Consider the following 57,703-nt stretch of genomic DNA (forward strand, 5'->3'; position numbering starts at 1 on the left):
AGAACACAGCCTACATCCAGAACACAGCCTATATCCAGAACACAGCCTATATCCAGAGCACATGCTATATCCAGAACACAGCCTATATCCAGAACACAGCCTATATCCAGAACACATGCTATATCCAGAACACAGCCTATATCCAGAGCACATGCTATATCCAGAACACAGCCTATATCAAGAACACATTCTATATCCAGAACACAGCCTATATCCAGAATACATGTTATATCCAGAACAAAGACTATATCCAGAACACAGTCTATATCTAGAACACATGCTATATCCAGAACACAGCCTATATCCAGAATACATGCTATATCCAGAATACACACTATATCCAGAACACAGCCTATATCTAGAACACACGCTATATCCAGAACACAGCCTATATCCAGAATACATGCTATATCCAGAACAGCCTATATCTAGAACACAGCCTATATCTAGAACACATGCTATATCCAGAACACAGCCTATATCCAGAACACAGCCTATATCCAAAACACAGCCTATATTCAGAACACAACCTATATCTAGAACACAGCCTATATCCAGAACACATGCTGTATCCAGAAGACAGCCTATATATACTAGAACACATGCTATATCCAGAACACAGCCTTTTCTAGAACACAGCCTATATCTAGAACATAGCCTATATCCAGAACACATGCTATATCCAGAACACAGCCTATATCTAGAACACAGCCTATATCCAGAACACATGCTATATCCAGAACACAGTCTATATCTAGAACAGCCTATATCCAGAACACATGCTATATCCAGAACACAGCCTATATCCAGAATGCATGCTACATCCAGAACAGCCTATATCTAGAATACATGCTATATCCAGAACACAGCCTATATCCAGAATACATGCTATATCCAGAACACAGCCTATATCCAGAACACATGCTATATCCAGAACACAGCCTATATCCAGAATACATGCTACATCCAGAACAGCCTATATCTAGAACACAGCCTATATCCAGCATCTCCCTCATTGACTGTGCTTTGTGTTTATGCTTTTTGAAAGAAATGCAAACCAAGTTGTTTTCATCCCTCTGGCTGAGACGGAGCAGAGGGGTCACCTTCACAATGATGTCCTGCGCGCGCGCACACACGCACGCACACACACACACACACACACACACACACACGCACACACACACGCGCACACACACACACACACACACACACACACACACACACACACACACACACACACACACACACACACACACACACACACACACACACACGGGGTGCTTCCTCAACAGTCCTCCTGGCTGTGTTTTGCTCAGAGAAAGGGATATATGGTAGATGGACTGCATCTATATGGATCTTTCCTAGTCTACTGACCACTCACAGCTCTTTAGAGTGTACATCTCACATTCCCCATCCACACACATCCACACACATCCACACACTGATGGTGGAGGCTGCCATGCAAGGCACCAACCTGCTCATCAGGAGCAGATAGGAGTTCCGTGTGTTACTCAAGCACACTTTGACACGTTCTCTGCAGGAGCCGAGGATCGAACCGGCAACCTTCTGATTACTAGACGACCCGTTCCACCGCCTGAGCCATGCCGTCCCGATGTCATCATGAGATGACCCAGCTTAACACAGGCAGCCTCTCTGAGTCTGGACCTCAGTCTGGACCTCAGTCTGGATCTCAGTGTGGATCTCAGTCTGGACCTCAGTCTGGATCTCAGTGTGGATCTCAGTCTGGACCTCAGTCTGGATCTCAGTGTGGATCTCAGTCTGGACCTCAGTCTGGATCTCAGTCTGGACCTCAGTCTGGACCTCAGTCTGGATCTCAGTCTGGACCTCAGTCTGGACCTCAGTCTGGATCTCGGGCTAAGAGAAGACAAAACCTGAGAGGTGATGAAACCGTTTCCTGGTGTCATCACAGCTTCCCGACGGAACGTTAAACCCCGCCACGCCTGTCAGACAGACTGGGAAAAAGGTGTCAGACCAGTTAAATCCGTGGACTGGGGGGTCCGGGTAGCGTAGTGGTCTATTTCGTTGCCTACCAACCCGGGGATCGCCGGTTTGAATCCCTATGTTACCTCCGGCTTGGTCGGGCGTCCCTACAGACATAATTGGCCGTGTCTGCGGGTGGGAAGCCGGATGTGGGTGGGTGTCCTGGTCGCTGCACTAGCGCCTCCTCTGGTCGGTCGGACACGCATGCACACACACACACACACACACACACACACACACACACACACACACACACACACACGTTTACGCGCAAAAGATGCCGAGTTAATTGGAATAAATGTCTTTAGGGAACTGGACGACTTAATCATGGTGCCATTTAAACTCACAAGTTGTTAGAAGACCAGACTAATACGTTATGTCTGTCTCTGCGCAGATGAAGCGGATTATTAAACCGTTATAAAGAATCGTACCGACTACCGAACTTCCGCTGGAGGGAAAAATGCAGCCTCCGTGTATTCGGTCGTTTTGGGAGAAGAAGAAAATGAACAGCGTCTCAGTGACGTAATCAATCCGCGCATGCAAGCGCAACACCGCCCACTTGTGGACAAACAAAGTCGTAAACAAAATAATAGTACACAGTAACACAGTCATACAAATACACTGGTGTCATATCTCAACACAATTAGATGTCATTATACTAATATTTTCAAATGTATTTATTTATTTTGCAGTCGTCATTACTTCCGGTCATACCTGGAAACATGACCGCCCCAACCAACACACCACACAAACACACTCATGCTCACACACGCCTTACATACACACATGGGCGGTCCCACACACAAGACCCCGCACACAAGACCCCGCACACAAGACCCCGCACACAAGACCCCGCACCCTGCAACTCTGCCGAGTAACACAAAGCAACACATCAAACACACCATAGCTGGCTGCTACACACGTGGTTCAGATCCTTTTGACGAGACGTGTCGGTCTGACTGGCGTCTTTATGCTGTGACTCACTGGTCAACCGCACTCATGATGGATGTTGATCTTCATCACTATCCTCTCTCTCTCTCCTCTCTCTCCCCTCTCTCTCTCTCTCCTCTCTCTCTCTCTCCTCTCTCTCTCTCTCTCCTCTCCTCTCCTCTGTCTGTCTCTCTCTCCCCTCCTTTCTCTCTCTCCTCTCTCTCTCTCTCTCCTCTCCCATCCTCTCCTCTCTCTCCCCTCTCTCTCTCTCTCTCCTCTCCTCTCTGTCTGTCTCTCTCTCCCCTCCTTTCTCTCTCTCCTCTCTCTCTCTCTCTCCTCTCCTTTCTCTGTCTGTCTCTCTCTCCCCTCCTTTCTCTCTCTCTCTCTCTCTCTCTCCTCTCCCCTCTCTGTCTGTCTGTCTCTCCCCTCCTCTCTCTCTCTCTCTCTCTCTCTCTCTCTCTCTCTCTCTCTCTCTCTCTCTCTCTCTCTCTCTCTCTCTCTCTCTCTCTCTCTCTCTCTCTCTCTCTCTCCTCTCCCCTCTCTGTCTGTCTGTCTCCCCCCTCCTCTTGCTCTCTCCCCCTATCTTTCCATCTCTCTCCTCTCCACTCCCTTTATCCACACCCCCCCCCCAACTTTGGTTTTGAATGAGCTTTATTTCCACATTATGTGAGCTCCCTCTGGGGGCTGTGGAGATGAGCTGATCTACAGCCAGATGAGCTGATCTTCAGTCAGATGAGATGATCTACAGTCAGAAGAGCTGATCAACAGTCAGATGAGCTGATCTACAGTCAGATGGGCTGATCTTCAGTGAGATGAGATGATCTACAGTCAGATGAGCTGATCTACAGCCAGAAGAGCTGATCAAGTCAGAAGAGCTGATCTACAGCCAGAAGAGCTGATCAACAGTCAGAAGAGCTGATCTACAGTCAGATGAGCTGACCTACAGTCAGAAGAGCTGATCTTCAGTGAGCTTTCTAAATCACACCATGCTTCCCAAAACAGTGTTGTCTCAGTTCAGCCGAATCACTGCGCCTGTGTGATGATGGTTTAGCTGAGAGCAGGCCGGAAGTCTACTGCACTACTGACCCTGTGTGTGGATTACAGGGCCCGGGTGAATACATTTTCACTCTGTGGTGAACTCAATATGTGACGTCACATGAGCAATAGATCCTGAGCCTTTAATTTACACTGCGGCCTGGAATGATGTCTTCGAAGAGGTATCTGCACAAGATGTATAATTCCCTTTTTTCTCCCAAAACACTTTTGTTCAAGGTTTGTTTTCCTGACATTCGGGTTTATTGTCCCGTAAAACCTTGTGTCGCAGTATTATTACTTTCAAAAGTTGAGAGGATATAGTGTGTGCACCATCAGTGCATGAAATCTGGGCTGCCGTGCAGATCCCTGTGCACTTTACAGAACCAGTGAAACCTGCAGAGAAAACAGCACGGTCGGGGGGAGGGGGGGTAGAGAGAGACAGAGGGAGAGAGAGAGAGCAAGACAGAGAGAGGGGGATAGACGGGGGAGAGAAGGGGGGAGAGAGTGAGCGAGAGAGAGAGGGCTGGCTGAAATGAAAGGAAACATGGCGGCAGCATCACTGTGGGTGAATATGAGCGAGGTGGCATAAGAGGGAGGGGAAGTGAGAAAGATTAAATAAGAGTACGTCGATTTAAAGACGATCTACAGATAGAGCAGCACGTGGAAAGGGTTCAAAAGAACGGATTTCAATGGGACGGTCCAGCATGGGCCAGAAGAGAAGCTCTCAGAAGAGAGAATATAGAACATGAGATGTGGACACGTGGTTACTACGACATAAACCATGTTGCATTCAGGTAAGTGATGTAATGCAATGCAAGTGCATGGTGTAGGGTAGTGGGGAGCCTGATAGCCCCCCCCATCCTTCTTCCAAAACTTGTATTAGGTTGACCTACACCTAACATCCAAGAGGGGATCTGAGGGGATGATCGATGTTGCAGCCCCACCATCAAGAGCAGAAAAAAACAGATGCTAATCCCCCCCCCCCCACTTTTTCTCCCCAATTATACTTGGCCAATTACCCCACTCTTCCGAGCCGTCCCGGTCTCTGCTCCACCCCCTCTGCTGATCCGGGAGGGCTGCAGACTACCACATGCCTCCTCCCATACAGGGGGACGTAGCACGTGGGAGGATCACGCTATTCCCCCCAGTTCCCCCTCCCCCCTGAACAGACGCCTCGACCAACCAGAGGAGGCGCTAGTGCAGTGACCAGGACACATACCCACATCCGGCTTCCCACCAGCAGACACGGCCAGTTGTGTCTGTAGGGATGCCTGACCAAGCCGGAGGTAACACAGGGATTCGAACCGGCGATTCCCGTGTTGGTAGGCAACGGAATAGACTGCCATAGATGCTAATTTTGAGTTAGTAGGTAAGTCACATGACACAGCAAGAGAGACAAGATGGAGATGGTCTGGACATGTGTGGAGGAGAGATGCTGGGTATACTGGGAGAAGGATGCTGAATATGGAGCTGCCAGGGAAGAGGAGAAGAGGAAGGCCAAAGAGGAGGTTTATGGATGTGGGGAGGGAGGACATGCAGGTGGCTGGTGGGACAGAGGAAGATGCAGAGGACAGGAAGAGATGGAAACAGATGATCCACTGTGGCGCCCCCTAACGGGAGCAACCGAAAGAAGTTAAGTCACATGACAGTAAACACTTAGTGATGTCCTTATTGGTGTCAGATCAACAGTCATACAATTCTTACAAGAGATTACACGATCATGGGCCCTGCTCTAGTTTCCAGAGCTTTGCTGTCTGCAAACACAATAACGACACCGTAACGAGGGAGCCTGCAAAGATGGCTCGACCACAGTATTTGCAATTCTCTGTGACTTCAAACAGGTTACCTAATTTCCCCTCGAGGACGGATAAAGCATTCTGATTCTGATTCTTGCTGCTATATCCAAATAGTCATTTGCATTAATTTGCCAAATTATGCCTTCTTGATTGCACGGCTATGTAAACTATAATTGTATTGTAAAGCATGTACTTAAATTTCAATGAATTAAACTTATAGAGCAATTTGAGTGCCACCCCCGGAAAACCATCGGCTCCTCTTGGGCCACCCCTTTCACAATTTTTGCTGACACCATTGCCTACAGCGATGCAATGAGGAGGACGTTTACTTAAATGGGTAATTCATCTCTCATGCTACTGTATGGACTTCAGAACCATTATGGTCTAAACTGGTACACGACAACGGTGTTGCTAAAAACGGAGAAGTTTTTCCTTTGCGTTTTAAAAAAGTTCCGCGTTCAGACGACATCGTTTTGAATACGAGCCGCATGCTGACGGATCCGCAAAAAACGACTGAAAACGCTGTAGTGTGCATGCCAGGCCAGTAGGTGGCGGTGAAACTTTGTAGCAGAGAGCCTTCCCGGCGGACCCCGATAACACCAGGGCGCCTGCGCACACACGCTCTCTTGTCGGGGTGAGTAACCACACACACGATGCCGCCGGCTCGTCCCCAGGCCTTGTCCAAAAGCGTGTCTCGGCTGCCCTCCGTCTGCGTGTAGGTGGACCGGGAGTTGGGCGCATGTCAATAAGCGTCTCCGCTGGTCCCGGTAGCGGAGCAGCAGGTCTACACTTTGCCGGAGGAGCGTTAATAAACTCAGCAGAGAGAACCGCGCAAACAGCTCGCTAACCCGCCATTGTTGGTGGCGTCTTCTTACTCGCGCATGGCTGTTTGACTGAAAGCGTAGTACGCATGTGCGAAGTGGAGCCGTGACGTCACAGTTTAAACGGCGACGCTGGAGTCGCGTTTTCAACGGTTTTCACTCTGGAACCCGGGTTCAAAAGTTTGCGTTTTCAGGCCCCCAAAACGCCGCTGTCGTGTGAAGGGACGGCCACGACGCAGTGGCACCGCGGCAACCCGTTAACCAGGGGCCGGCCAACGTGTCTACGTATCCGTGCACACCGCGACGCAGCGGCACCGCGGCGACCCGTTAACCAGGGGCCGGCCGCGTGTCTACGTATCCGTGCACGCCGCGACGCAGCGGCGACCCGGTGTCCCAGGGGCCGGCCAACGTGTCTACGTATCCGTGCACGCCGCGACGCAGCGGCGACCCGGTGTCCCAGGGGCCGGCCAACGTGTCTACGTATCCGTGCACGCCGCGGTGCGTCGCGGCGTGCACGGATACGTAGACACGTTGGCCGCTGGCTGACGAGTCAGACCCTTTAGTCGGGCGGTCCGCGATGTCTCCTGGTTCGCAGTTGCTATGGCATCTTAAATGCAAGAGTCAAATAAAAAAGGCTACTTCCTTGTGAAATGTTATATTATCTGAATTGCCACTTTTCTTCGACCCTGTGCGGTTAGAGCACTGGTCTGCACCGCAACGCAACATTTTAGCTGGCGACTCAAATGCAGTTGGATGGCCTCTTGGTCTACCTAAGATGGCCGCCAAGTCGCCCATGCCGGCCGGCGATATTATGAACCCTACATAGGCCTCGCCAAAATCCCGTTTCTGGCTTTGTCACGTGTGCGCCACCGTAGCAACGCGAAAATATGTTGTTATGGGGTTAGCGCTCATCAAGGAAACGCTGTACACCCACAATTTAACCTGTCTAAGTTATCCACAATCAACATTAACGTTTTTAACTCAATCTTTGCTTGCTCCACGTTTGAGCATAGGATACTTCACCCCTTATCATGACTACAAACAAAACGAGCTCCTATATTGTAGTAACATGACTTTTACATTTATACACAGGTAACAACTTACTGATCAGCTTTCTTAAATGTGAGAAAGTCTATTTATTAGATATATGTTCATTTTCAGACAACTAACGTTACTTACCTCCGTTCTGTTGTTGACAGCCAGCAGTCCAAAATTACAAAAGCAGCCAGCTGTCCAAAATTGCGAAAAATACAAAATTACAAAATTGAAGGTAGCTAACGTTAGCTTTGCTTCGCACCGAGTTGATAGTTGATTGTTTCCTTAGCAACGCAGCGGAAATCCGGCGTCCGTTCGCGAGATTTGGGACAGGGTACGGGATTTTGGCGAGGGCTATGTAGGGTTCATAATATCGCTGCCGGCTTCACTTCACATCGCGACTTGCTCCATCCAAGTCTCTTTTTTTGAGATCAGCGCTCCACATGTATGGGAGGAGACGTGGTAGTCCGCAGCCCTCCCCGGATCAGCAGGGGGGGTGGAGCAGCGACCGGGACGGCTCGGAAGAGTGGGGTGATTGGCCGGGTACAATTGGGGAGAAAAGGGGGGGGGGGTCCAAGAAAAGAAATGGGAGGTGCTCATGGGAAATAAGTCGCCCATGAAAAGAAGCATGCATATGAAAACACAACTTCAAGGCTGGTCAACAGGACAGGAGATATGCCTCTTTTAAGTGTTTGGTTTATTGTTACAGCGCCCCCATTCGGTGAAGGTGTTTACATGCTGTAGTGCAGTGACTACATGCATCATCCCCTGATCATGGGGGACAAGGGACGATGAGCATGAAGAGATGCATGCTGATAAACACTTATGTGAGTCAAGTAAAGGGAAGTGGAGTTATGCTGGTGGAAATCTGAGAGGAACAACACGACGGATCACTCGGACCTCCTGTGGGGACCGTGACAACATGCTACAGGGCAGCTTTTGTTCGTTTTGTTTCTTCTTATGTACAGTGAAAGTGTCTTCCTTGAAATAATGTGACCATATTGTTCACCTTGTGGATGCTGAGCTAGTGGCAGTGGATTGTGCAGAGAATATTACGTAAATCAGCAAAAATGAGTGGGCGGAGCCTTATGGTAATAGCAATGGAATGCACCAACAGCATTATTCAAATTAGCAGAAAACATAAACGAGCAGTAAAGTAATGCTCCAAGAGGCAAAAAATGCTCCGATGGGGGGAAATGCATGTGGGCATGAAGTTTCTAGACTAACTGCCATGGTGAGAACTTCCTTTGGCCCTGCAGGGGGCTCATGCTGAGCCAAACATTATTTCATAGATGCCCGAGAGCTGTGCCAGAATGTTCCTGCAAGTTTCATCAAAAGCTGGTGTTGCCAGGATGTCATGCATGTGGGGGACGTAGGGAGATGGATCAATCTGTCTGTTTGGGTGTCCTTCAGACCACAATTATACCCCCACTGAAAACACTGCGAAAAAGTGCACGAGCTGTATGTTGATGAAGGTCAAACCTGACACAGCTCGTGTTGCTGCGAGGCATTGTGTAACTTCCAGGCATTGGGCAAACCAGTGGACCATTAAATGAAACATTGTGAGCGTTTGGGCCAGTGAAGATTATACTTGATACTGGCAGAAAACGTTTGCTTTTACTTTTGTAAAAACCCCCTGGCTGTTTCAGCTGGTCTACTCCGAGTTACAGAGAACGCCGCGTCAAGCCTACGGAATAAATACTGCAAACCTTTTCAGTCAGGTCAGCGCACAACCTACTACCGTACTGACACGTTTCACATACTCAGCTTTAAACATTCCAATGATCAGAGACAATCAATTCAAAATTCATGTTTTGGGGCGTCCGGGTAGCATGGCGGTCTATTCCGTTGCCTACCAACACGGGGATCGCCAGTTCGAATCCCCGTGTTACCTCCGGCTTTTGTGTCTCTACAGACACAATTGGCCGTGTCTGCAGGTGGGAAGCTGGATGTGGGTATGTGTCCTGGTCGCTGCACTAGCGCCTCCTCTGGTCGGTCGGGGCTCCTGTTCGGGGGAGGGGGGGCTGGGGGGAATAGTGTGATCCTCCCACGTGCTACGTCCCCCTGGTGAAACTCCTCACTGTCAGGTGAAAAGAAGCGGCTGGTGACTCCACATGTATGGGAGGAGAAATGTGGTAGTCTGCAGCCCTCCTCGGATCAGCAGAGGGGGTGGAGCAGAGACCGGGACGGCTCGGAAGAGTGGGGTCATTGGCCGGATACAATTGGGGAGAAAAGGGGGGGGGGGTAAATATAAAAAAATTCATGTTTTGGTCAACGGAAGTTGTACTAATGACAGTTTTGCTAACAAGGGAAAGCTTTATGATAATTCAAGAGTGGATTCTGTTACCACCGTTAGTGACACGTGTTCGGACGTCCCAGGCCAGGACGCCGTGTATCATCAGCAGCTTGCACACTGCGGATCACCTGAGGGAGGCATCGATCAGCTCTTCAACCATCAGTCACCCGTCAGAGCTCCAACCATCAACCACATCCAGAAAACAAGACCGTCACAAGACACACACCAGGAAGTCTTACAAGAAGATGTGAAACTGGTCCGCCTCATCTCTCTTTCAGCGTTCATGGTGAGTTAAAAGCATGCACGGTAGAGCGGCGGCCAGCGCCGCGCTTTAACCACAGGCAAAATGTGTTTACAATTGAAGCAAATTAAGAGCCCTGCAAATAGAAGAGAAAACAGAAAAGTCGGACTTGTTGAAAACAATGCTACGGCTTCACCATAGCAAATCTTTAATTTGCAAAAAAAATTCATGGAAATTAGTCCACTAATGTCCCCACCCAATACAAACAAAGGTGTGGGGGGTGGGGTGGGGGCGATATGCAACTTGAAACCATTACATCTGATAATCAACAGTGCATTTCTACTAAAACACATCTGTCATTCTATGCACTGTGCTCAAACCTAGTCGTATTTTCTGCTACAAGGCTGTCAGTGCCATCCTCTGTCAGAGCTCGTCTGCTCAGGGTCTGCAAGAAGGAATGTTTCCACCAAAACACTGACAACATGCACAGCTTAATTACACCATGCTCGTTTGGTCACTTTCAAAATAAAACTGAAGAAAGGATGACAGGAGAGAAACCATCCCTTTGTTTAATATCTCTCGCTCTCTCACACACACACACACACACACACACACACACACACACACACACACACACACACACACACACACACACACACACACGGTTCAGGCTGAACCCATTCAAAACACTCAGCACAACACACAGTGACATCACACATCCATAAAGGAGCACATGAAGTTCTCACAGTATGTCAGGATCAGAGTGAACTGGTCTACAGAAGTGAACTGGTCTACAGAAGTGGACTGGTCTATAGAAGTGGCCTGGTCTATAGAAGTGGACTGGTCTACAGAAGTGAACTGGTCTAGAAGGTGACTGACTGGGTTTTACAGGGTTTGTCAACATAGGCAACAGATCTGCATGTCTATGTGAGCATGGAAACCAGACCACGTGGGCTGGGTGGGCTTGTGAACGAGTTGAATAAAATGGACATGATGTAATACCCAAGTCAACAAAACACAACAAAACACTGCAACTAAGGCATGCACGACACAAGTACCTGGAAACACAACAGGATGGTACAACTTGTTTTCCCAAAGAAAGACAAAATAAATGTTGAAGGCCCCACATTTTCATATAAAAATTGAAGAAAGAAAATAAGTTGATAAAATAAACACATTTTAAAAACAGTGAAAATCCCCAGCAAGAGACAGTTGTACAAATATTTTACACAAATTTTTTTTACCAACACGTCTTGAAAACTTTAGAGATCAACATAAGTTAAGAGGTTAAAAGTGACATTCTCAACAGCGTCCATGAAGAGTTTCCTCTCGTCACAGACTGTCCTTGAACAAAAAGTAACTGTAAGCTCGCTGCCACTCGGCCTGTGCCAGAAAGAGAAAAATATTCAAGAAACCGGGATTAGCGGTCGCTGGCAAGACAATTTACTACAAGTTAGTTTGTCATTTTGATAGAAGAGATACAAGGAAACCTTACAATTCCTAATTCGAAAAACATCGCCGCTGCTCTGCCGACACACTGACAATATAAATGCATTAAATCTAAATATATAAAACACATTTATACACGTCGACTGTTTACAGTTTGGTGTCACAGGAAGTATGCATTACCCTAGAAAAGGCCACAGTCTTTCAGGTTGTTCTTGATGATGACGTCGGTTACGGCATCGAAGACGAACTGCACGTTCTTGGTGTCAGTAGCGCAGGTGAAGTGGGTGTAAATCTCCTTGGTGTCCTTTCTCTTGTTCAGGTCCTCAAACTGACACTGAATGTAAGCTGCTGCCTCCTCATAGGTGTTAGAGCCTGAGATGGAGAGAGGACAGAATGAGGAGGAGGAGCAGAGGAAAGATTGATGATTTGGGACTTGCTGGGAAGCAAGGGAGAGCGATGCTCTGCAGCTACACACACAACTGATGATTAACAAGTTATATGTGTGTTATTTCTGAAATTCATCATCTGTCGTCCAAACTGTAGGGAGCACCAGAGCACTGTCACGTGTCAGTCACGTCATTCATAGTCACCAAACAGCAGCTTTACCAATAACACCTCAAAATACACATGATTGGGGTGTCCGGGTGGTGTGGCGGTCTATTCCGTTGCCTACCAACACGGGGATCCCAGTTCGAATCCCTGTATTACCTCCAGCTTGGTTGGGCGTCGCTACATACACAATTGGCTGTGTCTGTGGGTGGGAAGCCGAATGTGGGTGTGTCCTGGTCACTGCACCAGCGCCTCCTCTCGTCCGACGGGGCGCCTGTTCAGGGGGGAGGGGGAACTGGGAGGAATAGTGTGATCCTCCCACGCACTACGTCCCCCTGGTGAAACTCCTCTCTGTCAGGTGAAAAGAAGCGGCTGGTGACTCCACATGTATTGGAGGAGACATGTGGTAGTCTGCAGCCCTCCCCGGGCCAGCAGAGGGGGTGGAGCAGAGACCGGGACGGCTCGGAAGATTGGGAGAAAAAGAGGGAAAAATCCAAAAACTAAAAAACACACGGTTGGGTTTAATTTGATCCCTTTACCACCAGCACACACATAAATACATCCACCCATCCACTATCTAAACCGCTTATCCTGCTCTCAGGGTCACGGGGATGCTGGAGCCTATCCCAGCAGTCATTGGGCGGCAGGCGGGGAGACACCCTGGACAGGCCGCCAGGCCATCACACAGGGCCAAACACACATAAATCACATACATACATATAGTACATATGCAAGCCCAACACATCTCTAACCACAGGTGTACTGATATGTTTAACTTTATCTCACCTGCATATTCTGGGTAGCAGATGGTAAGGGGACTCTTCTTGATCTTCTCTTCAAACAGGTCCTTCTTGTTAAGGAAGAGGATGATGGAGGTGTCTGTGAACCACTTGTTGTTGCAAATTGAATCAAACAGCTTCATGCTCTCGTGCATTCGGTTCTGAGGAGAAGAGGCAGGACAGTCACATAAACAGCAGTGGGGAAATAAGAATGTGAACTTAGGGCAAACACACATGAGGGAGATTTGTGACGTAAGGATGTGGCTCACCATCTCCTCATCCTCAGCCAGCACCAGGTCATAGTCGCTCAGAGCCACACAGAAGATAATAGCAGTGACTCCCTCGAAACAGTGGATCCACTTCTTCCTCTCTGACCTCTGTCCACCCACGTCAAACATCCTGCAGGGGGCAAACAGACTGGTAAAACCTGCAAATACATGCTAGGCATGTGCGCGCACACATACACACACACACACAGTTAACCCAGAAACATGCTGCAAAATTTCAAAGCTGTGTCTTGCCAGCCCTTGATTTAAATATTTAATTAATCCTTGGGTGGATCCATGGAGATACAACTCATACACTACTCTTATTGGTGTTTCATTAACATACAGACCTTTCTATAGCAGTTAGTTTTTTTGTGTTTATGATTTATGGTTAAGTGCTTAAACTTTATCAAAGGTTTTAAAAACAGAAGCCTCACTTGTAAAGTTAAAGCGGCAGTAGACAACCCCCCCCCCCCAGTGTGTTCAAGCGTTTTTATTGTTTGCACCACTGTCGCAAAGACAACTGGATCGCTTACTGTGTATTAGCAGCTTGGCTGCTACTGTCCAAAGCAAGAAACAACTGTAAGAATCCCAATTTGAACTAGAAACCCCGATCTCAGTGCTGTGTATCGATACAGGCAAAGTAAAACATCCAGTGGTATCAATAAGTAGGCAGGTTGAGTTACTTACTGAGCCTGTAGAATGCCAACTAAATGTCAGTTTGGACCCCTCTCAAGTCCCGGGTGTTATATCGAACTCTGGTTCCCTGTTGAGATCCGTTTCCCCCCCGAGCCAGAGTTTGATACAACATCGGCATGCTTGAATAACCTTAACCTAACCCTAAGCTTAACCTAACGCTTACCTTAACCTAATCATAACTGATAGCTAACCTGTTTCCATGCAAATGCTTTCGTCTGGCTAAAGGGAAACAGATCTCCACCATCTGCCATTTCTGCTACTGAGGATAGCTACCAATAGCTACCTGAGCTCAAGATGGCGCCACAGACGGCAGCCTCGTTACTGTGCTCTCTAGTACTTTTTCTGTTTTTGTTTATTTGTTTAGTTTCCAGCTCTCACTCTGATCACATTCAGCAGGGAAGAACTTTTAAACCTCCCACTATCCACTGGTCAAACTTTTGTTTACCATTTTTCAGTGAACCGGAAAGTTCACTGAACAAGCCCATGCAGCACCTAAACCAAACCAAATGAACTGAAAAAGATATACCGAGAGTTGTTTACCGGTCTGGAGAGAAAGGATATCGTATTGGCCCAAACATATGACAATATTTGTTTTCTGAAACTGGGGGTTGTCTTGTATTTCAGGACTAGACAATTACATGTTCATTCATTACTACAGATATTCTTTTTGAATAGAGAGTACCAGAGTACTATGGCATGAGGTTCTGGTTTTTATAGACATTAGCCTCTTGCCAGAGTGGAGTGTTTTGAAGAGACCATGGCATGGGTTGGAAGGGTCGGTCATGATCTTTCCTGCTCGCCTCAGTGTCCTAGAGGCATACAGATCATGGCGGTATGGCAGGTTGCAGCCAATCACCCTCTCAGCAGAGCAAACGATACGCTGCAGTCTGCCCTTGTCCTTGATAGTGGCAGCAGCGCACCAGAGTGATGGAGGAGGTGAGGATGGACTCAATGATGGCAGTGTAAAAGTGCACTATAATTGGCTTGGGCAGGCTGAACTTTTTCAGCTGCCACAGGAAGTACATACTCTGTTGTGCCTTCTTAGTGAGGGAGCTGAAGTTCAGCTCCCACTTAGAGGTCCTGGGCGATGATGGTGCCCAGGAAGCGGAAGGATTCCACAGTGTCGACTGGGGAGCCACACAGGGTGATGGAAGCGGGTGGGTCTAGTTACTTTCTGAAGTCCACAACGATCTCAACTAGAGCATTGAGCTCCAAGTGGTTTTGACTGCACCAGGACACCAGATGATGGGTCAATCTCCCTCCTGAAGGTGGACTCATCCCTACCAGAGATAAGCCCAATAAGGGTGGTGTCATCAGCAAACTTCCAGAGCTTTGCTGACTGGTGACTAGATGTGCAGCTGTTCGTATACAGGGAGAACAGTAGAGGGGAAAAGACACACCCTTGAGGGTAACTGGTGCTGATCATCCGGGAGTCAGCAATGTGTTTCCCCAGCTTCACATGCTGCTTCCTGTCAGATAGGAATCCACCTGCAGGTGGATTCAGGCACATGCGGCTGGGAGAGCTTGTCATGCAGCAGATCCAGGATTATGGTGTTGAAGGCAGAGCTGAAATCCACAAACAGGGTCCTGGCATAGGTTCCTGCAGAGTCCAGGTGCTGGAGAATGAAGTGGAGCGCCATGTTTACCGCATCGTTCACAGACCTGTTGGCTCTGTAGGTGAACTGCAGGGAGTCCAGGAGTGTGTCAGTAATAGTTTTAAGGTAAGACAGAACAAGGTGCTCAAAAGACTTCATTACCACAGAGGTCAGGGCGATGGGTCTGTAGTCATTGAGTCCTGTGGTCCTTGGTTATAGTGAGTCTTTCGGAGTCAGTCAGCACTGAAACTGTTTCATTAATCCAATTTAACCTGCAGGAGTTTCTGAAAACTGCTGTAACGTGTTTTGCTGTAACAGAGGAAATAAATTCATAACAAGTGAAAACGAGTTCTTAACATCTCCTGATGTCTTTACTGCAGAAATGAACCAGGGAGAAAATCTGTCAAACAGCCAAGAATTACGTCTGTCACAGATGATGAGCTCAAAAAGACAGTCTGAAAAATCCTGTCAAGAGAAAATAATTAGGCAAGAGGAATGAGAGTGATAGAGGAATCAACTCGCTACAGTAACTGTCAGCTGACTAGTGACTACTGGGAAAGTGAGCTGTCTACAGATGTCCAACCGAACAGAAACTTTGGTAAGCAGCCAAATGCTGTTACATTGTCAAATGACTATGGGAGGATGAGAAAACCGCAGTTCAAATCCATTTACAATAATTTTTGTTTTACCACTGTTGTTTTGTATGTTGTACAGTGCAATCACTCACAAAAATGTGAACTATTACTTCAGGACAGTGCTAACAATCATCAGTGTGCATATTTGTTTTGCTTTTCTTCTTGCTAATGTCAGTGTACTGTGAAAAACAACAACCTGTGTTATTTTTTACAAATATTGTAATGATAATGGTCAAAAATGATGTGAAAATGCATATTTTCACAATGTCCAAACCAAACAACACCCTCCCCCAAAATGCCTAAGCCCTCCAGAAGCTGGTGCTCTTAGGTTTTTTTTTCCTGTTAAGTGATTACGAGGCTCACTTAAAACTAAAACATTTTGTTTAGTGTTATAATAAGTTAAATTAAAGCATATACACTGAATATGAACATGGCTTGGCCTGAATCCTGGCTGATCAGGATGACTGATAGAAACCATAAAAGGGACCAATCTAGGATCATTTTTTGAATTATATTGCATTGTTTGACAATCCTAAAATATGATTCCTGTCTTTGTTTGCCTGGGTGGCTGCGTTTACTTTGGATTATGACTAGTGCTGCACCCTTTCTTGTATGGATCTCTCTTTTATTTTACAGTAATTTCATTTCTATTAGTGGCGTCACTGGTGAAATATCTCATTTAAAATGTTAACTTGTCTGTTACCGACCTTTTCAAAATCAATTAAAAAAAATAATACATCCCCGCGACCCTGAGAGCAGGATAAGCGGTTTGGATAATGGAAGGATGGATGGACTTGGCCTGAAAAAAAATTTCAGTCAGGAGATTCTTTTTTTTTTTTGTTGCTTTAATCCCTGAGTTAAAGGGGGAAAATAGTGGTCTACTGTCGCTTTAAGTGAGCCCGAGTTGGGTAAAATTATTCATCAAAATGCAGTAGTTGTACTCACTTGAAGTGTAGGTCCTTAAAGGTGAAGTGTGTTTCCACGATGCCAGTAGTCTTGACCCTGGTCCTAAGAACATCCTGCTGGGTGGGCACATAGGCCCCATGGGCTATCCTGTCCAAGTCGTTCAGATAGCTTTAAAGGAAAAAGTAAACATGGTAAAAATATAGTTAAGAGCCCCACATTCTATGCTATTAAGGTCATTGTAAGGCCTTCTTCAGTATGACAGTAGTATGCATGATTAACATCTCTGTAACTGGGAAACAAGTATGACACATGCCCTGGAGTGAAAAGAGAGAACGTATTACTTATAATTGTGACATGTTCTAGACCAGCTCTATGTTCAAATGTACAAATTAAGTGTTTTTGAAGGCCAATACTACAGCCAAATTTCAGTTGAACTTTTAGGAAAATGTCTGTTTTACACTGTTCATTGAAAATCGAATAGTCAACATATCTGGAAGTTTTCTCCCCCTTTTATCGACATTGTGATCATACTGGTGAATCTTGAATTGATCGGGTCAAACTGCAGGTAACAGCTCTGTCTGTGTCACTACCACATGGCACAATGCAGGATGAGGGAATGGAGTTTGCAGAGCAACACTGACTGGCTCACATTGATGTCATGTTACAACCACTGCAGTAGATCCTATGACTCCTCTGTGGTGCACGGAGGAACAACAAATGCAGATTGGGAAAACAGAAGATCAAGGTTCTCAATATTTCAAGACAGCAAAGTTGCCCGCTCATTTGACTTTAATTAGTTAAATAGCCAGCACTACTGGAACATACTGATTTACATTACGTTTAGAGTTGGGACCGATCCAATTGCGGTACCGGGTGCCGATACTGACAAAATTCACTTATCGGATATGGGCTGACGTTACTGATTGACAACGTACCAGGGCCCCAGACTGCGACCAGAGTGTGTGAGTTAAAATTTCACGTGGTCACTTCCGGTGGAGAGAGGAATGGAGTAGATGCATTTGCTGCACTCTCCCACAACTTTACAACCCATAACTTTTTTTAGTAAGGGCAGACACCATCTATAGAGTGCACTATGGCAGTGGTTCTCATCCTTTTTGGGGTCCTGGACCCCCTGCGTATTTTTGATCTACCCTGAGGACCCCTCCACCTGATCTTGGGGGAGGGGGGTTGCAATTTGATAGAAACAGTAGAAACTGCATTTTAAACTGCATTATAGCATTTATTCACTCTTTGGGGCAAAAATAAGAGCTTTCAGTTGTAACTTAGATATAGTTAACAAAACAGAATTCTCATGCAGTAACTTTCAGATATATGTAACTAAACAGAATATGTATTCAGTAACTTTCAGATATATGTAACAAAACAGAATATGTATTCAGTAACTTTCAGATATAGTTAACAAAACAGAATATGTATTCAGTAACTTTCAGATATATGTAACAAAACAGAATATGTATTCAGTAACTTTCAGATATATGTAACAAAACAGAATATGTATTCAGTAACTTTCAGATATATGTAACAACAGAATTTTATGCAGTAACTTTTAACAACGCAAACGGGAGCGAGATCTGTTGTTAAAATACAATAAATTACACTTGTGAAACAGATGTAATTAGAGAAAAAAGTCCTGTTACCCTTTATAGTTTAGGTAGATAAAGGTCTCAGTCACATTTGAGTAAAATAATCCTATTTCTATAAATGTCATAGGATCTTTTTTTTAAAGCTATTTTATTTTCACGGACCCCTTGCAATTACACCACGGACCACTAGGGGTCCGCGGACCCCCGGTTGAGAAACACTGCACTATGGCATCCAAAACAAAGCATAATAAAAAAGAAGATGGCAAAAAAGACGAACATTCCACCGACGCGAGATGGATTATTAGCATGCAGGCCCTCACTAACTTGCTGGAAGAACACTGTGAGTCTATATCGTCGGCCCTTTCTACTGAACTTAAGTCAGCATTTGCATCTCTTGAAACCAAGTTAAATGCAATACAGGCAACAGTCACTGATTATGGTGAGCCAATTACAAGTCTGGAGACAAATGTTAACTTAACCGAGGAACGTATGCAAGCCCTTGAAGCATCGTGCTCTACCCTAGCTGACGCCTGTGTTCAACTCAAGGCTAAAAATGCTGACCTGGAGGGGAGAAGCCAGCGTAATAACGTCAGGATTGTTGGCCTACCAGAGTCCATTAAAGGTCCATGACCCACACCCTTCTTTTCTGAAACCCTAGTGGAGATTTTCGATGACCAAGAGATACCGGCTCCCCCGGAGCTAGACCGAACGCATCGTACCCTATCTGCTAAACCACGACAAGGGGACAAGCCCAGACCGGTGGTTGTATGCTTCCATCGACATCAAATCAAGGATCTGGTTGTCCGAGAAGCCCGCAAAAGGAGGAATGACCTAAAGTACCGAGACACATCGATCTGCATCTATGAAGACTATTCCCCTGATGTAGTGGAGCAGCGAGCGGCGTGCAGCCTACCGCGATGTCATGGGTACACTCTACAACCTGGGCTTCCAACCATCTCTTCTGTTTCCGGCAAGGCTTCAAATCACTCACAAGAGGCGGCAATAAGAAACGGTTTTCCTCGGCTGAGGAAGCCGCCGCTTTTGTGGGAACGTGGCCTGCCCCATAACACCGATATGCCCGGTGTTGGCTAAAGGGCTAACTGCTAGGCTACCGTTACCAAAGGCTTTATGTACGGCTCAGCTCGTAAGAGTATCATTAAACCGACAGTGCCCAGTTTACTGTGATTCTACAATTTACTTAAGGGTCGGAATTGTTATTGCCGGGTTACATGGGCTCCCTTATTTCTTTCTTTTTAATGTTAAATTCATTTGGACTTATTAGGGCTATTTGTTTGTATTGCCCTCGTTGGTTTGGTTAATCGCAATTGTTCTGCCCATAATGTGATTTATGTGTTCTTAAGTAACTTTAAACTTGAAGTGTTTGTATGTTCACATCACTTAATGCACTATTTGATATGTGTCAACGTTTGAGTGGGACTTTGTTGTGATGCCCACAGAGATAAGGGAAGCACAAAGAGGTAACGCCACAGGAAGTTTAGAATGTAAACAAACCAAGCATGGTCGCTGTTGTCACGCAAATTCACGTTACTTCTATCTGTCTCAATCTGTCGTGTTAATCCTTCAGAAAGCAACGACTGTAAGTGTTACATGATCATAAGACGTTTATAACTTAAATGTAATGCGTTTTGGATGTTTTGATAACTGAATACGATTGCTGCAACTGCGCGATGCTGCTCAGTCAGACACGTTAGCATGGCTGCTAATAATGTGAGCTTATGGAATGTATTTTAAGTAAGCACTTTTCTATTTTCTCTTTTTATTTGTAGTTTCACTCCGATTCAATGTTGCCACCTGACTGCTACAATTGGAAGTCATTACAGGAGCAAGAAGGCTCATTTTCCTGACTCTTGAAAGGGAGTTTGGCTGGCTGTTTAATCTGTGTTAACGCTTAGGAAGCACAACACGTAGAAAGAGCAGTACAGCAGTAGACTAATTCGCCAACCAATTTGTGTGTTCTGCCATCTAGCGACACTGCCATTACTGCAGTGGCAAGTAGCAGTGTTTGCTACTGCCTGCTAAGTGACAGCAGCATGGGTAGTTGGACTGACAACGTTAGACAGTGGCCCCCAGTTACTGATGAAGGTACCTTATGGATGGTGATCTTAATGTTATTCAAATTGTACATATAAGTTAGACATCGGTTATGTCAATAGCCAGATAGACAGAAAAAAATGACCACTTAACCATCCGCCGCATTTCAAGTGATGAAGTAACTAACGTTTGTGTAGCTAGCTAATATGCTAACATGACTGTACTAGATAGCTAGTAAACATTCAAGGATTGCATTAAATCACAGACCAGTTATATTAGTAAAACGTTTTAAAAATACGAATGTGTTTTTTGTAGGTATTCAAGATTATTTAATTAATCGCCTGGCTTGTGATGAGCAACAAAATGCCAACTGCAGGTCTCTAATAGAGGGTCAAAATTACCTGAGCTCCGGATGGGTAGGCCAAATATTGCACACTCTGCCAGATAATGAACATATCATTCTAAAAGGACCTGTCCGATAGTCCATTAACAACCATGATAATGTTGAATTAACTCTGCAGAGAAAGAATGGCAAAGTTGTAGGTGTGAATTGTGACTGTATGGCCAACAGAGGGAAGTGCTGCAGTCGTACAGCAGGACTACTTTACAAGGTCAAAGATGCTGTGACCCAAGGCTTCACAGGCACAGCCTGCACTGACAAAGTGTGTGCCTGGAACTAATCCACCTGGAAAAATGTGGTGCCAGACACAGTTGAGAACATTCAAGGGCCAGATCATGGGCATAGGAAACCCATGAAAGTTACAGCTACCGCATTTGAGACAGATGCAGATGTTATTCGACACTTTTCATCCCCTGAGATGGCCGACTTAACCATGATACCTGGAACCATTTTACATCATGTGTTGACTGCACAGCCACAGAAGAATGCAAATATTAATGACCTACCCAAAAATCATGCAAAATGTGCAGAACACAAATGTAAACTCTGCAAAGTAGTTTTTGAAAGATATGTCAAATGTGGGAAAGATGAAAGAGAGAAAATGGAAACAAAAACAAAGGGCCAGAATTGTCAATTTTGGCTAGACCAGAGAAAATTTAGAATAACCAGTAGCGAGCCATCTGAAGTGCCAATAAAAGCAGACCCAAGCAACTGGGTGGAAAGAAAATTGAACTGCAAGTTTTTTGGAAACACAGCCACTTGGTACGGTCAAACATCTGAGCCTTTGGCAAGAAAATGTTTTGAGGACACCACAGGGCAAACAGTAGAAACGACAGGTCTTGTGCATGAGAAATAAAACTGGCTTGGGGCCAGCCTTGATGGAATCATTTACACAGATACCATTATGAGATTAAGTGTCCTACACTAAAGAAGCTTGAGGCACATGATGGCAGTCTGCCAAAAATGATTGAATCAAACAAATATGATGTAAAACAGATAAACGGAAGACATGTTCTTAGGGAAACTGTACACTTCTTAGCACAGCTCACGTTCAAACGCGCACGTAATGTAGGGAAGCGCCACCGCAGTAATGGTGACCTGTTAACTTCCAGTACTTCGCTGGATTTGTCTATAGCACGGGTGTGGCTGAGCTAAATAAGTTAACCAATGAACCTTCTGTGTTTCAACCAGGCCTGTTTAACTTTTATTTTTATTCATCTATTTAGTTTATGAGAAGCATTGCGCTTACTTGGACTGGATGCACTGTAACTAAACAGCTTCTCTGATTGTATCGGTACACCCTGATTTTTTTCCTTCTTTTCTTTTTTGGGCAACGTCATCTGTAAGTTTGTGAGGGACCACAGCGCCCCTTGTGCTCTGGTGTGTCGAAATAATGTATTTCCTCTCAACCTCCTTTCTCAAAAGTGCGTTTTAATTGTTGGGATGGCGTCTCCAAAAACCTCTTCATCTGCGCTAAATTCATTTAAACAACATGGCTACCTTGTCTTTTGAAGAACGATAAAAAATTGTGAACGACCAAGTCTTGCTATAGTCATCTGCAAGAGGTGTCTCCCTCTCTGTCTCAGTTCTACTTACTATACACTACTGCTATGTGTACAGATTATGGTTATTATGACGATCGTATCTATTATTATATTCATTTATAGTAATGTATAATTGCAATAGTTATTAGTTAATGACATGTATATGATATATGCATATATGTGTAGAACTTATACATGGTATGTGTAAGTATGTATGTATATATATATATATATATATTAATTATTATTATATGCTATTGTTTATTGCTATCATTATTAATACACTATAAATAATGGGAATTGTGACTGAAAGAGAGTATTGAGTATGGAAAGAACAGAAAGTTGCATCAGGGTTTTGGCGTCACTATTTATTTTTCTTTTTGTTCCCTTTTTCTCTTCACCTGGTTATGCTGTTATGCCCCCACCTGCAGGCGTCATCTGGACACATGTTCTGTCCCGTGTATTGTGAACAATGTGTAGTGTAACATCTCAAGGTAAGGGCTGTCGGTTTGTCTCTTGGAATGTTAGGGGTGTCAATGGAGTCACCAAATGGGGCAAAGTGTTGGCACACCTACAACAGCTTAAAGGGGATATTCCTTTTCTGCAGGAAACCTATCTTAGGCTTTCTGAAATGTCATGAATTAAGAGATCTTGGATGAGTCATATATTTCACTCCAAGTATTCCGAAAGGGCAAGAGGGGCAGCCATCGTAATTGGTAAAAACGTAGCATTCGAACCTTCAAAATCCATTGAAGATCCCACTGGTCGATTTGTAGTTGTATCGGGCAAGCTGTTTAATATACCTGTAGTTTTAGCATGCGCCTATGCCTGTCTGGGATGATGACAGATTTATTAACTGTTTTTTTTTCCCTCTCTCCCTGACGTAGATAGTCACTACCTGATCTTAGGTGGCGATTTTAATCTCCTCCAAGACCCTGACCTTGATAGGTCTTCCTCTAGACCGTCCACTTTGTCTAAAGCTGCCACAGTACTGAATTCACTTAAGGACCAGCTTGGTTTGAGCGACCCTTGGAGGTCCACCCATCCATCTGTAAATGCGTACTCGTTTTTCTCCCACATTCACCATTCTTACTCGAGAATTGATTTCTTTCTTGTTGACAACAGAATCTTACTCTGGATTAATAGCAGTATGCACCACAGCACTGTAATCTCAGACCAGGCCCCCACATCAGTGGACATACATTTCCCCGATTACAACTCTTCACCCAGACAATGGAGGCTCTCCCCGCAATTGTTAACCAATATGAAATTTAAAAAAAAAAATTCAGACGAAATCTCTCTTTTTTCAGATGAATGACATGCCAAATATTGCAAGAGGCATCTTGTGGGAAGCATGCAAAGCCTACCTGCGGGGGCAAGCTATCTCTTTTCTTTTGCTTCTCAGTTGAAAAGAGCAGAAACTGTCAGATTGACAGAGATATTGGATCAACTCCAGAGGGTCGATATGCAATATGCCTCCACTCCCACCTCAACGCTTTACAGCCAACAACTTAAGCTTCAAGCTGAGTTCGATCTCTTGTCAACCACCAAGATTGAAAGACAATTATTACAATCAAGGCAACGCTACTTCGAAATGGGAGAAAAAGCAGGTAAACTTCTCGCTCGCCAGGCCAGGACAGCAGCTCTCTCAAGACTGATCCCCAGGATAAAATCACCACTGGGGATTATTGTCTCCGACCCAAAAATGGTGCAAGACGTTTTTCAAAAATTTTATTTTGACCTTTATTCCTCTGAATACTTACCTGAAGTCTGGAATGGCCACAACCCTCTAGAGTTGATCACGTTTCCGAGATTCAGTGTCAATTACACCAATGCACTGTGAGTTCCGATTTCAGCCAATGAAGTAAGGGAGGCAGTCAGACTGCTGCAAAATGGTAAATCCCCAGGCCCGTACAGGTACATAGTAGAGTTTTATAAAGCATATTCAAATTTAATCTCTCGCTTTTAGCTGATGTTTACAATGACTCCTTCACTAATGGCCGACTACCTTCGAGTTTATCGGAAGCCACCATCTGTTGCTTACTAAAAAAAGATAAAGACCCTCTTGAATGTAGCAGTTACAGGCCGATACCTCTCTTAAATGTAGACCAAAAGATTCTAGCAAAGGTTTTAGCGTCACATTTACAACAGGCCCTACCAAATTTGATTTCAACAGACCAAACTGGTTTCATGATCGGTAGGGGTCTCCTCTTACAACACCAGAAGGCTGCTCAATATAATCGGCTCCCCCAACCCTGACACTCCTGAGGTGGTAATATCTTTAGATGCGGAAAAAGCGTTCGACAGGGTTGAGTGGAGATACATTTATTATGTCTTAGAAAGGTTTGGTTTTAGCTACTACTTTATTGCATGGATTAGACTACTCTATGACGCTCCTGTTGCTTGTGTTCTCACCAATGGCGTGAGGTCCCCCCCCCCGCCCTTTGCTCTCCACCATGGCACCAGACAGGAGTGCCCTCTCTCTCCCCCTCTTATTCGCTATTGCCATCGAACCCCTAGCCATTTGGCTTTGAGAGGAGAGGAGGTTTCAGGGCATCATCAGGATGGGTATCACTTACAAACTGTCCTTATACGCAGACGATCTGCTTTTATATGCCTCCAACCCAGTTTCATCCCTCCCAGTTGTCAAAGACATTTTTAATTGGGGTCCATGGTGGTGTAGTGGTCTAAGCATCGGCTTTGTGTCGATGCAGTTGCCCACTGGGGACCGGGGTTTGCGCCTCAGTCTCATCAGATCCGACTATGGCCGGATTCGATGAAGCAGCAATAATTGGCAACGCTGTCTTCGGGGAGGGGGGCGAAGTCGGCTTGTGTTTGTCATATGAATGCACCTCTGGGTGTGTCGGAAAAAAGCAGTGGTTTGGCCTGGATTCGCCTTGTCACGAAAGTGGCGAGGCGTCTCCTTCGAGACTGCCAGCCAGAGAGATGCAGTTGGCGAACGCATGCAGTACAAGGGTGGGTGTTTGAACTAGAATAGGGAGCGACTGGCCACCAAATTGGGAGAAATCAGAACTTATGTATATATATTTTTAAAAAAAATACATTTTAATTCAATTCGGCAAATACTCCGGATATAAGTTAAATTTCCAGAAAAGTGAACTCCTCATCAATGCTTTGTCCAGAATAGTCTCTAAAGGTTTTAAATACTTGGGAGTGTTTATCACCACCTCATTTAATGACTTTTTCTCCAAAAACTTTATAACCCTTGTCGATAAATGTAAACTTGACATAATTCACTGGTCCTCTCTCCCCTTGTCCTTAATCGGCTGTGTCAACCTTGTAAAGATGTTGATCCTCCCCAAATTCTTATACCTATTTCAATCAACAGATTCCAATTTTTATGAAAAAGTCTTTCTTTCATCAACTAGATCAGATGGTGTCCTCATTCCTATGGGCTAACAAAGTGCCACGCATTAAAAAACCACCCCCCCCTTTCTTCCCAATTGTACTTGGCCAATTCCCCCACTCTTCCGAGCTATCCCGGTCGCTGCTCCACCCCCTCTGCCGATCCGGGGAGGGCTGCAGACTACCACATGCCTCCTCCGATACACGTGGAGTCGCCAGCTGCTTCTTTTCACCTGACATTGAGGAGTTTCGCCAGGGGGATGTACCACGTGGGAGGATCACGCTATTCCCCCCAGTTCCCCCTCCCCCCTGAACAGGCGCCCCAACCGACCAGAGGAGGCGCTAGTAAAGCGACCAGGACGCATACCCACATCCGGCTTCCCGCCCGCAGACACGGCCAATTGTGTCTGTAGGACGCCCGACCAAGCTGGCAGTAACCCTGGGATTCGATCCGGCGATCCCTGTGTTGGTAGACAACGCAATAGACTGCTACACTACCCGGATGCCCCTTAAAAAAGCCATTTTACAACTCCCCAGAAAGTTAGGTGGTCTGGCACTGCCCAATTTTATTCAGTATTACTGGGCATGCAATATTGGAAAATTACACTGTTGGACCGATAACAGGGCTGAGACACGTCCCCTATGGGCCCAAATGGAACTACTGTCTTTAAAGCTCTCCTTCCAGTCTGTCATTATTGCACAACTCCCCCTGAAAATTCATAATATTTCCCAAAATCCAGTCGTTACCAACTCAATTAAGATATGGATACAATTCCGTAAGCGCTTCAAACTGGACAAACCCTCTACTTTAGCCCCAGTCTTCAAAAACCACTTATACCCACCTTCTTCCTCCGACCTCATTTTCCGCATTTGGCGTGACAAGGGCTTACAATATCAAAGATTTCTATAAGGAAGGAATCTTCACTGATTTCACAGAGGTCTCAACCAGGTTTGACCTGCCTAAATCCCACTTCTTTCACCTCCTTCAAGTTAGACATTTCATTAAAACCAATTACCCCCCATTTCCTTAATCACCCTCCTGGATCCATTATTGACTCCCTTCTTACTCTGGACCCTGCACAGAAATGCTCAATTCCCATAATTTATGGCTCCATTGACTCCCTTAACCCCGATCCAGCAGCCCATTTGAAGAAGATTTGGGAACAGGAAATTGGTGTGTCAATACATGACAACCAGTGGGACCATATTCTCGATCTGGTCCACTCAGCTTCTATGTGTGCTAGGCATGGTCTACTCCAGAGTAAGGTTCTGTTCAGAGTACACTACACCAGTGCCCAACTGGCAAAAATCTACCCAGCTATCAATGATACTTGTAATAGGTTGAAACCATCATCCGCAAACCGTACTCACATGTTTTGGTCCTGTCCAAAACTGACAGATTTCTAGTGTGAAGTTTTTAACCCACTTGGGACAGATATGGTACGAACCTTAAGCCTGAACCTCTTACAGCCCTATTTGGAGTCCCACCATCTACAGCACCCAATTTGTCTTTGATTACAAAAAAAAAAAGCTTAGCCCTCACAACTCTTTTAGCTAGGCGCCTCATTTTATTTAAGTGGAAACATGCTCTTCCCCCCTCACACAACAGCTAGCTCAAGGAGATACTATCTCACATCAAACTTGAAATTAGATTTTCACTTAATAACCCCAGTAAATCTTTTGACATGACCTGGGAGCCCTTTATCAATTATTTGAAGATAGCTACCATTCACCCAGATGACAACTAGATGCCCCCTCCCCCCTTTTTTACAGTCAGTGGGAAGAATTTGGGTGGGAAATGTTATTGGGTTGATAGGTATAATGAGGATACCTATTTGACTTTCACTTGGAGTTTTTTTTCTTTCCCCTTTCTCTTGTAACAAGTGAGTGGGATTGGGTGGGACGAATTACAGGGCTAATGGGTATATGAAGATTGGGTAAGAATTGGAATAGGAATTGATCACTGTTCTTGTTGCTGCTTTTTTTCTCTACTGTTTGTATACCCCACTATAATAGGTTTTTTATATGTGTATGAAACCAGTTCAATTGGACATTTTGTATATGTAACAATGTTTTGTATGCGGCGCTGGTTCAAAAATTAATAAAAAGATTTAAAAAAATGTTTTTTCACGTGGTCGCATTCGTGCAAGTTGCACGACAAGAAAGCAGCTTGTTTAACACAAAAACACAGTAACATGCAAACAAACAAATAGCACTATCAATAAATAACACTCCAGGGAGCTAAATGTGGAATAAAATCGATAAGATCTATAAGTAATTGATAATATTGATAGGCTAGACAAACTTCGTAAACACAAAACAATCAGATAAAAAAACAAAAAAGTACATAACATTTAGTGGTCGAAATGTGGAGGGAATGAATGATTTAGAATAACGGTTAGTTTTACAAGCAGGTAAAACGTAACGACAACCCTGATGGCAACAGAGAAAACTCACTTGCAAGAACATGTCCAGAAGAAGCCAAAATACTTGTTGCTTTCTGGAGGATTTGATGGTTGAAAAAAAGAATTCAGATCTCTTCATTTTGATCTTAGAACAGATTTTAACAATGCTCTTCAGGCTATTTCTGTCTTTACCATGAGGCTGTGAAACCAGCACATAAAAGAAAAACTCAGAAGACTCAATTAAAGATTGGTAAGTGCCAGAGAGGATGATGGGACTGACAGAAAATTAATTTAGTTTGCGGAGAAGGTGAATTCTCTGTTGTTCACATCAAAGTTAAGGTGATCATCGATAATAGTTCCCAAATATTTGTATGATGGTGTCTCCCTGCCTGTCGCCCATGACTGCTGTGATAGGCTCCAGCATCCCCACGACCCTGAGAGCAGGACAAACAGTTTGGATAACTGATGGATGGATGGATGGCTGGATGGAACCATTTCCACGCTTTCATTGTGTATGATGCACTTTTTGGTCTCTGTTTACATATAAAATCAATAATAAGTTCCTTGGTTTTAGACATTTAAGTACAAGAAGTTGTTACACCAAGAAATAAAATCAGTGAGCGCATTCTCATGAACTGATTCTGAATCTCAGAGAACTGAGTGCTCCTGCATCCATCACTGTACATAATAAAAAGTAAGGGCGAAAGGATGCAGCCTTGTGGTGAGCCTGTGGATGTAGCTACAGAGTCAAAGAAAGCCATTTACAGACACCCTCTGTCAGTCAAGAAGTCCAAGATCCATAATACAAGCTGGTAAGGCAAATTAAAATCACATAGCAACCTATCTATTAAAAGATGCGGCTCTATCATACTGAATCCTGATGAAAAGTCAGCAAACAAAAGCCTGGCATGGGCTTACAACTTTTCGAAGTACTTATATAGGTTATCCATCCACCTATTATCCAAACCACTTATCTATCCTGCTCCCAGGGTCGCGGGGATGCTGGAGCCTATCCCAGCAGTCATTGGGCGGTAGGCGGGGAGACACCCTGGACAGGACAGGACGCCAGGTGCTGACGCCTTTGGACTGTGGGAGGAAACCGGAGCCCCCGGAGGAAACCCACGCAGACATGGGGAGAACATGCAAACTCCACATAGGACGACCCGGGACGACCCCCAACGTTTGACTAGCCCAAGGCTCGAACCCAGGACCTTCTTGCTGTGAGGCAACCGTGCTAACCACTGCGCCACCGTGCTGCCTTATATAGGTTATTAAATATAAAAAGCTTTGCATCTTTCACAACTCTCCCTGCCTGGTAAGCTAACTGCAGTGGATCAAGTTTTCAATCCACAGTTAACAAAACAAGTTTTTTTAACAATCTTCTCAAAGATTTTTATTATTAATGATGTTAATGCGACTGGTCTAAAATCATTAAGTTGCCTAGGATTGGTGTTCTTTGGGACGGGTATCACAGTAGAAGATTTCCAGATAGCAGGGATTTGGTTACAATCAAGTGACATCTGGAAGACATGGTGGAGGACACTGCTAAGCTGGTCAGCACAGTATTGAAATATGCGTCCACAAATGTGATCTGGACCAGGGGCCTTCCTGATGTTTACCTGTTTTAAAAGATCTCTATCACATTCCAGACTGATGACAATATCACAGTCAGAAGAGAAAGACTCTCTCAGGAGAGAGATGTTTTCAGAAAAGCCATGTTTTTCAAAGCAGGAATAAAAGTTATTAAAAATATTTGGGAGATCGGTATCATTTATTCCCTCAATTTTAAGAGGTTTCCTGTCACTGTTTCTCTGAGTGATTGAGGACATGGATTTAATTCCCCTCCAAGCTGCCCACAGGTCACCACTGCTATACTTATGTTCCATCCTATCATTTTATACATTATTTTAGCTTTTCTTATGTCATTCCTTACTTATTTGGTAATTTCCTTCTTTTCCTGGCTATTCCCTGTATAAAAAATGTTTTTCTTCTTGTTTATGACATTTTTAAGTTCTCTAGTAACCCCTGGTTTATTATTAGGGAAAACTAATGTTTTTACAGGGAATGTTACAGTCGACACAGAAGGATATGTAGGAACAAACAGTTTGTGCCAGTTCATTTAAGTCAGAGCATAAGCTATAGAAGACATCCCAATCTGTAGAATCAAAGCAAGTTTGTAAACTGGCAACACTGTTTTCCATCCAGCATTTCATCATTTTTACCATTTGCTCTCATCTTTTACAGATGGGCTTGTAGATCAGCAGAAGTACACTATTGTGGTAGGATGCTCCAAAGGGAGGCCTAGGCAGGGATCTGGAAGTGCCAGGCACTGAGCCATAGCACAGATTAATAGTGGAGTTCTTCTTCTTAGTAGCTGCACAGGTGATACTCTTCATATGTTTTCAGTGACTTATGTTCCTGACAGTGATTAAAATCTCCTAAAATAAATGTTGGTGTGTTGGGTGAAGGAGCATCCAGTCTGTTGGTCACCTTCATGATCAGCTGAGCGGCTGAAGAAACGTTCGCCCACGGATGAACATAAACAACAGTGAAGATCTGGGGAAACTACCTTCACCCTTCCATCCAGGGAAAAGGGGCGAAGTGAGAGGGATAACAGCTCAAGGTCGGGGGTACAAATTTTCTCCCGGACCACGACAGTGTTACAGTACCTCTCAGTGTAGAAACATACATCGCCTCGGGTGCATTTGTTTGTAATGAGAGGCAACAGATCCATTCTAGCAGGGTACCCAAAGCCACTTATGTGTCGATCCTCACTGCGAACTGCATCTCCTAGCCACGTCTCACGTAAAAGCCAGCAAAGCATGTTTCTCTAAAATCATGCTCACACCTGGCTTAAGTCTCCAATTCATCCATCTTGTTGTGAGAAGATTGTACGTCCGAGAGAAGAATAGTTGGAAGTGGTGGTGGGGGCGTCTGTCTCTTAGTCCTTATTTCCTCAGTCTGCGTTGAACACCTCCCCTCCTCCAATGTTCTGCTTACTGCAGCATTTAAGCTACCACTTCTTAGCAATCGGGGAATGTATAAAAGATTGTCACTTATTGCCAGTGGTTGAAGGGCAAGTAGTAACTCACAGCTGTAGGTGATCATGTTGACAGCCTCACTGCTGCCATCACGGTGTCCAAAGGCAAATCGGCTTAAGAGTCCAAGTGCAGCAAAGACCCTCAAGTAATAATAATACCATTTATATCGTGCTTTTCTAGACACCCAAGCGCTTCACAAGTGGACTCCCCTCATGATTAAAAACACTTCCACATAAGCTCCAAGGTGATAAAAATTAAAAAGGTGCCCGTTGAGCATTAACAGTAGACCAACACTCAGCAAAAGACAAACATTCAAACAGGGTAAACAAGCAGCTCATGGGTCACACAGGTAGCGTGAGCGCCCCACGTCCATAACATCGTGTCACTGTAACACTATGTTATTGCCTTTTCTGCACAGGCCTGAATTGTTCTCATTTGATTGCATTCTGTAATGGCAGATTTTTTTTTTTAATTTAGCCAACATTTTGGGTACAATTTTTTTATATTTTGCTTCTAGGAGATTCAGGTGAATAAGAACTTTATTTTAAGTCTTATTTTGATGCAAAGATTTGTTAATTAGCAGGAATGTAGCACAACATGAAAGTGCTCTGTTGATTTAATTTTGGGTAAAAAGTTTTGGCACAATTTTATTTATATTTTGCTTCTAGGAGATGCACTGAATAAGAACCGTCTTATTTAGATGCAAAGATTTGTACATTAGCAGGAATTTAGCACAACATTGAAGTGAAAGCAGTGGCCTGTTTATTTATATGTGATAGTGCAATAAAAATATTCTGTCCCTAAAATCAATGAATAATCATGATAAATAATTGATCAAAATAACTGATTATAATTTTGGCCATAATTGTGCAGCCCTACCCCTCCCGACAATTTTTCATTGGTTAGATGAGAGTAATCACTCAACGGAGAATGAAATGGTCATCAAGTTCCAACACTGCCTATAACATCACGAAAGAGGAACTCCATCCATTATCCGAACCGCTTAGCCTGCTGTCAGGGTAAAAGGGATGCTGGAGCCTATCCCAGCAGTCACTGGGCGGCAAGTGGGGAGACACCCTGGACAGGCCGCCAGCCCCCCCCCCCGACACACACACAAACACCTAGGGACAACTTAGTACGGCCGATTCACCTGACCTACATGTCTTTGGACTGTGTGAGGAAACCGGAGCCCCGGAGGAAACCCACGCAGACAGGGGGAGAACATGCAAACTCCACACAGAGGACGACCCGGGACGACCCCCAAGGTTGGACTACCCCGGGGCTCAAACCCAGGATCTTCTTGCTGTGAGGTGAACGTGCCGCCCGAAAGAGGAACTCCCTCCCATTCATAAAATTCAAATCTTAATATTCAAAATACAATATTTAGCAAATATCAAACCTCAAGTCTGTCAATAATTACATCAATGCAAAACTAGGGTATACAAACTAAGACAACTATTCAGCGGCATGCAATGTCATTGATAATTGATTAATACCATGCTGTACTAAAAAAAAAAAGAAAAAAAAAAAGGGGGGGGTAAACAAATTGTGCTGGTGTGACCAACGCACCAGTGCTACCTGTGGAAAAGTTAGTCTGGGGCCCTGCTGTACCGATCCAGATTCCATAGTCTGATGTTTTTATGAATTATAAATATGCAATTTTAATCCCATGGTCAACGTGGTGTAGCAGATATTATTAATTAACAAATAAACACTTCAAAGATATCCAGCAATCCCCATATATTTATGCATTGCTGTGCACTTGATTTGTTCAAGCTTTTCAAGACATTGAAGGAGTTGCCATAGCAATTTGCACTCCGACACCTGTTTGTATGTGAAGCCTATTTAAAGTACAGTTCAAATAAATTGCTGTGGAATAAATTTAAATTTAATGCATTTTTGTATATTTTTTGCTCTTTTAATATTAAGTTATGTGTGATTTACTACAGCCTCATTTAACATTACACACAACAACAGCAACAACAATATTCAAGAACAAAGAGTTCTGGTATCGGTGTTATATTGGCAGATATCCACATTCAGGTATCGGAATCTGATCAGAACTGAAAAGAGGTGGATTGGTGCATCTCTAGTTACATTATCTATCCCTTTCAAAAGAATGAATAAAAAAGAAGCAAGAGAGGGGCACCTCCGTAGCTGAATGGTTACAGTGCATACCACATGGGCACATGGTCGCAACCATCACCAGTTCGATTCCAGCCAGTGACCTTTGTTGCATGTCTTACCCCTCTCTTGCACTCTCTCTCTCTCTCTCTCATGTTTCCTGTCTGCTTCTTCACTATCACTGTCTAATAAAGGTGAAAATGGCCAAAAAAAATCTTTACAAAAAAGAAAAGAAAAGGACAGAAACGATTGGGGCAGGGTAAGAATGGTAATTTCTCCATCAGTTACTCCACCCCAGCACCATATCTTCCACTTATAAAGGGGAACCCCTGGTTTGCGTGTCTGTTTCTGAGACTCACTATGCTGCAGAGTCGTTGAGCTGGTACTCCCGGGAACGGCTGAAGCAGGCCTGCACCCCACCATCCTTCCACAGCCGCTGGATGACCCCAGCTAGCTCTGCTGTCATGAAGCCCTCTTCTGCAGAGCCTGCCAGTACGAATAGCTGCCGAGCATCATCCTGAAGAAACAGGTACGCAATTAAGACTCGTTTCCACTGAGAAACAAAACTTTAGCCCAAAAGCTAATCTTCACATCACCTTGGACAGAAAGTAAGAGGGTAGAGTAATGACTGGGAGACAGACGGTCCTCCAACTATAGGAACTGTGTTCCATATAGTACTCAGCGATATGGCCAAAAAAAGTTACCATGGTTTAAGTTTACTTTACTGATCCCCCTGCGGAAATTATTCCTCTGTATTTGACCCATTCTAGCTACTTAGGACCAGTGAGCATCTACACTGCTGCACCCAGGGATCCAGGGCTGCCTTAAAACATTTCAAATAGTGGGGGAACTCATGGCACAACACTCCCTCATTTAGAAAAATGAGTCACTAAAAGTATTACAATTTGGTCATGGTGGCCTTCAAATGTAAAATAAAACTAAGCCTTTAAAAAAAAAAAAAAGTAAACTACAGCATCCCTTATTGTAGCACACATTGATCTTACTCTCTGCAGAGACTGAAAGAGGCCCTTTTATTTCTAGGATGGCCCAATTTACGACATTTTTAAATATGTTCTAACTTTTACTTGTTTACCAATAAATCTTCAGCTTTAGAAAAACGCCTGCCGTGAGCAATTTACGGAAACATTCCTTGCGGTTGGTTCACATTCCCGCAACAGTGTCCTACGTAAGATTAATATGCCAATCTTACGGCTTGGACCAAACAATCGTCAATCTGAAACATTTACTTAAATGTTACTAGGTCTTGAGTTGGCAAAATGCTGATTCAGACTCAACTCTTACAAATTATCAACACGTGCTTGCATTCACAAATGAACCGGACATGTAAAACTGCCATACGATTGACACATTAAGCTACATGTGTGAATGGGGTTTGAGAAGCTAGCATTCCACTGGTCCTGCCACTTTCAGCATCCCCACACCACCATAACGATCACCTTGCTCACCACCCATTTTTCAAAATCTGAGAGGGTTCAGGTGAGCTAAAACTGAGTACTTTTTACTATTTAACATTTGAAAGTAAATATGGCTAATGTTTCCTCCTGTGCTGAAAACCCTACCAAAGGGTGAGCAAGTGGCAGAGATGACCAAGTAGTGCTTTACAAGCGGACTCGCGCTTAGAAAGCTTCATGTGGGCCAAGTAAATATTCTACCTTACCCACACAACTTGGTAGTTTAATTCAGGTAGTAGCTAGTATGTGATCAAGTGTGCTGTTATCCATCTGCATGGTGTTAAACATGAGGGGAACTCAGCTAGTCACTGTTAAAAATAATCGAAATGTGTTGATTTGAAATTCAGGCTTTACTTGAGAAAATTATTGCTGTTGTTTTATCACCAGTCACTGTTTCAATACCTTGAGTTTACAAAGATCCACCCAAGCTAAAGCTCTTCAGAGAAACATACAGAATCCCTGCCAGCTCGAGCTAACCCTGTGCTCTGACCTCCATGCTGAATGGAGAGAACAAAGCATTGATGAAGAATCACTCTCCCTGCCCAGTTAGAGGACAATAACATGGCTGCTATAAGTCATTCCCTCTATCAAAATTAATTACATTAAAAGGAGATGGAGAATATGACCAAGAACCATTTTATTTTTGCTTTACTCACCGCCCTGGCTGGATCAGCAAAGTCAATCTTCAGACGCCCCATTGCTCTGATGATAGCTATAATGGACTGGATGGTGTTGCTGTAGACCACAGCCTTGTACTGCTTGCACTCCTCTTCTGAATAGCCTGCCTCATGGATGATTCTGACAGAAATAAGGACACCAAGAGAAAAAATTAGCAGACGATTACAATGGCCCTAGCATTAAATTGTTAATACTGTGTGTCTTATCCTATATTAGCCATCCATACATAGCAATAGAGCACTTACTTCATCTGTTTAACGATGGTACTCTTCCCAGACTCTCCAGCGCCTGTAACAGGTGGTGAGATAGGGTTGAGAGCGATAAGAACCAAAGATCATATAGAAATCATACCCTACAAAACAAGGAAGACTGCCAGAAAGTTACATTATACTTTTATTAACTGAAAAAAGAACTGTAGGGCTGGGTCATGTTAGCTGGTTTTGTTTTGAAAGTGGTCTTTGTTAAAGAAATGTCTGGATTCAATAAGTTCTGAGCAAAATTAATCTCTTATCGAATACTTTCTCAAACAAATCTAAGGCCTTTTTCTACATCTGCTATAAGTTACTGCGGCAAAACAACAAGTGGAAGTTTGATATGTTTTTTTTTAAAATTATTATTATTCAATGCAACACGTGATGATGTCATGTGGGTTCGCTCAGGTACCATGACTAGTTTGGACTACTTTGTTAACTAGCCATCAAGGCTGGTTAACACTCCAAAGTGCAAGTGCATTTCATGAGGACAAATGAAATGCACTATTTGTGGCAAGATACTCACGAGTGCAGGAGGGACTAGGCTACTAGTCCCTTGCTCAGACAGATGCAGCAAAGAGAAGCGGAGCTGAAGCAAGAATTGGACAAACCGACAAACTTGATCAGGTACCAATGTGGATTATGTCTCCAACTATTTTGATAGATGTTGGTTTGGTAGAGCCCTGAGATGGCCTGGCAGCCTGTCCAGGGTGTCTCCCTGCCTGCTGCCCAGTGACTGCTGGGATAGACGCCAGCATCCCCGCGACCCTGACAGCAGGATAAGCGGTTTGGATAATGGAAAATTGAAAGAATGCAGCATCTTCAACACATGGCTGACTGATTCCCAGCTTGTGCATATTTTAAAATGTAAATCAGCATTTCAGACAACTGCAGCTCTTGCTTAGACTTCCCAGCAACCGTGCCAATATAACACAACATTACAACTTGTTCAGCATTGAAATTATTTATCTATACAGAGTACAATTGTTTTACTGATTATCTGAACTAAATTTGAAATTCAGCTCCACTTCCCATGTTAAATGCACTTATTGTAAGTCGCTTTGGATAAAAGCGTCAGCTAAATTACTGTAATGTAATGTAATAAATGTGTAATTTGTCTGGCCCAATAGGGCTATACAAATAAAAGTGACTTGACCCCAAAAATAATTTTGCAAACGAATCCTTGGCTTGGTTTGGGATGGTTTGTTTAGCTGTCCCACCCCTGTAACGTCTACCTCTCGCAATTATGTTACAAATCAATATCGCAAATCCTAAATAGCAAACAAACAAACAAAATAAATAAATAGGTAAAAAGAATTTAAAAAATAAAATTTACTGGTGAGCTTTACCCTTATATGCAGAAAAAGTAATCCAGAAACAATAGGGTAAGTAAGACTGGCTGGAAGTCTAAACTTTACACTCTTTAAATAAAATGTTAAGAGATGAACTACAGCGTTAGCACAGCCTTGCAATTGGATTAATCAACTGGAGCCTTCTGTAAATAAGATTACGAAAGGATTAACCAATACCCAGATTAGCTGACCATTCTAAGTCAGCCTGGCTGGCTTGGTTCAAAGATATCAGTTTAATCACACATGGGCAATCTGATTTCTGCAAGACCAATATTCCATGCTGCATAATTTACAATATCATGAATGTTGCAAATAATCGAAAATGTTATCCAGTTATTAGTGGCTACCACACAGTAGTATAGATATGTAATGTACTCACACACAATATTCAGCTAAAGTAAGATATTGTTTGTCACCCCATTTCTCCTTCTTTACATAAGGCCATGTCTCAGAGGAAGGTGTGTTTTCACCTGAGCACACAACATTTTAATTACCTGTCCTCTACTGGGGCCTCTGCCTCCCCAGTGAGGAGGACTGTTCTCCAATTCACTGTCCCAAATGACAAAACAGGCATGCACAATAGATACAGAGCTGCTGAACGCCATATCAGGCTTCAATTTAGTTCCCAAGCCCACACTCACACCCCAAAAGAGCCACTGAAAACAGGAGACCTAATGGATGATCACTGTGGATAAATGGGGAGACAAAATGAAATAGATCACGTTTTTCTACAGAATAGCAAGTCTGTAACGAGCCATGCTGAAAGGCCCCGGGGATCGGCATTTCCCTAACACCATATGGGACACGCAGACATTTCCCCGGGGAGTAGTGATTACAGAGAACGCATTCTCTTCACCAATTCTTCCACTGAAGTGTTGCACATTTGAAGGTTATTCATTAAAGCACAAAATAATCTTTATGCTGGGAGCATATGTGTGGGTGAGTGTTGGTGCAGAAAACTAACAGTTGTGGTTTGTGACGATCTTCCCACTCAATGCACTTGTCAAAGGACATGTCATCTGGAAATGCCCACTTTAATGCAGGCATCACCAACAGGATTCCTGGCAGAGCAGGAAAACCTCGATAAACAAACAGAAAAGCTGCAACACCCTCTGAGCCTTGCACACCAACACAGACACGCACAACTGCACGTGGCAAGAGTCAAACATCTCGTACAAGTAGGACAGCCATCTCTCTCCATGCATGTACTTTTGAAGATACATTTCCCTATTTAAGGAAAATCCAGTTTTACTCAAAGTTATGGATAAGGAACAACACCTGCAGTATGCCAGCCATTTTAGCGCAAACATTTCATGCAGGTGTTCAAATGAGCACAAAACAAACACGTTCAAATAAGGCCCACCTCAAAGGACAAATGAATGCAGCAGCTGGCTGCAATGGCAGAGCAGTGCACGACGTCAGCCAGTGTGAGCGAGCAGCGTTGAAGTATTTCCTCAGCAGATCGGTGCCAGATGGGCACAACCCAGTGCTGCTGGAGCAGAGGTAAACATGCCAAAGGCTGCTCGCCCTGACGACAGCTCCAGCACTGTGGCACAACGTGACACAACTAGTCCGCTTCGCTCACTGAGTGTTTGCTCTTTGCCCGGGTGCTTGTTATGCCAACTGGGCTGTACAGGTTGCCATGCGACCCCGTTACAGCCCAGTTGCTTGTTATGCCAACTGGGCTGTACAGGTTGCCATGCGACCCCGTTACAGGCCAGTTGCTTGTTATGCCAAGTGGGCTGTACAGGTTGCCATGCGACCCCGTTACAGGCCAGTAGCCACAAGTGGCGGGCAGCTAGTTTTCTGTGCGTGGAAGTGAAAACGGGGCACACCGGTGCCAGGGTGGCCTTGTTGCTTGAGACGACAAGACAAGGTTATTTGAAAGATATGCTCACGGATCAAGCGCACAGTCGTAGACAGCGCAGGACGTCGCCCGAACCTAAATCACGAACGGCGTCTCAAACAGCCAGTGAGCGACATGGCGGATGCTGCATGCGGACACGCCGGGTAGCGTTGCCATGTACCCCGCAGCGGAGCGACGCCGCAGCTGGTCCAGACGGAGCAGAAACAGAACTTCAGATCCGTTCTGCACAGGCTCGTCACGTGTACCAGCCGCCGTGCGACACGCCGAATCAGAAATACAAGGCACTCTGCCCCGGCAACGAGGTGGTGTGGTCCCGCAGAGACGGGGCTGTAATGGTGGATAGCTTCCGTTAACGCCGCACCTCAGAGCCGTCAATCATCTAACCACGCGCTGGAATCCGCGTCACAGCGCCGTGCTCAGCAGGCTGCCTGGCCAACAGGTCGCCTTAGCGGGGCGTCCGGGCCAGACGGCAGAGCCGCTCCACCGACCGCAGGAGCGGCTCTGCCGTCTGGCTAACGTATCACCACCACCACCACCCACCACCCCCACCCAGCGATGAGGAGCCACTCCAACTTCTCACCGCCGCCCCCCACCCCCCTCGCCGCCCCTAATCCCCGAGAACTTGGGTGCGACGCCATAAAAGACCCCGATAAGCGTTCCGGCGGAAAGCTGCGGCACATGTAAGCGTTTATAAGTCCAACCGTGAACAAGTCGCATCTAAGCAGTCAGCAAACTAGCCCTGCCCTTACGCCAAGCTAAGGAGGTGCGGGCTAGTTCACGGGAAGGTTCCCTTCCAGCAAATAGACCGAGACCCCGGAGCTCACCGAGCAGCAGCAGCTTCACTTCCCGGGCGGCCTTCTCTCCGTCGTCCCGTAAGTTGCGGTCGATCATCTTGCTGCGCTCCTGCGCGGCTTTGTCGTCCGTGCTCAGGGTGCACCCCATCTTCCCGGATTAGGCAGCGAAAAGGAGGCGACGCGGCGGAACTCTCGGGGCTGCAACGGCATACAAAAGCTACCAAGCTAGCATCCGGCGGGGGGGAGAGGGGGAGGGGGGCAGGCTCTCCAACCACTCGCTCCACACTCACTCACACGCCCTTCCGTCGGTGTCAGCCGAGACCGCTCACGCTGACTCGGTCCAAAACAGCGAGGCTCACGGCACCGCGGGCTGCCCGGCTACTCCGAGGTGATGGCGTCTAAAGCCTCTGGCCGCACCGGGTTACGGTCTGCGCTTCAGCCGGGGTGGACGGGACCCTGTTGATGGAAGGCGACTCGGAATTGGTCATTTCCTGTTACTTGGAAAAGGGTTTCTTTCGGCCGTGTCGGCGCTGTGCGCATGCGTGGTAGGGCAACACGCCTCGAAACTCGGGCCTCCTTCATTTTGAGCGTTTCTCCGGTTGAGCGATGGAGGGAGGCTGCAAGAAGTACACTGCTGATATCAGCGGCCTTGCCTTTATCAGCCTACCAAATCCAGCTCTACTACCATGGAAATGTCTTTCCTCAGATCACTGCCACAAATTTAATTTATGGGACATTTTCACACCACATCAAGTTTTCTTCCTCTTTTTCTACAACTACTTTTGTTTTTTCCAATTCTGCCTCCATCCCAGATAGCAGAACTGCTGTGGCCCGGACCCGTCCCACACCGACACCGACACTTCATCCGGCCCACATACCGCGTGGGATGATGGCACTGGGGCGGTCCGCTCCTGTTTGCCATCTGGGCCAGAACCAAGCCATAGCAATGCCACATGTGCCGCATATTTGCCAAAGTGGCCATATTTGTTTTGTGATATTTGGGCCAAATTCACCATTTACCACACGGGCCACTTCAGGGTCACATCCAGACCACATGTCGCCCAGAGCACCACATCTTTACCACAAAAGGCCCACATGTGATTTGGCATGTTTGGGCCATATTTGCTATTATACTGTAGCGAATTTGGGGGGCAGTCCGTGAACCACCACAGCCGGGACGCAAACCCGTGGTTCCCACACCGCAAGCAACAACGTTAACCAGTCGACTAAAGGGTCCGACCCGTTAGTCAAGGACCAACGTGTCTACTTATCCATGCACATTACAATACATGTGGGCCACTTCAGGCTCACATCCATTTTGTCAGGGCCAGAAGAAGGCCATCAGTGCCGCATCACTGCCTGAAGTGGCCCACACCCGGATGCTGTCTGGGAGAGATCTGATTTTCATCTTTTTTAAATCTGGAAATCTCTATAAAAGGCTTAGCTTAATGGGGAAATGGGATGTCTCTGGGTGTGATATTAGGATTGGAGTTAGAGAAAACATCCCCTTGAAAGAGCTAGTACGTGAGATTTACAATTTGCAAATAAGGCATCAAACTTGTGGCCAGTCTTCTCCCCTGACCGCATCCAGGAATTCAAATGTCGGGTCTTTAGATGATTGACTCATCCAGACCTAAATCTATGAAATAGAAATGAATTTATTGTGTGTATTTTGTATGTGTGAATAAACTTAGTTACTATGATACTATATTAGCCACTCAATTGTTCTAATGATCGGGTCATTTTAAATGATGAGCGATAAAGACGAACAAAAACAAAGTTGGGTTTGGGCATAAAATCGTATAAACTTCCAGCTGGAAATGTTGCTTGGACACCAACTTTGCTGGTGTTGATTTAACATAAGGCGTCGAGTGGGCTATTCATAATTTCAACTGTCGTGTGTAAAGGGGACGAGGGAGGGAGGGAGGGAGGGTGGTGGTGGTGGTGGTGTGGTCATAACTCAGATCCATACTTTACATGGTATTTCCATTGTGGATGGCTCCGTGCATCATGCAAATGAAGGACATGATTTTCCAGACGTATTTGAGCACATGTGGAAAAATCTTCCAGTGCATCAAGTGGGTGCACAGGGCCGGGCTTGTTGTTGTCACTGAAGGTTGCCTTTAAACAAAACTGTTATGATCATAATCATCATCATTTTGTCAAGTCACTAAATGTCCCGCTCAAGAGGTTTTCAGAAGCTGAACTTTTATTTGTAGTGAGGGTCAAGACACGGTTAGAGTGCTCACAGGCATTATTGACCTGCCACTCCTATGTCGAGGCACCACCAAGCTCCAGGATATGTTCAGACTGGTCAGTGATCGTAATGTCGGTGGGCCGTGTATGAGATGAATATACTAGACACGCTTTAGCAGTTTGCCGATGGCTCTGACTCCCATGAAGCTCCACCGTGCTAACAGCCTCTGAGTGGGATTTATTGCGTTATTACATTTGTGTTTGCCTGCTTGTATGACGTTCACTGACCCCTCCAGAGACCAGGGCTGCGTCGTATGTTATATTTGGTTTCCTTGTTTCTCGCCTATATAATCCCAAACCTATACAAATAACCAATTTAAAGATGCAACAGTCCTGAATTAATTGAAGATGAAATGAGTTTATCCAACATTTGCTGAAGGAAATAAAAAACTTGGAAACGAATCATTACTTTGTAGAGGAACAGCAGGATAGATAGTCACACATGGTCCTGGATGCCTCCTTCAGTAATCATTTAGTAACATTTAGGACGCTGACACTTTAAAGCAGACTGATCAGTTTCCCTCTCGTATTGTGACACTGAAAAACCTTATTCACCAACTAATTGTGGTACAACAACCACTTCAAATCTTTGCCTCTTAATTCGCCTGTATGTAGTCAATCCGTGTGTGTATATCTGAAGATTCCTCCGACTCTCAGCTACCGGATCTGCATACTTGGCTCCCTTCCTTTCTTGCGCCTCCTCCACAAATAATACAAATAATAAATAGTTTTCACTTGAGTGTATATCACAAGTTTGGATTGTAGTTTTGGCGGCATGGTGGAGAAGTGGTTAGCGTGGTCGCTTCACAACAAGAAGGTCCTGGGTTCGAGCCCCGGGGTAGTCCAACCTTGGGGGTCGTCCCGGGTCGTCCTCTGTGTGGAGTTTGCATGTTCTCCCCGTGTCTGTGTGGGTTTCCTCCGGGGGTTCCGGTTTCCTCCCACAGTCCAAAGACATGCAGGTCAGGTGAATCAACCATACTGAATTGTCCCTAGGGGTGTGTGTGTGTGTGTGTGTGTGTGTGTGTGTGTGTGTGGGCCCTGTAATGGCCTGGCGGCCTGTCCAGGGTGTGTCCCCACCAGCCGCCCAGTGACTGCTGGGATAGGCTGCAGGATCCCTGCGGCCCTGAGAGCAGGATAAGCGGTTCAGATAATGGATGGATGGATGGATTGTTGTGTTGTAGTGTTGTTGTTCTATGTTAAGTACACTGAGAGAGCCACGAAACTGGAGTCAAACTGGCAAACCTACACAGCCAGTGAACGTGATTCTGGTTCTGATTCTAATCAGTTTGGTAGAGACGTAATGTCGGCCTGCTGCAGCTTGGTCAGGTCTGATTTCATGTGGTCAGCCTATTTTGCACCCAGACAAGAATTTGTAGCTGTCGTTTGCACAAGTTTGTGGGCGTTCATTTTTGTCGTGGCCAGTCACATGTACTGGTTTGTAGTCTCTCTTCTCCTCTGTTGTGCATATGAATATTCAGGCTGTTTTTTCCATCAGCCTCAGCGGGGACAAAACTGTTTCGCATGAATTTATGTGGAGAGTTTATTGCTATTCCACAAGATGGCAGTAAAGCCGAGGCATGAAGGAGGAGAACGCCTCACTTACAGTTGGAGGACAGTCAGTTCTGCTGGGCTGGCTGTGATGGCCTGGCGGCCTGTCCAGGGTGTCTCCCCGCCTGCCGCCCAATGACTGCTGGGATAGGCTCCAGCATCCCCGCCACCCAGATTCAGATTTGGATAAAGCAGCTTGGATGATGGATGGATGGATGGATGGATGGATGGATGGATGGATGGATGGATAGTTCTGCTGGTCATACGTGCAGCAACAAAACACACTCAATAAAAGGGAATTATTACACTAAAAGTGGACGTGTGTGTGGTAATGGCTTAAGTAACCCTTCCTTAGCTCAAAGCAAGTGCTGATGTTGATGAATGGTGTGATCTAGCGTACATATAACTTACGTACATGTGTCCATCACTACATTATGAAGCAAGATACCATTTCCCCCAGTGACTCCTGTTCATTTATAGCTGTCAAGTCAAGTCAAGCCCATTTATTTGTGTAGCCCAATATCACAAATCACACGTGTGCCCCAGGGGGCTTTACAGCAACACAACACCCTGTCCTTAGGCCCTCTCATCGGATAAGGAACACCTCCCTAAAACCTTTAACAGGGAGAACAAACAGGAGGGAAGCTCAGGGAGAGCACCAGAGGAGGATCTCTCTCCCAACACGCACAACGTGCCATGATGTTGTGGTTACACAATTTACACAATACAACACTGACAGAGAATAACACAAGTATAAACTATATGAAGAATAAGATGAGCAGGATGCCAAGCAGTGTCCAGACGCCACCGGAACAGCCCAGGACCCGAGCCACACGACCACCATCACCACACAAAAAAACACAAAAGTCTTCATAGAAGTTGGCAGAGAGCCAGACCATAATCTCATTTGACCTGGACTGTAGACCAGAGCTTCCAAATGTGCTCATGAAGCCAGGAAACTCTGTACCGAAGCGGAGCCACGAATAAGAATCTGTGGTAAAGTGATTCAACATATAATTAAAAGCATCTACCATCCACACTGAAATGCTCTGGACTAACACTGGAGCCCAGAACGGCTGTACAGGTGTGACACGGCTGGGGAACCGCCACTCTGACCTCCAAGGACCAATTAATGCCCATACATGGCTCTGTGTGCCTGTCACCTGGAGATGTGTAGACACTCTTCCATCACTTTTTACCTGGGATATTAAGAGTGATGACAGCTTCTGATTATCTACTACTACTACTACTACTACTACTAGTACTACTACGTTCAGCTGCTCCCGTTAGGGGGCGCCACAGCGGATCGTCCGTTTCCATCTCTTCCTCTCCTCTGCATCTTCCTCTGTCCCATCAGCCACCTGCATGTCCTCCCTCACCACATCCATACACCTCCTCTTTGGCCTTCCTCTTCTCCTCTTCCCTGGCAGCTCCATATTCAGCATCCTTCTCCCAGTATACCCAGCATCTCTCCTCCACACATGTCCAAACCATCTCAGTCTTGTCTCTCTTGCTTTGTCTCCAAACCGTCCAACCTGAGCGGTCCCTCTAATGTACTCCTTCCTGATCCTGTCCTTCTTCATCACTCCCAAGCTTCTGCTTATGACAACAAAAAAAGTGACTCACCAACGACCTGTTACATGACTGAATACGGTACAGTTGTCCACTGACAGTTTGGGAGTTTTCAGGCTTATTCCATGCAAACTGCCTTACAGTAGACTGGTAAGATACGCACCAGAAATGGCGAGGAATAAATAACGGCAGGTGCCAAAGTAGCATCTAGGAGCCACAGCTGGTAGTGCTGCTGGTTGTTGCCTCGGATCATTTGGTAATGACAAAATGTCCTGGTGCTCCTGCAGTTCAGCTGGTAGAGCACCTTGTGTTACCTTGACTATGTCACCAACACTGCCCAAAGTTAGGGGTCTGATTCCCACTGGGGCCACCATACTATAATGTGATGCCGTCAGTTCATGCGAAGTGCTTTGTGTCCGTGGACTGAAAAAGCACCATGGAAACAGCCGTTTCAGTTCAAGTAGTCGATGCTGCAGCACTTTAATCTCAGTCACAATAAAAGACATCCTCCCCCTCGGTCATGCTGAAATTTCTTTCCCCCTCAGTAGGACGTAGCCTTTCTCTTGTGTATGGCTTGGAAATATTGTCAGCCGTGGTCTCAGTTCTACTCCGACGCTTTTATTTTGCAATCCCTCAACGCAACACAACCACGTTTAATCTCTGCCAAAACCCAGAGCGTTGTCCTTGAGTGAGAAGGCCAGTACGGCATCACACGACGCTAGGTGGGCTTTTCAGGGCCGCTGTGTGGATGGATGGCTGCTGTTGTGTGTGGTCCCTCTGCATTCAAGCAGCTGCTCTGGTTTAAGCCGGATGACCTCGTTTCCTCGCCACCTCGGGGCGTTACTGCTTATAGAGAAGTGCAGAAAGCTTTATTCATTGTTGACCTTTTTGGCTCGACCGGATCAGCGGGCCAGGCCTACAACACGAATGTCCCTGAGCGACCATGTTAGAGTGACTGAGTGACCATGTTTAGAGGGGCTGACGCTGTGTCCAGAATCATCCACCCATCCACTGCTCCTGCTCACTAGCTAGGGAGGTCTGTATTGTGAGCTCATCGTCAAAGTGAGAGGACACTTTCAGACTGGGGTCCTTTTCTCTGCGCCGTTAGCTACATCACTGCTGTCGCACAATTACAACGTGCAGATCAGCAGTTGGCTAGTGCACCATCCATAGTAAATACCAGCATGCATTTTTCTGATAAATACTTGATATTGTGTACTGAGGCCCCGTGCCGGCCTGGCGGCCTGTGCAGGGTGTCTCCCCGCCTGCCGCCCAGTCACTGCTGGGATAGGCCCCAGCATCCCCGCCACCCTGACAGCAGGATCAGCGGTTTGGATGATGGACGGATGGATTCTGAGGATATTTTCCCAAATTAATAAATACAAAGTACTTTGTGGACATTTGTGTTGTGGTGCACTGCTCTGCTCACATTAAACCTATTGTAATGATCACCGCTGTTAAAAACACACTTCGAAACCCTGAGCGTTGCTTTGATTCACAGCTGTTGTCGGCCACAGCCACGCCGCACACGCCACCACTAACCCAGGTCTCCCTGTCTCTCTCTAAGACCCGACCCACTAACCCTTGACCTGACAACAGTGTACCACCACCCCGGAAGTGCAAAATAACCCAATTCAAGTCCATTTTATTTGTATAGCCCAATATCACAAATTACACATGTGCGTCAGGGGGCTTTACAGCAACACAACATCCTGTCCTTAGACCCTCTCCTCGGATAAGGAGCAACTCCCTAAAAAAACCTTTAACAGGGAGAACAAACAGGAAGAAAGCTCAGGGAGAGCACCAGAGGGGGATCTCTCTCCCAAGACGCACAACATGACATGATGTTGTGTTTACACAATTTACACAATACAACATTGAAAGAGAATAACACAGTTATAATGGAATTATAAGATATATGAAGAATATGATGAGGAGGATACCAAGCAGTGTCCAGATGCCACCAGAACAGCCCAGGACCCGAGCCACACGACCACCATCACCATGTAAAACAACAACAACAAAAACAACAACAAAAAACATTAGTCACACATCTGAGTGAGAGAGGGATACAACATTGAAACAGGATAACAAAATTATATGGATTTATAAGATATATATAAAGAAAATGTGATGAGGGGGATGCCAAGCAGAGTCCAGGTGGTGACCACTGTCACCATGGAGACCTGGGGGGAGGACAGACTGAACGTGCACACAAGGGAGACTCACATGACACCATTCACACACACAGAAGAGGAGAAAGGAGAAGACTTCATTCAGAGTGAGAGAAAAGACGTGAGAGAAGAGAACAGTTTGCAATAGTCAATAATCTATACACTATGATCTATATGCCGTAATCTATACTCTATAATCTATAATCTATACTCTATAATCTGTAATCTATAATCTGTGCTCTATAATCTATGCTGTAACGTGCATGGATAAGTAGACATGTTGGACACTGGCAGACGGGTGGGACCCTTTAGTCGAGCGGTTAGCGATGTCTCCCATGGTGCGGGCGATACGGGTTCGTGTCCCGGCCACGGCACTTCCTGTGGTTGCCCCCGAATTCGCTACAATACTCTATAATCTGGTCAGCAGAACAGTGGTTGGTAAATTCATTGAGACAGAGACCGACCCACCATGCAGTCCAGGTTGTGAAGCACTCAACTTAAAGGCAACTAATTGTAGGTTAAGACAAAAAGATGAGATTTAAGTTTGGATTTAAAGGACTCAACACACTCTGATGGTCTGATGGCAGCAGGCCACATATTTGCCAAAGGTGGCCCATATGTGTTTTGTGATATTTGGGCCATATTCACCATTTACCACACGGGCCACTTCAGGGTCACATCCAGACCACATGTTGCCCAGAGCACTGCGTCTTTGCCAAAAAAGGCCCACATGTGATTTGGCACATTTGGACCATATTTGCTATTATCCATGTGGGCCACTTCAGGTTCACATCCATTTTGTCAGGGCCAGAAGAAGGCCACCAGTGCCGCATCATCGCCTGAAGTGGCCCACATCCGGATGCTGTGTGGGAAATGTCTGGGAAGTCGGCGCAGCAGTTCCAGCTCATTCCACATTTATTGCAAACTAATAAACGGATTGGATTGGTGCTCATGGATGCTACTGAAATGCTAACAACAGACTATTTTGCAGCTCTTTCCACTTCTGGTGGCACACTGTAACAGTAGAGCATAGTGCAGAGTGGGAGAGAAAACAGCTCTCCATGCACTGAACATTTAATATCCAGGAATTCACATTATACACACTACCAACGACTGTCCCTGTAACAAACTGATCATAAATGGCCTTACACTAGAGTTTGTGCCTGGGGTAGTAGACAGCAAATTTCAAAAGATGGGTTTTATGAAGACACTGCTAGAGTAACTAGACCACTAGACCATTATAACTGTGTTATCCTCTTTCAATGTTGTATTGTGTAAATTGTGTAAACACAACATCATTGCACATTGTGTGTCTTGGGAGAGAGCACCTCCTCTGGTGCTCTCCCCGAGCTTCCTTCCTGTTTGTTCTCCCTGTTAAAGGTTTTTTCGGGAGTTGTTACCTAACCGATGTGAGGGTCTAAGGACAGGATGTTGTGTTGCTGTAAAACCCACTGAGGCACACTTGACATTTCTGTATTGGGCTGTACAAGTAAAACTGACTAGACTTGACTTGACTAGACAGGGGAGGATTTTTTTACATCCTGACTGGTACTTTCGGTGCAAGAGATTCTTATGGATGCATGTCTGTGCACCGCTGGCAGAGGGGAGAGCATGTTAGCATGTTAGTGAGCAGGAGGCGGACCCAACGGAAGGATGAAGAGAGAGAAGAATATGGTGTGTGTGTGTGTGTGTGTGTGTGTGTGTGTGTGTGTGTGTGTCTGTGTGTGTGTGTGTGTGTGTGTTGGTTTTATCACTCACCGTGGTGCATGACCTTGCAGACCGTGCCCCCAGCCAGTGCATCTTGCATGGCTTCAGTGGGTCCTGCTTTTCACCTCTGAACACGGTCGTTGCAGCGTGTGAAAGGATGTTGCCCTGCTCCACGTTGTGCTTTTCAACAAAGGCCAGGCTGCGGGTTAGTCACCACACTGAAGTGTCACGACCGAAGCAAACGAGGATGCTGCCTGATAGCGTGAGTCCACCATCCACATATCGGGCTGTCCAAATAAAACTGACTTGACTTGACACGTTGTCGGCCATATGAATGTTGGCACGCCAAGCGGCTGGTGGCCTACAAGGCTGATGGATGAGGTGCGAGATGGATGAGGTGCGAGATAACTTCATTGTCCGGCTGTTGCGGCTTGTTATTTATTTTTTGCTGATGTTTAGAGCTCCCGGTAACGACCGTGGTCAGTACAGGAATTTCCACCTCCCATGAAACTCATGCACATGGTTGTACTTTTCAGAAACAAATGAAATCTAAGCCATAACAAAGCCATCATATTCTCTCCTCCTCTTGTTATTCTAGGTTGACTCTTAGAAATGTCCAGTTGTATACAAACGTTGTCCAAAGTGTCCGTCAGCGTTGATCAGTTGTATTGACAAAAGCCCTTATCGCAAGGGATCGTGTCACATTGAGCTTTATTCATCCTTTATCCATCTAATCCTAGCACATATTGTGTTACTATGTGGTGGTTTGGGATTGTAGTTCTATGGTCATGGTTTCATGGGATGTGTTTATTGTCAGCCCATTACTACTTGCTATAAAGACTAAGATTCCTCACCTCACCTCACCTCACCTCACCTCACCTCACCTCACCTCACCTCACCTATCCGTAACCTCTCGAGAGGTCATTGGGGCACTGCTGTTGAATCTGCAACCAGTCCTCGCCATCTCTGTCTGTCCTCAGCTGCCCTCTGGAAGCTGGCAAAGTCCAGGCATGTCCACTGTCTGATGTTACATAGCCACCGCTTCTTCTGTCTTCCTCGTCTTCGCCCGCCCCTCACTGTGCCTTGCAGGATGGTCTTGTGTGGGTTTCCTCCGGGGGCTCCGGTTTCCTCCCACCATCAAAAAGACATGCGTGTTGGGGTTAATACTCTCCTGACCGGGGCAAGGGAGAGAAGAACTGGAGTTGGTCCCCGGGCGCTGCAGCTGCCCACTGCTCCTTTAAATAACAGGATGGGTTAAATGCAGGAAATGAGTTTCGTTGTATGTATGTACAACGGCATAATCAAGTGTCTCCCCAAGTGTCTTGGCAAGGCCGGAACTTCTCCAGGTGTGACCACACCATTTCACTTTTCTCTTCTTGACGACTGTCAACAAGTCTTCATGTGTTCCAGTGGCTTGTGTGATCCTTCCTCTCACCTCTTCCCTCGTAATGTGGTCTCTGTATGAGAGGCCTAGAATCTTCCTGGAGCACCTCATCTCCGTTGGTCTTATTCTTCTTTGGAGGTCTGCTGTGAGTGTCCAAGTTTCACGTGCGTATAACAAGATGCCGATGACTAGTGAGCACATCAATCTGACTTTGGACCCGCTACTGATGTCTTTGTCTTTCCAGATTGGTTTGAAACTTGTGAGTGCTGCGGTTACTTGTGCCATGCGGGAAAGGACTTCCGGCGTGGACCCTTCGTCTGTGACGATGGCCCCAAGATATTTAAATTTGCTGACTGTCGAGAGTGTCCGACCATTGTCCCGAGTGTTACTGGTCATGCCACTGGTGTCATGAGTTTGGTTTTTTTCGGCACTGAGCTCCACACCGTGTGCCTCTGATGTCTTGTCAAGGTGTTCAACCAGGCCGGTCAGCTCTTGTTCGTTACCGGACAGGCCGTCGATGTCATCGGCAAAATGGAGGTTTGTGATTGTTCTCCCCCCATGCTGACCGTTCCTTCATGGCCTAAGATGAAGGGGGTCACATGACGTGTGGGTCATGTGACCCACACGTCTCAGGGTCACACGTGACTCTGAGTCGATCTTAGTACCCTAGTGGTGTACAGCTTTCATGGAAATATGAACACAAACTGTGTCACATTGTCTAATGTTGGGGCCAGTGTAGGAAAAGTCACCACATTCCAGGCTGAAGAGGGATTTCTCTCCTGCTAAACACTGTTATGGGTCTTTTGACCCAGGAGACAACAGAGGGGCTAACCCCCTTGGGGAAATTCAGTTATCGGAATCAGAAACACTTTATTTGTCGCTTCATTTCATGCACTTGCGCACATGGAGTGAAGCGACACATTGGTTCCCCCAGCCGTTGATATGCCGGAGAATTCATGGTTCCTTGGATAATATGGAGTGGTCCAGGTCCAGAAGCAGGAAAGCAGCCCCAGACCTTCACATTTCCACCACCATGCTTCACTGTTGGGAGGAGGTTCTTTTCTTCATATGCAGTGCTGGCTTTTCTCCAAACATGTTGGTTTTGATTGTGACCAAATAATTCTATTTTGGACTCGTCTGTCCAGAGAATGGACTTCCAGAAGGTCTCTGGTTTGTCCAAGTGCTCTCTGGCAAAGTTGAAATGGGCAGCTTTGTTCTTTTTTGAGAGCAGAGGCTTCCTTCTAGCAACCCTCCCATGAATGTCATGGCTATTCAGTTTCCGTCTGATTGTAGACACATGCACATTTGTCCCAGATGCTACCAGAGAGGTCTGCAACTCTCTAGAGGTGATGTGTGGGTTTGCCTTTACCTGATTTATTGTGTTTCTGGTGCTTCTGGGTGATAGTTCTGATGGGCGTCCACTTCTAGGCAGAGTTGCTGTCATGTTGAAGGCCCTCCATTTGTACATTATTTGTCTTCCAGTGGATGGATGGAGCTGGAATCTCTTGGAGATGGTCTTATATCCCTCCCCAGACTGATGGGCTGTCACTACCCTCTTCTTCATGTCCTCGGATATCTCCTTTGCTCTCGGCGTTGTTGATTTGTATGGGACCACAGTGGTTTGGTTGGTTTCCTCTCTCTTTTAATTAGTGCAGGCCAAACCCTTTCCCCAGGATGTCTCATTTCATTGGTCTGCTTAAATGATTAATTAAGCAGCCAAATGTGTTTCACCCGAGTCTGTTACCTGCTGGACTGAACCACTGCAGCTGGGGGTTCACTTACTTTTGCACATACACTAATTCCATGTTTCATGTAGTTTTTGGGCTACTTAAACAAGTCCCACTAAACACAAGTACCTGCAACTGATAAACATATATCTGACACTTCATACATGAAAACTGGTGATGATGGAATAAGAAAATCATGGTAAAACAACGGAAACATCTAAACTGCTCAAGGGCTTCACATACTTTCAAGCAGCACTGTACATGTGTGTGTGTATATATATTTGTGTGTGTGTATATATATATGTGTGTGTGTATATATATATATATGTGTGTGTGTATATATATATGTGTGTGTGTGTATATTTGTGTGTTTGTATATATATATGTGTGTGTGTGTGTATATATGTGTGTGTGTGTGTGTGTGTGTGTGTGTGTGTGTGTATATATATGTGTGTGTGTGTGTGTATATATATGTGTGTGTGTGTGTGTGTGTGTGTATATATATATATATGTGTGTGTGTATATAATTATAGTTCAATGTAGAACAAGAAATGTTACTTTCTGCAGATGGATGATTGAAATGCACAAATCAACATCAAAAAGTGTGACGCAACTGCTTTTCATCACCAGTCTCTCCCTCTCTCCCCCTCACTCTCTCTACACACTCTCTCCCCCTCACTCTCTCTACACACTCTCTCCCCCTCACTCTCTCTACACACTCTCTCCCCCTCACTCTCTCTACACACTCTCTCCCCCTCACTTTCTCTACACACTCTCTCCCCCTCACTCTCTCTACACACTCTCTCCCCCTCACTCTCTCTACACACTCTCTCCCCCTCACTCTCTCTACACACTCTCTCCCCCTCACTTTCTCTACACACTCTCTCCCCCTCACTTTCTCTACACACTCTCTCCCCCTCACTCTCTCTACACACTCTCTCCCCCTCACTTTCTCTACACACTCTCTCCCCCTCACTCTCTCTACACACTCTCTCCCCCTCACTCTCTCTACACACTCTCTCCCCCTCACTTCTCTACACACTCTCTCCCCCTCACTCTCTCTACACACTCTCTCCCCCTCACTTTCTCTACACACTCTCTCCCCCTCACTTCTCTACACACTCTCTCCCCCTCACTCTCTCTACACACTCTCTCCCCCTCACTCTCTCTACACACACTCTCTCCCCCTCACTTTCTCTACACACTCTCTCCCCCTCACTCTCTCTACACACTCTCTCCCCCTCACTCTCTCTACACACACTCTCTCCCCCTCACTCTCTCTACACACTCTCTCCCCCTCACTCTCTCTACACACACTCTCTCCCCCTCACTCTCTCTACACACTCTCTCCCCCTCACTTTCTCTACACACTCTCTCCCCCTCACTCTCTCTACACACTCTCTCCCCCTCACTCTCTACACACACTCTCTCCCCCTCACTCTCTCTACACACTCTCTCCCCCTCACTCTCTCTACACACACTCTCTCCCCCTCACTCTCTTCCCCTCACTCTCTCTACACACTCTCTCTACACACTCTCTCCCCCTCACTCTCTACACACACGCTCTCCCCCTCACTCTCTTCCCCTCACTCTCTCTACACACTCTCTCCCCCTCACTCTCTCTACACACTCTCTCCCCCTCACTCTCTCCCCCTCACTCTCTACACACACTCTCTCCCCCTCACTCTCTTCCCCTCACTCTCTCTACACACTCTCTCCCCCTCACTCTCTCTACACACTCTCTCCCCCTCACTCTCTCTACACACTCTCTCCCCCTCACTCTCTCTACACACTCTCTCCCCCTCACTCTCTCTACACACACACTCCCTCACTCTCTCGACATACACTCTCTCCCCCTCTCTCTCTACACACACTCCCCCCCTCACTCTCTGTACACACACTCTCTCCCCCTCACTCTCTCTACACACACACTCCCTCACTCTCTCTACACACTCTCTCCCCCTCACTCTCTCTACACACACTCCCCCCCTCACTCTCTGTACACACACTCTCTCCCCCTCACTCTCTGTACACACACTCTCTCCCCCTCACTCTCTCTACACACACACTCCCTCACTCTCTCTACACACTCTCTCCCCCTCACTCTCTCTACACACACTCCCCCCCTCACTCTCTGTACACACACTCTCTCCCCCTCACTCTCTCTACACACACACTCCCTCACTCTCTCGACATACACTCTCTCCCCCTCACTCTCTCTACACACACTCCCCCCCTCACTCTCTGTACACACACTCTCTCCCCCTCACTCTCTACACACGCTCTCTTCCCCTCACTCTCTCTGCACACTCTCCCCCTCACTCTCTCTACACTCTCCCCCTCACTCTGTCTACACACTCTCCCTCTCACTCTCTCTACACACACTCTCCCCCTCACTCTCTCTAAACACACTCTCTCTATACACTCTCCCTCACTCTCTCCCCCTCATTCTCTCTCACTCTCTCTTCACACATTCTCCCTCACTCTCCCCCTCACTCTCTCTACACACACTCCCCCTCACTCTCTCTACACACACTCTCTCCCTCTCACTCTCTCTACACACACTCTCCCTCCTCACTCTCCCCCTCACTCTCTATCTACACTCACACTCTCCCTCTCTCTCCCCCTCACGCTCTCTCTACACATACTCTCCCTCTCTCTCTCTCTCTACACACACACGCTCACTCTCTCTCTACACTCACACTCTCCCTCTCTCTCCCCCTCACGCTCTCTCTACACATACTCTCCCTCTCTCTCTCTACACACACACACGCTCTCTCTCTGTCTCGCTCTACACACACGCACAAAACAACAACAACAACAGTGAGCAACACGGGCTGGTCAGAGGAGGAGGAGCACGCTGTACCCTCTGCTGCTCCGCTCGCGAGGCGGCAGACCGGAGGACGTTTGAATAACATGGACCAGACTACACCTCGTCCCCGTCCATCGCTGCAGCCAAGGTAAGACAACTTCTCACCGGTGTCTCAGACCCACGTCAGGACATCTGGAGTGCACGACAGAGGGAGTCAAGGAAAGTAAGGACAGGGACAGGCTGCGTGTCATTTCTGCAGATATACAGTACATATATATATATACATATACTATATACACACACACACACACACACACACACAGATATATACATATATATACACACACACACACACACACACACACACGTGTATATATATATATATATATATATACGTGTATGTGTGTGTGTGTATATATATAGATACCTTTTAGTCATTCGTCGAGGTAACGCTGGGTTAAAAAGTAGTTTCAGCGCTTAAGAGACTTAACAGAATGTGCAGGCCGTCTACCTGTAAATATCTGGTGTGTGTTACGGTGAATCATACTGTGTGCAGGTAATAAATAACATGGTTGTTTCCACAAGCGAAACCCTGCGCATGTCATATGGAGGCTAATACATATCTGCTGTACATTAAATGCACTTGGCTCCATTGGAACGGGTCGTTTGACTGCAGAAAACCCACGTCCTTCATAGGACGCTAACTAAAACATGTTATTTTCCGTTCATATGTACTGAGCTGGGGTATTATCGGGCTGGAGGTTGGGGTTTTACGGCGCACGAGCACCATGCGGGCCAGAGACCGTGAAAGTACAAAGGTTATTTTCCATTTCATGTCATTTCCTGGCACTGATGACTTGAAGCAGCACGCAGGCCTAACCCTGGATTCCCCGGTCGCCACGCTCCCTCGGAATCCCCTGATTACAGTGTTTGTGTTTTCGCAAGAAATTAGATTGCACACAGGCCCCTCCCCCTGAAAAACACCCATTAAATCAAGTTAGGCTGCACGATTTCCCTCTCATTAACTCTCCTACGGATTCTGGGGTGTTCCCTTCACTTCTTGCGGTGCAGTCTCGGCTCTTTTTACAGCACTCTTCTATTATTCCATATTGGTTCTTTTAGTTTACCCTCCCCCCTCGTCTCCACATTTAATACCCCTTTCCCCCTCTATCCTCGCCATAGTGCATCCATCACTGCAGTCACTCCGCTGCATCCCGTCCACCTCTGGCTGCTCGTTCCATTTCCTTGCTGGCCTCAGGGTGTGGTGTTCAGTGGAGTCCGGTGTTGGCGGGTTGTGTCCGGCTCTTTGCAGCCCTGTGTCGTGCGGTCAGTGGTTTTCTCCACACACTGCTGCGCTTGGCCAAAGCTCAGGGCAATGTGAAATTCCCCACTCTGCAGAGGGCTCGGGACACGCATCCGAGACCATGGCTGTAGTTCATCAGGTTAACGAGTTCTACAGAAGAGAATTCGGAGAAAAGAGACGTCGACAGAAGTAAAACTACACATCCCAGAATCACACACGCTCTCAAATGAAATGTTTAGTCGCTGTGTGCATGTTCTCATGTAAGAATGACTATATCATCGGCGTAGTTTTCCCGCTGTTGTTGATAAAGGTGAACTATCGCCCGATAAACAGTCGACATGATGCCACCTGACACCGTGTTACAGCCGTCCTCTAATTCTGTTGTATACAGCGTCACGACAGACAGACAGACAGATCCTGTCTGACCTCCAGCGAGATGGCTGACCCAAAAATATCTTCAAAGGACCCCTTCAAAAGGAAATCCCCCTTATTTCATTGAAGCTACGCTCTCATGAAGAAGCCCAGCGTGACCCCTCCCGTGGTCACGTAGCCGTCCCGGTCCATTCAGGACGGATCTAGAGAAGTGTTCATGGGGTGGCATGGAGACTTTCAGGGGTGGCAGAATATCCTGATTTAATCACAAACCAACCACGTAGGCAGAAATCACAGTGTGCTTCTGTGTTGCCTGATGTTACGGATGTATGAATGTCACCGTACAAAGTCCCCCTGCTCGTCTCATCGTCTGCTACAGCCACACCAACACACAAACACACAAACGTGCCGTGCTCCGCCGCTCTGTCCAAACTGCATGTGCAGGAGCTGTAAGAGAAAGGCCGAGTCCTGCCCAGTCCTGTCAGAGGAGCGTACCCTGGTATCACATTACCGGTACAGCTGTTTACAGGACAGCATCTGCTGGATCTAATTACTGCGTTTCTGCGGCTGTCAAAGAAATTCGGTTTGCGTCTGTGACTGTCTCCAGTAGCCCTGAGTAACAATCACAGGGAGGCCAGTAATGGGGAGCTGACTGGTGTGAATGGATTTTAGAAGGAAGGAGGAGGAGGAGAGCTCCGGCGCAGGCAGTGGGCCATCCTTTCAGAGCCCTGTTGCCAAAGTTAACTGCATCACGCATTCAGAGATATGAGGGTATTTGCACCCAGGCTGACCGGGAACTTCATTATTGTGCACTTTGGGCCCGATGAATGGCTGTGGACCTGACTGAGGAGGCAGGCAGGGCGGT

General features: G+C 45.9%; 1 protein-coding gene across 2 annotated transcripts; it reads right to left on the minus strand.

Annotated features, from left to right (window-relative positions):
* Window positions 1-10,329: 10,329 nt before the first annotated feature.
* LOC130114178 (guanine nucleotide-binding protein G(i) subunit alpha-1) lies at window positions 10,330-40,511 on the minus strand. 2 transcript variants are annotated; one of them, XM_056281979.1, is made up of 9 exons: window positions 40,014-40,511; window positions 35,965-36,007; window positions 35,698-35,839; window positions 33,929-34,086; window positions 17,073-17,201; window positions 13,202-13,331; window positions 12,940-13,093; window positions 11,785-11,976; window positions 10,330-11,538 (listed from the first exon to the last, which is right to left on the minus strand). In XM_056281979.1, the coding sequence occupies exons 1-8, from the start codon at window positions 40,129-40,131 to the stop codon at window positions 11,786-11,788; spliced, it is 1,065 nt and encodes a 354-aa protein (XP_056137954.1). In that variant the 5' UTR covers window positions 40,132-40,511; the 3' UTR covers window positions 10,330-11,538; window position 11,785. The 2 variants fall into 2 exon arrangements, with proteins under 2 accessions (XP_056137954.1, XP_056137955.1); XM_056281980.1 differs by having other exon boundaries at window positions 10,330-11,976; window positions 40,014-40,025; window positions 40,416-40,446.
* Window positions 40,512-57,703: the final 17,192 nt, after the last annotated feature.

This window comes from Lampris incognitus, chromosome 6, assembly GCF_029633865.1.
Source record: "Lampris incognitus isolate fLamInc1 chromosome 6, fLamInc1.hap2, whole genome shotgun sequence".
NCBI classification, from domain to species: Eukaryota; Metazoa; Chordata; class Actinopteri; order Lampriformes; family Lampridae; genus Lampris; species Lampris incognitus.

Coding starts and splice junctions, on each gene's coding strand:
- LOC130114178 (XM_056281979.1), bottom strand. CDS start 40,131: ATGGGGTGCACCCTGAGCACGGACGACAAAGCCGCGCAGGAGCGCAGC. Junction 36,008..40,013: donor AGTGAAGCTGCTGCTGCTCG/GTGAGCTCCGGG, acceptor CACCTGTTACAG/GCGCTGGAGAGTCTGGGAAG. Junction 17,202..33,928: donor CTCAACGACTCTGCAGCATA/GTGAGTCTCAGA, acceptor TTTCCTTTAAAG/CTATCTGAACGACTTGGACA.